Source organism: Triticum aestivum, chromosome 6B, assembly GCF_018294505.1.
Source record: "Triticum aestivum cultivar Chinese Spring chromosome 6B, IWGSC CS RefSeq v2.1, whole genome shotgun sequence".
Taxonomy (NCBI): Eukaryota; Viridiplantae; Streptophyta; class Magnoliopsida; order Poales; family Poaceae; genus Triticum; species Triticum aestivum.
Window position 1 is genome coordinate 587,117,293 of NC_057810.1, and position 72,089 is coordinate 587,189,381.

At 46.4% G+C, this 72,089-nt stretch overlaps 1 long non-coding RNA gene and 1 pseudogene across 1 annotated transcript in view; both read left to right on the forward strand.

Annotated features, from left to right (window-relative positions):
• LOC123134507 (uncharacterized) overlaps positions 1-1,347 on the forward strand; it is a 2,807-nt gene extending 1,460 nt beyond the window's left edge. Inside the window, exons 1-5 of the long non-coding RNA XR_006465656.1 lie at positions 1-7; positions 190-263; positions 352-408; positions 668-803; positions 891-1,347. The exon at positions 1-7 is cut by the window's left edge and continues 1,460 nt beyond it. This is a non-coding gene — a long non-coding RNA (uncharacterized lncRNA). The remainder of the gene's footprint in view (positions 8-189; positions 264-351; positions 409-667; positions 804-890) is intronic.
• Positions 1,348-27,943: 26,596 nt separating this feature from the next.
• Positions 27,944-42,716, forward strand: LOC123134508 (NAC transcription factor NAM-B1-like; annotated as a pseudogene).
• The last annotated feature ends 29,373 nt before the right edge of the window (positions 42,717-72,089 follow it).

Genomic DNA, 72,089 nt, shown 5'->3' on the forward strand with positions numbered 1-72,089 from the left:
AATTAATGTAATAAGCTAGCCTAAACTGTCTCCTTTTGCTGCTGCTGGTCCTATGTAAATAAAACTACTAAAAACCTGCTCTGCTTCTCTCCCTGAACCCTGCACGGTTCAAGTATGGGAACTTTTTGTTTTCCTTAGATGTTCTAGCTTTGCTACTCTTGCTCAGCCCCTTTCATTCATATCTTTCAGGTATTATTAAACTTTATTATTGTGGCACTAGTGTACAAGTGAACGAATGCCTGCTTCAGTGGTATTTTAGCATGGTATACTTCTTCCTCCATTAGCTTGTTCTGTTTACACTCCTGGTTATTTAAATCCCAGCTACTGAACATATTTTTGTGCCATGTGCAGGAAGTTCGTGGCAATGGACAAGAACCTGAGTCGGAAATTGTCCAGGCCTGTACAAGTGTGCGTATTTTCTCCCCTTTGTATATTTCTAGCATGTTCTTTTAGAATGACAATTATCTCCACTGTTTAAATATCTGGCTCAAGTCAGTTACTTGATCAGATATCAGAGGCAGGGTGTTAATGTATGTCGATTCCTTAAAGCAATAAACGAGTCACTGAGCAATATCTTTGCTAATCATTACCTGTAAATAGTACTAGTACCAAAAGTTGGGTCTAAAGAAGTACTCACCCAGTTCAAATCAACCTCTCCATCTATCAGGAGGCATGACTTAACTGAAGCGCTGAAGAAGCTTCAGTGCCAGACGCTGAGTTTTGTGGGAGAGAACTCACGGTTCCATGCCGGCGCTGTCCTCAGAACCACAGAACTAGATTGGAGATGCTTTGCTCTAGTCGAGGTACTGCACATTTCAACAATTCATGTGATCACTTGATCCATACTCAGGGTAAGGCAGGTTCTGAGTGTTTTTGTGGGCAAATCGCAGCAGGTTCAGGGCGAAGGAGCAGGGGGCTCCTTTCAGTTTACACAAAGCACAGCTACTGCTACAGGCCGATGACACCTGTTTCAAGCATTTTGCCATTCTGTTTTGTGCAGGGACAACCAGTCCAGCTTCCCGAGATCCCCCCTTCTCTTCCACGTACGCAATCCCTCCGGCACAAACGAGCTCTTAGCCAAAAAAAAGGGCCAGGGTAGATTGGGACTATAAGAAACAGTGTGCCAATTTCAGGGATTTCAAGATCAAGGTTCAGTGCAGACTCCAAGTGTGAATTTAAGGTTTACTTTAGACTTTTCTCTCAGGAAAATCATACTAGGTCTATCTGTTCTGTTGTTGTAACATTCAGAAGAAAAGTTTGGTGCTGAGCTCAGTCTAAAAGGAGACTAAACCAATAGAAACAAGGCTTTGTGTAATACATATACTTGCGCCGAGTATTAAACAACATGTTAACAAACCATGTCAATAATTATAGATGTGCGAGCAAAAGGGTTCGTCCGTTGTAATGGGAGAAAAAAAATCATAATCTCCAATGTCCATGGCCATATTTTGCTGCATCAACGAGATACACTATCACTCTCAATTTTTTGAAATCATGAAAAAAATAACTTGTACATTTATTTGAAATCATGAACTTCAAATTCATGAACACTTTTTAAAAAATCAAACATTTTCTAAAATAAAGAACATTTTTTGAATTCATGAACATTTTATACTATTTGCAAACATTTTCTAAAAATTGCGAATACTTTTTAAACAAATTTCTTGAATCGACAAACATTTCTAAAATCAAAAAATATTTTTCTGGCAATAGGTGGGAAATGTTTTGAAATTCACAAACATTGTTTTGATTTAACAAACATATTTTAGATGCATCATAATTTTTTTAATCAGCGAACATTTTATGAATGAACAAGCTATTTTGCAAGTCACTGACATTTTTTTAATTTTTATGATATTCTTCCATTCATGAACATTTTTTGAATTGGCAAAATTTTGTTCAATTTCATTAATACTTTTTAATACATGAACTTTCTAAAAAAACATTAACATTTTTTGATTTCCCAAACATTTGTTTTGAAAATTGTGAACATTTTTTTAATAAGCAAACATTTTTTACAAAATCATGTATATTTTTTGAACTCACAACCATTTTATTACAAAATTATCAATTTTTTAATTTATGAAAAGTTTTTGAAGACCCAAATTATTTAAAGGAGAAAAAAATGAAAATAAAAATAAAAGAAAAATTTTTAGAAAACAGGCCGTCCGGACGTGGGCCGACCAAAACGAGCGCGATGTGTCTTCTCACAGCGAGTATAGGAGGACCCTATTGTATGGCCCTGCCCAGGCGGGGATTCCCCTGTGTGAAACATTTTTTTATCACTTTTTATCACTAGGTGGCATTGGTGTGATTTTCTCGACAAAAAAGTGGCATTGGTGGGTAATATTTCACACCTTTGAGGGTAATTTTCGTGACGTACCGCAAGAAGCAATAACCCCTTTATTATTATAGGTATAGATATAGAAGTGGCAAGTGCAAACTTGCCACGGATTTCACTACTTCCCCGCTCACGACTTAAATTTGTCAGCGCCCACCAATCACTATGTCGGATCATGCATGCTGGGAGCCATCCACCTCTACCGATATCGCCGCCCGTCACCCCACCGAGTGAAACCTTCATGACCGCAGACTCCGCCCGACCATGGTTGGTGCAGTCTCCGTTGTGGCCCTCCTTGTATCCCTCTGCAGACACCACTGTACGACCGACAAACCATCAGTTGTTACTGGCGCCGCCTCACCTGGAAAACCACTCATCACTGGGAGGACCACCCGACAGCGCTCATCGTCAAGCCAAAAGTGAGAGGCCATGCCCCTCGTGCCAACGTATGGCTACAATCGATGGTACTGCTGCAACTGGTGCCTGGTGGTACTGCTGCTGCTCGTGCATCATGGACGCCATCCTTCATTGTTGATGCTGGTACATCATGAATACCATGTCAGTTTTGGGCTATCGAGGTGGAGGACGCGTGGAGATGCAGCGCGGGAAGATGGGCTGTCGGATTGGCTGTCGACCGGAGGATTACGAGGACTGGGTGAAAACCCGTCTCCAGCCATGGATGGAGCCTGTGACGGCGGCGTCTGTGGACGCTGTAACCTTCTTGAAGGCGTCAACATGATGCTCTCTCTTCCTCTGCGAGGGACAGCTTTGGGGGGACCCCAAACCAGGAGGGCCAGTCATTGTAGTGTGTTAGCGTCGTTTCCCTCTCGAGGGCATCGGTTTTGGATTTTAATCCGGTCATAGGGACCAGTTGGAATGTTGGGAGGTTGGTGGTAGGCGTTGGTGTGGAGTCGAGGCTTCTGTTGATGATGGGGAAGTGAAGTCGGAGGCATTGCAGTGGTAGTTGGCTCTTCTCGGGCGTGTTCGTGGGATTACCTTGGTTTGGTTGTTGTCGTGAAGTCGGTATTGCGGCTGCGGGACCCCTGTGGCAACGATGACAGACAACAAGTAGTCCGCCGTTAGGTGGTCTTCCATGACGCCAATCTTGCATAGTTCTCCTTTGGAACTCTCCTGTGGAGTCAGATTTGTGTTGCCCTTGATGCGGGTGGCTGAGTCTGGCATGGATCTTCATGTGTTCCTACACGGCCTTTACGGCAAGTGTTGGATCAATTTTCGTCCACAGCGAAGTCGGAGTCGCTTGATTGAGGATTAGGGATGGCGATGACGCCTGTTTGGGAAGAAGTGATGATGACGATGCTTGTGTGTTACCCTGACAAGGCACTATTTGTAAAGGTGTATGTGTGGGATATCTGGGTGTGTTGCTCAGTGGTTTGTGATGGTTTCCACTCGGTTTTGTGTTGATTAACTGAGCAATTGTTTCTGCTTAACTAATTGATGAGGCAAATCTTTTGCCTCCGTTTCAAAATAAAATAATAACATATCTATTGCTGCGAGGCGACGATAACTGCCGGTAGCGAGGGGCGGTGGCAGGCGGTTAGAGCTGGGTTGGCTGGCGGCCGCGCTAGGAAAAAGAAGATGGAGGTGGAAGATGAAGTTGGATGAAGATCTAATGACTCTGGATGAAAATGATTCATGCAATTATTATTTTTAGGCACCTCATGTATTGTCAGCGAATTGGAAAATTGCACGGTGCCGCTATCTACCGGCAACGGCTCATCCAGTCAGCTAGTAACACCTCACATTGTATATTGATATACGTGTTGTATAAAAAGTGTTCCATGTTTATGAAATATCTGGTATTTCAACTGCTGGTCCATCACTGTACTTCACATGCAAGATTGGCAATAATGTGTCCGACCCACTCTCTTTTTTTGTCACACAATAAATCCAACCATTTCTTTCACTTTGTCTAATTTAAAACTTTTAAACCATATATTTCTTTTTGAAACTTTTTTTATATTTGAACTCCTTGCGCCAAAACCTTTAAAATGAGACCAATTTTGGTTATTTTTCAACCATGTTTAAATTTCAACATACATTCTAAAATAATCAATTTCACTCTGATACATTACAATTTCACTTTATTTAGTTAATGTTTCATAATTTTGAATCTACATTTCACTTCAACTGGCTTGTTTCACAAAAACAACATATATTTCAATTGTGCATTTCCCAAATAGCCTATTTCACTCTTTTGAAATAGTTTATTTCACATTTCCAAATAATCAGTTTCACATCAATACATTACAATTTCACTTTTTGTGATTACTATTTCATAATTTAAAATCTACATTTCACATTTGACTGGCTTGTTTCACAAAAAAACATCTATTTCAATTGCACATTTCGGAAATATACTATTTCACTCTTTTAAAATAAATTGTTTCAAATTTTCAAATAATCAATTTCACAATGATGCATTATAATTTCACTTTCCGTGGTTGCTATTTCACAATTGAGGACCTATATTTCACTTTTCACTGGGTAGTTCACAAAAAAACTATTTCGGTGGCACATTTTTCAAAAAAACATGTTTCACTCTTTTGAAAAAATGGTTACACATTTGCAAACAATCAGCTTCACAAGTTATCATTTTAATTTCATAAAGGGTTAATATAGGTTTCTAGTGAAATAGATTGGTTTCACATATTTCAATTGAAATAGGTTTTTCCTTATTTTTCTAGTGAAATAGATTTGTTTCACATATGGACTGTGAAACACTAAAATTTAAAAGTGTTCGAAATGTATCTAAGTTTGGTCTAGTTCTAAAGGTCCCGGTGCCAGGAGTTCAAATATACAAACTATTTCAAAAATGAACTTATAGTTTAAATGATATGGACGATTTAATTTAGCTAAGATGAAATAAAAGGGTGGATTTATGTGTGGGAGAAGAGAGAGAGAGGGAGAGAGAGAGAGAGGGCTGTCACATGCTGCCACCAATCCCTGCCATATGAAGGACAATGGTGGGGCCAATAGTTGTATTAGGCATGGTATTCAATTTGTATAGCAAAAAAAGGGAGAATAGTAGATGTTTACAGCCTGAATCTTAAAGCCATCGATGAAAGGTGAGGTTTTTCATAGTAAAAGAAAAAGGTGAGAGTTTTTAGCCAAATCCGCATTTAATTTAAAATTTCAGAAATCGCTGGAATGTGAGAATTCAAACATTGGTCTAAGAATATCCTTTTGGGCACTGAATTTTCAGGATCTATAGAGTTACTCTTACTATCGGCGCTGCTACGCGTCCGCCGGCCGATGATTCTAAAATATCCGCCGCGTCGATGGTCGTTGGATCCCCGCGCCGTTAGCCGTCCGATGTAGTGGCTGCGCCCCGCATGCCCCCTCATTAATTCCCGCAACAACCGCGTTGTTGCGGAAACAAACAACCTTGCCCCGGCCCCGACAGAGCTGCGCAACCTTACCCCGGCCCCGACAGAGCTGCGCCCAGCGCGGCGCTATTGCGGAAACAAACAACCTTGCCCCGGCCCCGACAGAGTTGCGCCCAGCGCGGCGCTATTGCGGAAACAAACAACCTTGCCCCGGCCCCGACAGAGCTGCGCCCAGCGCGACACTATTGCGGAAACAAACAACCTTGCCTCGGCCCCGACAGAGCTGCGCCCAGCGCGGCGCTATTGCGGAAACAAACAACCTTGCCTCGGCCACGACAGAGCTGCGCCCAGGGCGGCGCTATTGCAGAAATAAACAACCTTGCCCCAGCCCCGACAGAGTTGCGCCCAGCGCGGCGCTATTGCGAAAACAAACAACCTTGCCCCGGCCCCGACGGCCCCGCCCATGTTCCTGCAACAAGACCCATGTTGCAAAACCTGCATTTCAAGATAGCCTTTGCTTCAAGACCATCTCCGACCTCTTCTCTGTATTCCTGCAACAAGACCCTTGTTGCAAAAATTTCAACAACATCTCCAGCCTCTTCTCTGTATTCCTGCAACAAGGCATTTGCTGCAAAAAAAAATTGCAACCAAGGTGATGTTGTGGTAGAAGCTTTGTGTCAGCAGATCGAGCCGAAAAGCTTTAGCACGGTTTGGCTTTGGACGAGCAGTCCAGTATGCTCTCAAACATCTTGGCGATGACCTCGGTGAGCTCGATGCCGGCTAAATGGATCGCCGGAAGCAAGACAACGAGCAGCTGCATCACTAGGGACTGCTCCATGGCCATCTTCCTCAACGCTGCCACCGAACAATCGTCGTCGCAGACAAGCTTGGACGAACTGTTGCTTTCATTGAAGTGCTCCTGAAGCGGCAACGGCGACGCAGGGGTTAGCCGGATGCGGAGGGACGCCGAGCAGCGACAAGGGGTGCGGCTCGCCGGCGAAGCGCGTGCGGGCGGACGGTGCTGGCCAAGCTGTTAACTCACAGTCAGTTTTGGCTACGGGCGAAAAAAGTATGAAGAAGTTTCGCTCAAGATAAGGATATCGGTGGAGTGGGGGCCACTTGACGCGTGTCAATCGCTGAAGGAGGCGGATGCGTCGTGGTTATCAGCCGGTTGAAGCTAATCTTTTCCCTTACTCTTACCGGGGCACGTCCTTTTCGTGGCATTTTGTTTCTCATGCGACTGCTGCAAGTGACACGAATCACGAATGGGGGGATTGGGTTGGGGTCGCTGGTGATAGGGAAAGCGGATGGACGGACGGGTTCGTGCGCGCCACTGCTAGTCATCATCGCGTAGCCCGGCCAGGACAAGAGGAAAACAGCAGAAAGGCAGCACCGCCGCGATCCGGAGGGCCCCGGTGCGGCCGGGAATCGAGCTTTCCCACGGCGGATCGGGAGAGATGGAGGCACCACATGCCCGCCGGAAACTTTCCCTCCCTCTTGGCTCCTCCTGTGACGTTAACCAACGGAAGAAACTTCCACCACTCCCACCCACCCGCCTAGTCTGCTTCACCTCACCTCACCGTCCAGCAGCAGTAGCCATCGCCACCTCACCCCCGCCTCTTCCGGTCCAGTTCACCCCTGCTTCCCGCCGCTTTCCTCCCCGCTCTGTGCACTGTAAGCGTGCACGCGCGCACCTGCCCTGCCTCTAACGGCGGTGGTATAAATCAGAGCTCCCCTGGCTCCGGCAGACGCCTCGGTTTCTCTCTTTCTTCACGCTCCCTCCCCACAAGCTGACGTCCTGACCACCCTCTGCAAGCTCGCCTCTCCCCACGCTGGCAACCGGGATGAGCTGCGGCGGCGGCCAGAAGGCGGCACCGGCAACGGCAAGGGCACGCCCTCGCTGCATCCCCAAGAGAGGGGCGGTGCTGAGGGGAGCCGTTCGCGGCGCGCTCCGCTTCCTCCTTTCCCCGGTGAACGGCGCACCGGCGGTCGGCGGCCGCGTGCAGCCAGCCCCCCCGCCCAACCCGGGGGGAGGTGACGCCGCGGCGGAGCAGGGGAAGTAGGCGGGAGGCATCGTATCGTTCGCCGGGTTTAGTTCAGCGAGCCAACCATTTTATCTCGGCCGTGTCCGTTAATTATGCTTCGTTCGTGTTGCTCGCCACATCCATGTTTTGCATCAACTGCTCTTTCTTACTAATCTGTTCATCAACTGCTTCTGTTTGCGGTAAACGGCCACATAACAAAACAACACATTTGATCCATCCCTCCCCTTCATCACAGAGCAAAAATCACGTTTTCTAAGAAAATATGAAAAAGTACCAGGCGCGCCCAAAAAGAAAATTCAGCTAGAGTGAAGTTCTTTTTTAATGTGAAGGGTCTTTCCCCCGATTTCCGATTTCATTAACGAAACCAAATAGTCGTTTCATACAGCCCAAACACAACACCACCAACAGCTAGATCAAGTCTGGGGAAGCAAAGGTCCCCCAACACTCCTACATCCCCTGACCGAATTACAAAGTAGAGAGGATACATGAAAGTAAAGCAACCACAAAAATCGTTCAAAACCCTCCTAGATTTTAATCAAAAACTACTGGACTAAACAAGTCATGCATCCTCCAGTCTTGAAGCCCAGGACGCCCAGCTTTTCGTGAGTAATTTTTTTAGTTTGCATATAAGATTTGGTCAAAGTTAAACTTTGTGAAATTTGACTAGCTTTGTAGGAAAAGATATCAACATCCACACTATGAAATCAATAATATTAGATGCATGATGAAATTAATTTTCATAACATATAACTTTAATATTGTATATGTTAATATTTTTTCTATAAAGTTAGTCAAACTTTACAAAGTTTGACTTTGACCAAAACTTATATGCGGAGTAAAAAGAAACAGAGGGAGTACTTTACATGCTAGAGTTTTAAAAGACTACCGAATATTTTTTTCCGCTGATAACTATTAAGTCAGGGGTCGGCTGTTTAAAAAAACTCTAATTGTCCAATGCTTTACAATTGATCGTGATTATGACAGTTGGGGCCCGCATGTAAGAAAACTAATTGTTTTGACTGTTTGTTTGACCGTTAAATGACAACGGGGGCCCACATGTTAGTGTCCCTGCATACTTAAAAAAGCAATCTTTAAACTTTTAAAAATGCAATCAGGTTCTACAAACAAACTAAAAAAGCCATCGGGTCCCTCCCATGCTCAAGATCCAGAGGAACGCACCCGCCGCGGTGCTCGCTGCGGAGCTCCCTCTCGTCGCGGCGTCCGGTGCGCCTAGCTCCCTTCCAGCGCCGCCGCACAGCTCCCTCTTATCGTCCGTCGCCCGCCCAGTGCGCTCCGCCGCGGAGCCCCTTCCAGCGCGCGTACGGGCTGCCGCCTCCTCCTGCCGGGGAGCTGGGCCTGCAACCATCGTGAGCTCCTCGGCGTGCATCCTCTCACTCTCCCTCTTTCCAGGGCGCGGCGGCCCAAGCCCCTGGCCATGGCGCTCGGCTGGCGGCAGTCCATGCCCCTTGGCGCGGTGGTCCGAATCCCTGCCCCTGGCCATGGCGCGTGGTTGGCGGCGGCCCGTGCTCCTGAGTGTCGGCTGCTCCTTGAGCGGCGCTCCTTCCCGGAGTCGGCGTTGGCTTGGCGTGCGGCGGAGTGGCGGAGGTGGTCGAGCTCGGGCCTTGGTTAAGAGGAGAAGGGAGAGAAGAAAAGGATAAGAGGAAGACGAAGGAACTTACATGTGGGTCCCACATGTAAGATAACGGTCAAATAAAACAGTCAAACAAACAAAATGTTTAGAAGTGGGTCCGATCTGTCAGAATATGATTTAAACTGCTAGTGACGAGCGTTTTGGGTTTTTTTGAAACAACCGACCCCTGATTTGGAAGTTATCAGCGAAAAAATATTCCATAGTTTTTTGAAACTCTATCCTGTAAAGTAGTACTTTTATACTATTTACTCAGCTTTTCGTGCTTGAAAGATTTCACTGGCTACTTGATCCAGCAGTTTTGTGCACCATTGTAGCTCCAGTTTTGCGTCCCCCCACACCTACAAAAACTCCATTCCTTAATCCAATGTGACATTTTAAAAATAGCAGTACTAGGTCAGATGGCCAAACATTTTTTAAACAAGCTAAATTTCTAGTTTTCCAGATGCTCCAAATTAAAGCAGGTACCCCTACAGAGAATAAATTCCTGTTCTGTAAACCTACCCCTCCACATGTATCTAGCTTGGGGGCATTTGAAACCGGCGCCTGATGACCCACAAGTGTACGGGATCTATCGTAGTCCTTTCGATAAGAGTGTCGAACCCAACAAGCAGCAGAAAGAAATGACAAGCGGTTTTCGGTTAGGTATTCGCTGCAAGCACTGAAATTATCGGTAACAGATAATTTTGTGATAAGGTAATTTGTAACGGGTAACAAGTAACAAAAGTATATAAGGTGCAGCAAGGCGGCTCAATCCTTTTTGTTGCAAAGGACAAGCCTGGACAAATTCTTATATAGAGAAAAGCGCTCCCGAAGACACATGGGAATTATTGTCAAGCTAGTTTTCATCACGCTCATATGATTCGCATTCGTTACTTTGATAATTTGATATGTGGGTGGACCGATGCTTGGGTACTGCCCTTTCTTGGACAAGCATCCCACTTATGATTAACCCCTATTGCAAGCATCCGCAACTACAAAAGAAGTATTAAGGTAAACCTAACCATAGCATGAAACATATGGATCCAAATCAGCCCCTTGCGAAGCAACGCATAAACTAAGGTTTAAGCTTCTGTCACTCTAGCAACCCATCATCTACTTATTAGTTCCCAATGCCTTCCTCTAGGCCCAAACAGTGGTGAAGTGTCATGTAGTCGACGTTCACATAACACCACTAGAGGAGAGACAACATACATCTCATCAAAATATTGAACGAATACCAAATTCACATGACTACTTATAGCAAGACTTCACCCATGTCCTCAGGAACAAGCGTAACTACTCACAAATCATATTCATGTTCATAATCAGAGGGGTATTAATATGCATATAGGATCCGAACATATGATCTTCCACCGAATAAACCAACTAGCATCAACTACAAGGAGTAATCAACACTACTAGCAACCAACAGGTACCAATCTGAGGTTTGGGACAAAGATTGGACTCAAGAGATGAACTAGGGTTTGAGAGGACATGGTGCTGGTGAAGATGTTGATGGAGATTGCCCCCCTCCCGATGAGAGGTTCGATGGTGATGATTTCCCCCTCCCGGAGGGATGTTTCCTTGGCAGAACAGCTCCGCCAGAGCCCTAGATTGGTTCCGCCAATGTTCCGCCTCGTGGCGGCGGTGTTTCATCCCGAAAGCTTGTTTATGATTTTTTCCAGGGTAAAAGACTTCATATAGCAGAAGATGGTCACCGGAGGACTGCCAGGGGGCCAACGAGGCAGGGGGGCATGCCCAGGGGGGTAGGGCGCGCCCCCCACCCTCGTGGACGGTGGGTGGCCCCCCTCTGGTATTTCTTCCACTCAGTATTTTTTATTAATTCCAAAAATGACTTTCGTAGAGTTTCAGGACTTTTGGAGTTGTGCAGAATAGGTCTCTAATATTTGCTCCTTTTCCAGCCTAGAATCCCAGCTCCCGGCATTCTCCCTCTTCATGCAAACCTTGTAAAATAAGAGAGAATAGGCATAAGTATTGTGACATAACGTGTAGTAACAACCCATAATGCAATAAATATCAATATAAAAGCATGATGCAAAATTGACGTATCAACTACCCCAAGCTTAGACCTCGCTTGTCCTCAAGTGGAAACCGATAACGAAAAATATGTCCACATGTTTAGAGATAGAGGTGTCGTAAAATAAAATACGGACATGAGGGCATCATGATCATTCTTATAACAGCAACATATATTTATTTTGGCATATGATTTCTTATGCTAAAGTAACAATCTATTCACAATGTCAAGTATGAATCTGAAAGTTCATTGAGAACCAACAAACTATGATCTCGGTCATTGATGCAATTGCAATTTATCATAACATCAGAAAGAGTCAATATAAGAGCTTTTCAGCAAGTCCACATACTAAACTATCATTTAGTCTTTCACAATTGCTAACACTAACGCAATACTTATGGGTATGGAGTTTTAATCGGACACCGAGAAAGATAGGGGCTTATAATGTTGCCTCCCAACCTTTTACCTCAAGGGTAATGTCAACAATAATAGTTCATGCTAACTTACATCCAATTGGATATATATATATATCAGTATGAATCAGAAACTTCATTGAGAACCAACAAACTATAATCTCAGTCACTGAGGCAATTGCAATTTATCATAACATCGGAAAGAGTCAACATAAGAGATTTTCAGCAAGTCCACATACTCAACTATCATTTAGTCTTTCACAATTGCTAACACTCACGCAATACTTATGGTTATGGAGTTTTAATCAGACACAGAGAAAGATAAGGGCTTATAGTGTTGCCTCCCAACCTTTTACCTCAAGGGTAATGTCAACAATAATAGTTCATGCTAACTGACGTCAAATTGGATATATATATATATATAGGACAAATGTTTCCTACAAGCAGTGGTAGTTACCACCACTTGCGTTTTCCCTATATATATATATATATATATATATATATATATATATATATATATATATAGACACACACACACAAATATCAACATCAACAATACTAAAACTATACAATATGAAAATTAATTTCAGGATGCATTTAATAATATTGATTTCATATTATGAATGTTGGTAACATAAAGTTAGTCAAACTTTACAAATTAAGTTTAACTTTGACCAAATTTTATATGCAGACAAAAAAGAAACCGTCCGATTTTTCACAAGTCTTTTGTCTCTCGCCTCAACTTTCCATCAAAACCACCTGCTTGTTTCTCCTCCCGCCAAGGACCTCATAACTCGCCCCCTGCCCTCACTTCTCATCATTGCAATTGCAGCGGTCCTGTCCCATGAAATAAGAGTCAAAATTGTTCAAACGTAAATCATCCCGTTTTGCATGCATTTTTTCGTGTCCGTCCAAATTTGATTTTGAAATGTGTCCAAACATTTCATTGATAAGCTTTGATGGCCAGCCATGTCCCGCGGATGGGTACTATGTCCATTTTTACACAACCAGAACGGCTAGGCACGGGTGCGCGAGCACAAATGTTCCCATTAATTCCACAAACAATCTCTTCGTTTCTATAGATTTCTCTCTAGTCTACTTTGATGGATTGCCATCTCAAATATCTGTTCAACAGATATGAGTGGATTCGGGGTGACCATTTTCATACTTGACCATCCGAGCTTGCTAGCAAAATCATATGAATCTTCTCAAAGCCGTTCTCCGGAGGATATCCGTTTGTTGGGTATAAATTAGCAATTTTCCGATTTATTTAATTCATAAGTAAATCATGAACATGGCTGATATTTAATCATGCAATCACGTACACTACGCATACATCATGAACATCTATGCAAACAACCACTACGGCTATCATAGGCATAAACAAGAGAGGGATGAATGAGTTATACCATCCAGTTGGCCATGTCGCCTCCAGCAGCGGCAACGAGCGGAACGACGGTGGGTTTGTGTGCAAGAAGGTAGAGCTGATGCGATCTCATCTGGGCGTCGACTAGGGTTGTCGATGCCTCCAATATATAGGCGGTCATGGTAGGGAGACATGGCGTTGGAACCGCGCCCGAGTTGGCAACAACCCATGATACGACGTCTCAAATTCGTAGCGCGTCAATTAATGACTTGTAACTAATTAGTTGACAATCAATTAACTGTTCCTGACCGGAAAAATTAAGCGTGCACATGACATTGGTCATGAGCGTGTCTCAGGTTGCTCATGAAACATGACGTGCGCGGGCGGGGCGTGACGTGGTGTGGCGGGTGGAGGAGGAGGAGCGCGCATGAACGACTACTCGTCTTCTCATGCTTCAATACCACGTGAAAAAGAATCCCTTATAAGGAGGTCCAAAACTTCGTCCAATCCCACGGTCGTATTAGAATCCCCGCCACCCACATGCGCCCTTACAGTTTTTTTAACACCGACCACAAAGAAAAGGACCACCCACGCATACTGATTTCGTATTGTGAATGTCGGTATTTTTTAATATAAAGTTAGGCAAATTTTACAAAGTTTGACTTTGACCAAATTTTATATGCAGACTAAAAAGAAACAATTTTCACAAGTTTTTTGTCTCCCGCCTCAACTTCCCATCAAAACCACCCGCTTGTTTCTCCTCCCACCAAGGACCTCATAACTCGCCCCTGCCCTCACTTCTCATCATTGCAATTGCAGCGGTCTTGTCTGATGAAATAAGAGTCGAAATTGTTCAAACCTAAGTCATCCGGTTTGCATGCATTTTTTTCCTGTCCGTTCAAATTTGGTTTTGAAATGTGTCCGGACATTTCATTGGTAAGCTTTGATGGCCGGCGATGTCCCGCGGATGGGTACTATGTCCACTAGTTAGATGCCCGTGTGTTGCCACGGGTTCGTAACATGATCATGTAGGCACAAGAATTTCATGGAGTAGATTCAAATGATCGATTTTAGTAACATAATTTCATAGAAGATAGTATTGTTATTTACCTCATGTACCACCATTGTTATTTAGCTCCCTAACCTCCACACCACTTGCTGCTAGCTACTCCCTTCCCTTGGCACCCGCGTTGATCCTCTCACTTCAGTTGCACCCAACCTGAGTTTTCACGACTGACAAATGCATGTTCTCTAGATTTGGAGATATTTATGGTTCCTTTTTATACATTATTAGCATGTTTTGTAAATATTCATGGTTCCATTTTCTGTGTTATATGCATGTTTTGTAGATAGCATCTTGTTCTATTTGAAAAGAAGGCTCCATGGGAAATGTGTATTTTCCGCGGGATTGTCACTTGACCGATGGCCAAATAAGTCTGTTTCCAGTTCAATTGCATGGCGTACAAATTTCTTTGATTCCTAGTCATTGGTGTGATCTAATGTAATTTGTCAGAATAATGCAGTGCGATATGAAATCATTATAAACTGGAATAAGCTTGCTTTGACATCTTATGAATGCAGAAAATATTGCTTTCTGGGATGTTGTTTGTTGCAACTCTTTTATTTGCTTTGCCTACCTCTACTTCTCATGCCAGTAGAACCATGCAGATATCGTACATGTAGACTGCTACTTCGTAACCTCGAGACCCACTTAAGCTATCATACATGCACATATCTAATGTAAGCTAGTGGATTATGCTGCCATTTGGATCTCAAGTTCTGAACATTTATCGTTTCTCATTTGATACAAATAGTACCTGCTTAATTGGACTGAACTGCTCTGGTTTATGCATGACAGGGGTAATGCCCCATTATTTGGTAAGAAATAATGTCAATATGAGACCTCTCGACAGCAACCGTTTTTCTGTGAGGAACAGTACCAGGTTTCAACTTCATTTTGCCCCTTTCCATGTTTTAAAATCACTAGCAAATCATATGAAGCATGGTAACAATGTTCAAGCTGATTCGGTGAAGTGTGCCTATAATTTTCTAGTACATTAAAGGAAATTGTAGTCCTTCCTATTAAGTGTTCTATATATGAAGTTACAAAAAAAAAGTTCTTCAGGACTTGATCCCACTAACTATGAAACATTGGATGCAACAACATATTTTAAAGACTTTGTTTACCTCAACGACCAATCACATGGACCCCTGTTCTAATCCTGTTCCCAAACACGATCAAGTAACTAACAAACAAAATCTTGTCCAATCTCTTTCTTTTTCCACTCTTTCCCCGTCATGCATGGCGCTTTTCTGGCACAAACCTAGTAGTTATTTGTCCTGCTGATCTTCGGTGAACTGTTGACGCTGAGATGTTGGTCCCTTGGCTTTGCTAGCTCCACCAAGCCACTGGATGTGATCTTGCTTGGTCATAGCTTCATTAATTCCTTGATGTTAATAGTGTTACCATCCCTATGCATGCAAGACAACAAGACACACATGTGAAAAACCTCCTCGTATATTTGTAAGTAAATCAAGTAAGATAGCCATAGTACACTTTGCCTAGTTCCAACAGGATACTAAATTTGCAGTTGCTCAACATACGATGCAACATATATTCAACATTAAACATGGTCTTGTTCGAAAAAAGTAAACTTATGTTTAAGTATACAATCAAGTGTGCCTATGTAATCGACACAAATACATGGCAAGGTTTATAGGAATTGCAAGGTGACCCAGGACCAGAAAGGTCCCTAAATCATCAAAATAATAAATACATGGAAGTAATTAATACCTTTCCTTTAAAAAAATATGACAATCTCTAGCAGGACAATCACACTAAAGTTTGGCAGCGAAGAAAGATTTTAGCATCCTACAGTCAGCCCCTCTTTTCCTCTCTGTGAGCAGACAGTGTAAGTCGATACTTCGGAGATATTCACACAACAAAAGAAACTAAAGTTTGGCAGCGAAGAAAGATTTTAGCATCCTACAATCATCCGGTTTGCATGCATTTTTCCGTTTGTTGGATATAAATTAGCAATTTTCTTATTTATTTATTTATTTATTTATTTCATTAGTAAATCATGGACATGACTGATATTTAATCATGCAATCAGGTACACTACGATTGATACCTATGCAAACAACCACTACGGCTAACGTAGACATAAACAAGAGAAAGATGAATGAGTCATACCATCCAGTTGGCCATGTCACCTCCTGCAGGGGCCGCGAGCGGAACGACGGTGGGTTTGTGCGCAAGAAGGTAGAGCTGATGCGATCTCATCTAGGTGTCGATTAGGGTTGTCGATGCCTCCAATATATAGGCGGTCGTGGTAGGGAGACATGGGGCTAGAACCGCGCCAGAGTTGGCACCAACCCATGATACGACGTCTCAAATCCGTAGCACGTCAATTAATGACTTGTAATTAGTTGACAATCAATTAACTGTTACTGACCGAAAAAATTAAGCGTGCACATGGCATTGGTCATGAGCGTGTCTCAGCTTGCTCGTGAAACATGACGCGCGCGGGCGGGGCATGACGTGGCGTGGCGGGTGGAGGAGGAGGAGCGCGCATGAACTACTCGTCTTCTCATGCTCCAATACCATATGGAAAAGAATCCCTTGTAAGGAGGTTCAAAACTTCGTCCAATCCCGCGGTCGTATTAGACTTGCTGCCACCCACATGGACCTTTAGAGGTTTTTTAACACCGACCACAAAGAAAAAGACCACCCACACATACTGATTTCGTATTATGAATGTTGGTATTTTTTAATATAAAGTTTGTCAGACTTTACAATGTTTAACTTTGACCAAATTTTATATGCAGACTAAAAAGAAACAATTTCCACAAGTCTTTTGTCTCTCGCCTCAACTTCCCATCAAAACCACCCGCTTGTTTCTCCTCCCGCCAAGGACCTCATAAGTCGCCCCTACCCTCATTTCTCATCATTGCAGCGGTCTTGTCTCATGAAATACGAGTCAAAATTGTTTAAACGTAAATCATCTGGTTACCATGCACTTTTTCCGGTCTATTCAAATTTGGTTTGAAATGTGTCCGGACATTTCATTGGTAAGCTTTGATGGCTGGCGATGTCCCGCGGATGGATGCTATGTCCATTTTTACACAACCAGAACGGCTAGGCACCGGTGCATGAGCACAAATGTTCCCATTAATTCCACAAACAATCTATATATTACTCTCTAGTCTACTTTGATGGATTGCCATCTCAAATATCTGTTCAACAAATCTGAGCGGATTCGGGGTGACCGTTTTCATACTTTGACCATCCGAGCCATCGCCACCACCTTCCCCTACCCCTCCTCGTCTTGTTGCCGCCGGAGGGTCCCACCGGTGAAGCTCGGTCCAGCCCATGGAAGGCGGCGAAATCATAGGACGACAAACTCGCAGGCGACCGCACGGGGTAGTTGGAAGTAGGAAAGTTCTTACGGGGAACTATGGTTTTTGGGAGGATTTGGGATAAGACATTTTTTTTAGAAAACGGATAAGACATTTGTAGGAGAGGCACAGGTTTTGGCCCAATCAGGACACGGACAAGTGGGCTTAAGTTAACAAAAAATAGGAGTAGTTTTGTAGGAGATTCTTATATCACCGAGTTAGAGTTGCTCTCGACCCCAAACAAGGTACATTGAAGGAGCAATGCTATGTCTCGCTTATAAAGACCTAGAGTGTGCTTGCATCACGTGCCTCCCTAAATGGGTCGGCCCATAGGTCGCAGACCAAATATATATATTACAAAAGTTATAAAACATTCAAAAAAAATGTTAACCAAGCATTTGAAAAATGTTAAGTGTGTATAGAAAAAATATTTATCATGTATATGAAAAATGTACGCAAAAAATACAATGTGTACAAGAAAACTTTATCGTGTATTTAACAAATGTTAATCAAGCATTTGAAAAATATGAAATGTGTATAGAAAAATGGTTTGTCATGTATACAAAAATATATACAAAAAATACAATGTGTACGTAAAAATGCTGATCATGTATTTAAGAAATGCTCCTGGTGTATACAAAACATGTACAATGACATTAAATAAAAGTAGACATCAAAAACATATAATTTATCTACATGTGCAATGCTCCATGTGCTAGTCCTTGTAATTTATCTACTCACAATGTTGATACATCTTGTGATGAATTGCTTTCCTTGCCTTGTTGCTCTAACGATGAAGCTTATACTTCCTCTAGTACTAGTGTTGATACTAACCATGTAGAGGAAATCAAAGAGCTCAAGGCCGAAGTCACTTCTTTGAAGAAAGACTTGGAAAAGAGTCATGAAGGGAAGTCCACACTCAACAATATCTTGAGTATGCAAAAATTCCTCAATGACAAAGGTGGACTTGGATTCAACTCCAATAAGAAGAAGAAGTCCAAGATGAATAAGAAGAAGGGCCAAAAACAAGTCAAGAATTCGGCCAAGATTATTTGCTTCAAGTGCAAAATTGAAGGGCATCATGTTAGATCTTGCCCATTGAAGAAGAAGGCCATTAGTGACAAGCAACAAGGGAAGCTGCCACAAGTTCATTCTCATACTCAACCTCAAGTTGAAGAAAGTCATCTTCCCAAGAATACTCAAGCTAATGCTTCTCAAGTTGAGAAATCAAGTGAGAAGAAAGTGAAGAGTAGACGATGCTACCTATGTCGTGAGAAAGGTCACGTCTCTTCTTCATGCACGAATGGTACCATATCCAACACTATTCTAATTGATGATATCTATTCTCTTGGGAAGGATAAGGTTGGCAATGTGTTTGCCAAGTTTGTTGGTACTCAAAGTGGTGTCGAGAAAAGAACCATTTAGGTTGCCAAGCCTATTGTGATTAACCTCTTAGGACCCAACTTAGTTGGGGACCAACTAGCTCAAACTTAATCAATAGGTGTTGTTGGAGGGCAATGGAGACTTGGCTACATCATGAATAATTAAGGGGACTTCATCATTCTTATTGTCTCAAGCCAAGTCTATTGGATTATCAAGTTTCTATCTTATATCCAATGTGCCTCCTTGCGGTAACTTGTACTTAAATTGTTTACATTGAATTGCCTCTTTGCATGTTTTGATTTTGTTCCTTGCATGTGTTTGTATATGTTGTGTGTCCAAATTGCTTATCTTGAGTAATCAAGTATGTGTATGTTGGTTTGCACATCATGTACATGTGTGTCGTACGTTGAGCCCTTGTGCATCTTTTTTGTATCTTGGTTGGCTCTTGTGAGAGATTAATGGAATATCCCATTGTGGGGGAGTGATGTGCCTTGCGCATGTCACAATCCTCCTATAAATGTGTGTACATGAGGAATACCATCTAGTATTGATATTACAAGATTATCTAGTCGCTATGTGGTATGTCTTCTCATGAGAAATTCAAATTCTAAATAGTCCATTAATTATCTCTTGTTGAATTATTTTTTTCCTCTTGTTTATCTTTAATTGGTATAACATTATGGGGGAGTAATATGTTATGTGTATATTACTAGCCTAAAAAATGTGTACATTTGATATATTGTCACCTAGAGTTGATATTGTAAATTATCTTGTTCCTAGGTGGCATATTAGCTCTACAAGTTGCAATTTGCTGTTGTGTTTGGTGCAAAGATGATGATGGATATCTTTGCTATCTACCACCGGGAATTATTTCCAAATACTTATTGTCTTTAACAATTGGTACTCACTTATGTGTGGTAGAAATTATTCATCATCTTTACATCGGCTTTTGCTTTTATTTGCCTTATCTCTTGCCAAGGATTGTGTCAACTCCCGTTGTCTTCCATACCACTTGTGGATCTTGTTAATTTCCTGATCTTGTCTAGTGTTTTATAGATACAGTGAAAGTGGTGTTTTGTAGAAAGACATTTCATCGGTAAGCTTTGATGGCCAGCCATGTCCCGCGGATGGGTACTAAGCTGTTCGGAATCCACAAACCATCACGAGCGACGGTCAGATTTTTTTTGAATATGTCCATTTTTACACAACCAGAACGGCTAGGCACCGGTGTGCGAGCACAAATGTTCCCATTAATTCCGCAAACAACCTATATATTACTCTTTAGTCTACTTTGATGGATTGCCATCTCAAATATCTGTTCAACAAATATGAGCGGATTCGGGGTGACCGTTTTCATACTTTGACCATCCGAGCCATCACCACCACCTTCCCCTACCCCTCCTCGTCTTGTTGCCGCTGGAGGGTCCCACCGGTGAAGCTCGGTCCAGCCCATGGAAGGCGGCGAAATCATAGGACGACAAACTTGCAGGTGACCGCACGGGGTAGTTGGAAGGAGGAAAGTTCTTACGGGGAACTATGGTTTTTGGGAGGATTTGGGATAAGACATTTTTTTTAGAAAACGGATAAGACATTTGTAGGAGAGGCACAGGTTTTGGCCCAATTAGGACACGGACAAGTGGGCTTAAGTTAACAAAAAACAGGAGTAGTTTGTAGGAGATTCTTTTATCACCGAGTTAGAGTTGCTCTCGACCCCAAACAAGGTACATTGAAGGAGCAATGCTATGTCTCGCTTATAAAGACCTAGAGTGTGCTCGCATCACGTGCCTCCCTAAATGGGTCAGCCCATAGGTCGCAGACCAAATATATATATTACAAAAATTATAAAACATTCAAAAAAAATGTTAACCAAGCATTTGAAAAATGTTAAATGTGTATAGAAAAATATATTTCTCATGTATATGAAAAATGTACGCAAAAAAATACAATGTGTACAAGAAAAATTTATCGTGTATTTAACAAATGTTAATCAAGCATTTGAAAAATATGAAATGTGTATAGAAAAATGGTTTGTCATGTATACAAAAATATATTGAAAAAATACAATGTGTACGTAAAAATCTTGATCATGTATTTAAGAAATGCTCCTGGTGTATACAAAACATGTACAATGACATTAAATAAAAGTAGACATCAAAAACATATATTTTTAAAAAAGCATAATTCTGTTTAAAAAAAATGTTAAACATGTATATAAAAATGTTCGTGATGTGTACAAAAAAATTATATTGAATGTGATTTTTTTAAGTGTCGCCATTAAAAATGTTTATTGTGTATTATGAAATGTTGACCATGTATTAAAAAAGAGTTCATGTGTATCTAAAAAATATTAAACATGTATTAGATATATACCAAAAAGTACAATGTTTATGGTGAAAAGTAGACATCGAAAAATATTATTTCTACAAAAATGTTAATCATGTACTTCAAAATGTTAAATGTGTATATAAAACATGTGTCCAATGTATACGAAAAATGTTGAATGTGCATAGAAGAAAGTTGAAGTGTGTTGAACAAAAAGAAACCAATGAAAATCAATAAAGAAACAAGATATATGAAGAAACCCCATAAAAGAAAAAAAGAAAAATAAAGAAGAACATGAAAACTGAAGAAAATTAGTACAAAAATTGAAAATTGTGAAAAAATGAGAATGAAAAAACCCCCGAAGGAAACCATTGAAAATGAAGAAAGTGGAAAAAAAAGCAAAAGCAAACCATTAAAACTCGAGAAAGAAACAAAGAAAAAGAAAGAAAAAACTAGAAACAAACAACAGGTGAAAAAATGAAGAAAAAACATAAAAATAAAGAAAACAGGTAAAGAGACAAAAAAATCAAAAGAAAAAAACAAAAGAAGCAAGACCGAGCGAATTGATCGAAAATAGCGAATAAAAGACGAAAATGGGCCGACCATGTAGCTACACGTGGAGGAAACCTTTCTAGCGAGGGTTACCGTGTTGTAGCCGGCCCAGTAGGCACACATCGATACTCGACGGTCAATTCCCACAGTTCAGATAGCTATCGTTTCCCCTACAGCGAGTCATCTAGGGTTTGATAGTCCTCCGGCGATCTACACCGAGAGTTTTATCCCTTGGGTGGTTGTCGTTGTTTTCTTCATCAATCAAGAGCTCCTCCCTCCTCTTCATTACTGGACGACGGAGTTGAGTGCTAGGGTTTTTCTTCTGGTCTCTGGGCTTTGCCGTGGCGAGTCCGAGATCAGATCGCCATGGCAGATCTGGAAGAAAAAACAGGCAAATGAATTGGAGTTGATGGTGCTAGCGATCTGCTGGATAGGCTCACTGTGCTGGAAGAGAATTAGATGATCCAGTCTGGGAAGATGAGGTTGAATCTATAGAAACAAGGCCGAAGTGGTTGGCGCTGGGATGCCTCCTTACAACAAGATCTTTCAGCCAAAGCGCATTGATTGGTGATATGTGGGCCGCATGGAATCTAGCGCAAGAGGTGGTCTGGAGAAGGATCAATCCCAATCTCTTTTCCATCCAGTTCAACTGTCTTGGAGATTGGAACAAGGCAATGCACAAGGGTCCCTGAGATTTCAAAGGCTTTGCCCTAATCCTAACAATCCAGAAAAAGTAAAGCTAGAGAGACTGGATACTTGGGCTCAGATCCATAAACTGCCTGATGGGGTTCTGAAGAACAAATGTTTTCTGGAGAATTTAGCAAGGCGAATTGGGGAGGTCCAAGAGTTGCAGGTCACGCTTCCTAATGGTTTTGTGGAGGAATTTATCAGGGCCCGGGTGAAACTTGATGTTGGAAAAAAGCTCACAAGGGTGATTAGGTTCACAAAGGCAGGAGAAACAGAAAATTACTGTGTGAAGTACGAGAAGCTGCCTACCTTTTGTTATGAGTGTGGCATGATGGGCCACTGGTATGAGGAATGCGGTATAGGGGAGCATGATACCACCAATTTTGAATGGGGCCCATTTCTGCTGGCACCTAGGAGCATTGGTGGCAATAGGAACCGTACTTCGGGTGTAGGGAGAGGTAATCAGAGTTGGGAAGTCCGAATGAAGCAGGAGGTCGAGGTCGTGGAAGTAGATGTTGCCAGTTTGGCGAAAGAGGACAGAGGAACCCAATGGCGCAGCGTGTCCAGACCGATACTGAGGAAAGTGACATGGAACAAATCCCGAAGAATGCAGGGAGTGGTGCTACCATGGCATATGGAAACACATAGCACTGACGTTTTAACGCCAAAAGGGTTTTGTTGACAAAGGTGATGCGGGAGACAACTTGGGCCTGAGTTCCTCAAGTAATGACCAAATGCTAGCATTGGGAGGGAAGATTACCCCTGCCTCGAATAAACGACAGTCTACTGAAAATGCAACGCCCTTGGGTAGCTCGGAGGCAAGTGGGAGCAATGGATCAATATATTTGGCGTTGGTAGTAAGGGAGGAAGTACCCCCCCCCCCCCCCCCCCCCCCCCCCTTACCACCGGTCTATGTTTCTCCTAGAAAGGAGAACAAAGAATCCAGAAAGATCACAGGTCAGAATAAGTGAGATTCAGAACAACAGTGAACACAATGAGAATGAGAAGATGAACAGAAACGCGGCCTCCCTGGCGGAGGACCGTCGGCATCAACGAGTCTCATGATTTGGAATTGTCGCAGGGCGGGAAAACCTGCGACAATTTATGAGCTTCACGATCTCGTGAAGTATTTTACCCTGGCTGTACTGTGCATTGTAGAAACACAAAATGATAGAGTACGAGTCGAGGACATAAAAGCTACTTTAGGCTATGACAATAGTTTTGTTGTAAGCTCCTCAGGGAGAAGTGACGGTTTAGGAATCTATTGGAATAAAGAAATAAAGTTGACCATCGTTGGTTATTCAAAGTATCACATTGATGCAACGGTTGATGAGTTGGGGCCTAGCAAATGGAGATTTACATGTGTGTATGGTGAGGCGCAGGTCCCAGAAAGACAAAATACATGGGACACAATCAGAGGTTTAGCTGCAACGTCTAACCTTCCATGGGTGCTGTTACGAGACTTCAACGAGGTGCTACACGTGGATGGACATGATGGGGTTGGACAAAGGAGCCGGAATAAATTGATGCTTTCCGTTCGATCGTTGATGATTGTGGCCTTCTTGATTTGGGACACTCTGGTATACCTTGTGCTTTTGAGAAAAAGGTGACAGGAGGAACCTATACGATGGTGAGGCTAGATAGGGCGTTGGTCGATGCTGCATGGTATGCATGTTTCCTGGTAGCACGGTTGGTCCACTTGGCAGTAGTAGCCTCTTTGGATCATATACCTGTCATGCTAGACCTGCAGGGTGATAGTGACATCAGACAGAGACAACAATAGTTTTGCTACGAGACCATGTGGGAGACACATCAGGATTTCCAAGCAAAAGTGAGCGGGGACTAGGGCAACCGACCTGCATGTTTTTCTGTGGCAGATATTAAAGAAAAACTATCATCTCTATCTGGATCCCTGGCTGCTTGGGACAGATAAATGTTTGGCAGTGTTAGACGTGAGATCAAATCTTTGAAGAGAGAACTAGAGTTGTTACGAAATTTACCAGCAAGAGTGGGGCTGACCCATAGCGAATTAAAAATAAAAGAAAGATTAATTGAGCTTTTCCATAGGGAGAAATTGATGTGGAAGCAGTGTGCCAGGGTCGAATGGTTGAGGGCGGGAGACAAAAATACACATTTTTTCACCTACGGGCTAGTATGAGGCGTCGGAAAAATCTGATTAAACTTCTGGTACAGGATGATGGCAACACCACAGAAGATATAGCAGTGATGAAAGACATGGTGAACGAGTTTTACAATAATCTGTACACTTCTAAGGGTGTACATGACATGGAGGAAGTTCTAAATATCGTTCCAAGAAAGGTCACCGCCCAGATGAACAAACAGTTATGTGCGCCATACACAGTTGATGAGGTGAAAGTTGCACTGTTTCAAATGGCTCCAACAAAAGCACCGGGGCCAGATGGCTTTCCAGCTCAGTTTTTTTAGAGTCACTGGGAGATCTGCGGAGAGGAGGTAGCGAGGATTGTGGTTAGGATTGTGACGGGTGTTAAGGGTGCGGAGGAAATTAACAGTATGGTACTTGTCCTAATCCCAAAGGTAAAAAGTCCCACTCTGCTTACCCAGTTTCGTCCTATATCATTATGCAATGTTATGTATAAGATTGCTTCGAAGGTGGTGGCAAATCGTTTGAAGGTAATTCTACCATAGATTATTTCTGAAGAGCAGACTACTTTTGTCCTTGGACGTCTGATTACAGATAACATCATTCCTGCATATGAGTGTTTACATTTTATGAGGAGGAACAAAGCTCAGATTCACAGGTCATTTGCATTGAAGCTTGATATGATGAAAGCTTATGACCGAGTTAAGTGAGACTATCTGAGTGCCATTATGATCAAACTGGGCTTTAGTGAAAATTGGGTTAATATTGTGATGGGTATGGTAAGCTCAGTTTCATTCCCAGTTTTGTTTAATGGCCAGAGATTGGAAGGTTTTAAGCCTACTTCTGGAATTTCTCAAGGGGATCATATTTCACCCTATCTGTTTTTGCTAGCAGCAGAGGACCTTTCGTGCCTGTTAAAATCCAGAGTTCAATCATCAAACCTTGCAGGAATTAAAGTGGCCCCAATGGCTCTGCCGATGAACCACTTGATGTTTGCAGATGACAGCCTCCTGTTTTTTAAAGCGAATGCGGAAGGGGCGAACAAAGTATCTCTTTTGTTGGAATCCTATGCTAGAGCATCAGGACAACGAATTAATAGAGAGAAGTCAGCATTTTTTCAGTAAAGGCTTCCCGGAGATGGTTAGAGGACAAGTGAAGACTATCCTCCAAGTCCCTAATGAGAAGCTTAGTGAGAAATACTTGGGTATGCCTACCGATGTGGGAATGTCTAAGAATGGTGCTTTTAAATATTTGGTCGACCGATTGTGGAGTAATATTCGCGGGTGGATGGAGAAAACATTGTCACTAGCGGGAAAAGATGTCCTAATCAAATCAGTTGCGCAAGCCATCCCAGTCTTCTCAGTGTCTTGTTTTAAGTTGCCTCGGGGGCTATGTGAGAAGCTATCTTCGGCAATTAGGGCTTTGTTTTGGGGAAGTAAGCAAGGAAAAAGGAAGCCACATTGGTTGTTTTGGCATAAGATGTGCATGCCATGTTATATGGGAGGCCTTGGTTTCAGGGATTTTGAATTATTCAACTTAGCTTTGCTAGCACAACAGTCAGGGAGAATACTTATTTCCCAGGAGTCTTTGAGTGCCCGTATTCTAAAAGGGGTATATTTTCCTTCTTGTTCTATTGTTGAAGCCAGCTTGGGGAACCACCCCTCACAGGTGTGGCGCTCAATATTAGAAGGGAGAGACATAATGAAGCAAGGCCTATAAGAAGAATTGAATGGGACAACTACTGAAATCTGGAATACTATGCGCCCTTTGTTGTCGAGGGTGTCGGATCCACCACCTTTAGTTGTTGAACTCAATGATACAGGAAATGCTAGGTGGAATACGCAGTTAATCTAGTAGGTCTTTCTATCTTTTCATGCATCTGTGATCTTGCAGATACCTATTTGCTTGAGAAACGTTGATGATTATTGGTCTTGGATGTTTGAGAAGTCGGGGAACTTCAGTGTGAGGCCAGCTTATAAAATGATTGTGCAAACTAAATGTCGCCGCGAGGACTGGCTGGAGGACTAGGCAGGGAGCTCAAATAGAAAGGTAGAGGAGAAAGTATGGGTAAAATTATGAAAGGTCTATGTACCTGCGAAGCTTCATGTCTTCTTATGGAGGTTGGCTCACAAATCTATACCAACATAAGACGTGAGGATGAGAAGGAATATGGCAATGTCTTGCACTTGTGGCGTGTGTGGTATGCTAGACTCTTGGCGCCACGGTTTGTTGGAATGCTCGATGGCGCGCTGCGTTTGGTCCCGACCAGGATTTACTAGATGAGCTAATGAACAACTTTGATCCTGATGCCAAGAATTGGCTCTTTGTAATGATCGAAAGACTCCGACACGACAAATTTGTTAGAGCGACAGTAAAGATGTGGAAAATTTGGACGGCACGGAGGAAGTTATTTCATGAAGGCAAAAATCAAAGCCCGCTATCCACCCACTTGTTCATCTCTCGGTTTATTTCAGAATTGGGTGATTCCTAGAGCACATGTGGAAGTCAAAAACGAGCAGTGCAAATCCAACATCCAACCAGACAAGAGAAGAAATGGATTGCTCCGCCGGAGGGAACGTTCAAAATAAATGTTGACGCGGTGGTATCACGTGGCTCGTGCACTGGTGCAGCGGTGTGCAGGAACCACTTGGGAGAATATCGAGGATCCTCGGCTTTTGTTATTGGGGGATTGATTGATCCGGCGACTCGGGAGGCGACTGCAGGTCGGGAAGCCCTGTCCCTTGCGGAAGACTTGGGTCTCCAACATCCAGTAATTGCATCCGATTGTCTGACGGTGATAAATCACATCAAAGACACAAGTGGTTCCCGACACTACGGTGGAATGGGGCAGGAAATTAGGACCTGAAAAACTATCTTTAATTCTTGCACTTATATTTATGAGTCTAGAGTATACAATGTCGAACCTCATAAGCTTGCTAGGAATGCTGTTCAGTTTTTTTTTTTTTTTTTGAGGAAAGGAATGTTGTTCAGTTAAATCAGGGTAGCCACCTGTGAATGGGGCAATCTCACAATCCTGCTGTAATCCCTATAAACCTCCCCATGAATGAATGAATAAAAGTACAACAGGTTTTTCTCAAAAAAAAAACCTCAAAAAAGCACTGGTTTTTTAAATACTTTTTTTACTCCAAAAAAATACTGTTTTTTTATTGAGAAAGGTATTCTATTCTGTTTCTGAATCCGTGTTCGTAATGAACTCGAGTCTGTATCTGACGCGGCTTCCAGAAACAGGATAGGTCAATCCCCAGTAGTACTACATAACGCGGAAGCCAAGAAAGGCAAGAACAGATCGATTGTAGCACGGCCACGGGACCGAGACGATGTCCTCTCCTTTCCAATCTCCACCACCTCGACTCGCCGACATGGCAGAGCAAGAAGGGGACGGGGAGGAGGAGAAGACGATCGTCGTCGGAGCTGGAGACACGGCGGCGGAGGAGATCGTCGCCGGGGCAGACGAGGAGGAAGAGATGCACGGCGGCTGGGACGGCGGTGGCGGAGGAGGCGACGGTATGTTCCGTCCCCCGCCGGGGTTCCGGTTCATTCCGACCGAGGACGAGATGATCAGGTACTACCTGCTCCCCAAGCTCCAGGGCAGGGCGTGCGTCCCCAACAACGCCATCATCGAGGACAGCGTCTACCAGTGCCACCCGGACGGGCTCACATGTACGTTCGTTCTACTTCTCCCGTCGGTTTCCGCTGCCTGACGATGGATCATCTCGCAGCTTCTTGATGGTTCTTGGCCATGGTTTCTTGCTTTCTTGCGTCCGTGGATTTGCAGGCAAATACATGGACCGGGGCCAGGCCGGCAGAAGCTTCTACTTCCTGTCGCCGAGGGACAGGGCCGGTCCTGAGATTTTAGGGGCCCGGGGCAAGACAACAAAAAGGGGCCCTAAAGCTAAAATTTTCTCTATTTCAATTGCAACTAAATACTCGATGCACTATATTTATGTTGCCTTGTCATGTAGACTATACAACAAACCAAGGTCATAAACATGCACAGAAAAAATGGTTGCTCATCTCAGTCGGCACTTATATGTTTCAGTTATGTTCGTACCTATTCTTCAATAGTAACTAAAGGCATTCCTCGGAATTTCTAGCAGAAGTACTTGTATGATCTGTTCTAGAAAAATCAATACTATCTCCTTTCTGATTGTCAATCAACCCATATGCAAGTTTGTTTTCTTCACTCATTATCAAATGGATACTTTCTAGATAACATCTTACTAATTAGCACACAAACATATGATACACGAAATTAGAAGTACTATTAATTAAATAAATATAAAATTTTGCTAAGAAAGGCTTGGAACAAGGTACCTGGATGGATGTAAAATTAGAAAATTGCAAGATATTGCTGCTGCTTATTAGTCACGAACAAAAATCCAAGCTCCACTTTTGTAATGCCAACCAACACAAGAAATTGAAGTGTGAGAAAGAAATATGTATGGGAATGATCTTCATGAAACGAATGAATGATCTACATAAAGTTCATAGAAAAAGAGGAATTTGCATTGAAGAGGAGGTTGATCGGAATCTAGAAAATTGCATTACCTTCTTCCATTAATCACGTGTAGCAACAGAAAATCACGATTAGAATACAAAGCCGGGGACGCAGCCGGAATCAGCCGGAAACGCTGATCCGTTGCCAATTGTGAAGCGGACTAGAAGGCGAGAAGATAGCGCCCGTGCGGCAAGTCTAGAAGATGGCGATCTATTACCTTTTTTTCTCTGGTTTCTTTGGAATCAGTCGATCTGTTGCATGGGCAACATCATGTACGTATATGGAAACCCCATCGGGGGCCCCTTCATACCGGGGGCCCGGGGCGGCCGCCCCTCCTGCCCCCCCCCCTCAGGGCCGGCCCTGTTGCCATGACTTTGCCATGCTTAATGCTTGTCACTAGGGCCCGAGTGTCATGATTTCAGATCTGAACCTATTATGTTTTCATGAATTTATGTGAGTTCTTGATCCTATCTTGCAAGTTGTAGTCACCTACTACGTGTTATGATCCGAAAAACCCCGGAGTGACAATAGTCGGGACACTTCCTGGTGATGACCATAGTTTGAGGAGTTCATGTATTCACTAAGTGCTAATGCTTTGGTCCGGCACTCTATTAAAAGGAGGCCTTAATATCCCTTAGTTTCCAATAGGACCCCGCTGCCACGGGAGGGTAGGACAAAAGATGCCATGCAAGTTCTTTTCCATAAGCACGTATGACTATATTCGAAATACATGCCTACATTAAATTGATGAATTGGAGCTAGTTTTGTGTCACTCTATGTTATAACTGTTGGATGATGAATTGCATCCGACAAAATTATCCATCATTGGTCCATTGCCTACGAGCTTTTCACATATTGATCCTTGCTTAGTTACTTCTCCATTGCCACTGTTACGATTACTACAAAACTGCTACTGTTACTTTTGCCACCGTTACCGTTACTTCCATACTACTTTGCTACCAAACATTTTGCTGCAGATATTAAGTCTTTTAGGTGTGGTTGAATTGACAACTCAACTGCTAATACTTGAGAACATTCTCTGGCTCCCCTTGTATCGAATCAATAAATATGGGCTGAATACTCTACCCTCAAAAACTGTTGCAATCCCCTATACTTGTGGGTTATCAAGACCTTTTTCCTGCTTTCCTACAAAACTCCACGCTTGGAGGCTTAACACGAGTCTTGAAGAAGGTTGCGTAGTAGACATCACTGGTCAATAACCAATAGCGGAACCTGGATGCTCATATTGGCTCCTACATATTCTACGAAGATCTTTATCGGTTGAACCGTTACGACAACATACATAATTCCCTTTGTCCATCAGTATGTTACTTTCCCGAGATTCGATCATCGATATCTCCATCGATATCTTCATACCAAGTTCAATCTTGTACCAGCAAGTCTCTTTACTCGTTTTGTAATGCATCATCTTGCAACTAACTCATTAGTCACTTTGCTTGCAAGGCTTCTTATGATGTGTATTACCGAGAGGGCCCAGAGATGCCTCTCCGATACTTGGAGTGACAAATCCTAATCACAATCTATGCCAACTCAACAAACACCTTAGGAGATACCTGTAGAGCATCTTTATGATCAGCCAGTTACGTTGTGACGTTTGATAGCACACAAGGTATTCCTCCGATATCTGAGAGTTACATAATCTCATAGTCGAAGGAATATGTATTTGACATTAGGAAAGCAATAGCAATAAACTGAACGATCAATATGCTAAGCTAACAGATGGGTCTTGTCGGTCAAATCATTCTCCTAATGATGTGATCCCATTATCAAATGACACTTATGTCTATGGTTAGGAAACCTTAACCATCTTTTGATCAACGAGCTAGTCTAGTAGAGGCTTACTAGGGACACGGTATTTGTTTATGTATCGACACATGTATTTAAGTTTCCGGTTAGTACAATTCTAGCATGAATAATAAACCTTTATCATGATTAAGGAAATATAATAATAACCATTTTATTGTTGCCTCTAGGGCATATCACCATCAAGAGGTCGCATCCACCTCATCTGTCGGCGCCCCGTCCTCGGCTTCGTCGTCCTGCAAGCCGGAGAACATCGCCCGGAGAAACTGGCAATGGAGGTAGCGAGATAGGGAAGTTGCGGCATCACATGGAGCGGATGTGGACATGCATGAACAACTTTCGCCTCCCCCCCTCCTGCAATGCCTGGAACCTCGTACCCCATCCATCCGGCACCCGACAAGGATTACACCGTCAGACCGGGTTAGGACAGAGGAGGATCCGACCGTCGTTTGGGGCATTCTGGAGAGCTTTTCTCCCGCGCAGATGCCAACAATGGATGTGTGTGACTCACCACAGCTCGTTCGGGTGTGAATAAGCACGAGCAACAGCGGCGCCCGGGCTACCCACGACATGTTCGATGGAATGACACAAGAAGAGTCGGTATCTCCTTGTTCCTCCTGCCCGTTCAACTTTGCATAGGCCATGTTCAATGTTTTGCATAGAGCGCTACTTCATTTCGTACATGATGAATGCTTGCAAACCATGATCATTTGGGAGGTGATCTTGTCGGGCATGATCAATGATAATCAAGGTTTGACCCAAAAGGACTACCAATTGGGGACCCAACTTGCCCTTCATTTGAACCTAGGACAACATCAAATTGCAATCCGAGCAAGAAGAAGAAGGTAAAGATGGCAAAGGCAATAGGTCCGACATTCTCAACTTTTGAGGATATCTTATTGGACAAAACTTGGTTGGCCACAACAATGGATCCATTATGTGGCACCGAGCAAAAGGGGAACAAGTATTGGGAGAAGATTTGGAAGGAATATCATGAACAAAAGGAATATGTGGAGCCACATCCTATCGTCACCAATCGCAATGTGGCATCTCCCCAATATCGACGGGGGATCATTCAAGGGGAGGTGAACAAGTACGTCGGCTACTACTCACAAGTGATCGGCCACCCTCAAAGTGGGATGGGTGTGACAACTCACGTATGCTACTTCATATTTTCATCATTTGTGCATGCTTGTTTTTTTTGCATTCTTATGCTCATACGTATTTTGTTTACTAGACGGCAGTGACAACCACTATGTATCACGGATCGGAGAAGAAGTCACTGCTTTTAGCCATTGTTGGATCATATTGAATGGCTGACCAAAGTGGACACAACTTGTGGCTGATCTCAAGGCCGACAAGAAGAGGAATGATGGCTCGAGCTCCCACCAATCAATTGTGTTGGACGATGAAGAGGAAGTTGCGTGGAGAATGGAAGGGCCACCATACCAAAAGATAACCGACAAGTCATGGGAAACAAGTGAGAGAAGGCAAGGGCCTCCCGTGACGCCGCGGATACCAAAATGTGCTCCACATACATGGGCATTTTCTTGGTGAGGGAGAATAAGAAAGAGGAGAGGTACAAGATGATGGATGTGCAAACGGAGGATGGGTGGGGACCGAAAGAGGACGGAGAAGAAGTTGCAAAATGAGAGGGAGAAGATTGAGTTAGAGAAGCAAGAGGCGGCGATCAAATGGGACCTCGAGAAGGCCAAGACATTGGAGAGATTAAGCTTGAGAAGGCCAAGGCATTTGGAGAGATTAAGCTTGAAAAGAAGAGAGGTTACAAATCAAGGACCTCTTGGATGAGCATGCCAAGAAGTGGTTTGCGGAGAAGAAGAAGAAGAAAAGATCAACGAGCGTATGGAGTACGAGGTGGCGAGGGCGGCTATGGCAGCAGCGGAGCATGCGACAAGGATGCAGGCAGAGCAAGAGGCAAGGATGGAGGAGGAGCGGGTGGCATGGATGGCGTCTGGCAAGCAGGCAGCGACTGATTCTTCACTCTCGGACATTGATTTCATTTTGGCATGTACGGATTGTTGAACTATGATTTATTTTTGTTTTTTCGTATTTGTTTCGATCTGTTGAATTGAAATGATTTGTATCGTATGATCGATGTGCATGGATTTGAGATCGCATTTGAGATATGTGGGTGTGCGGCAACCTAAATAAAGGTCCATTCGGCGTTATTTGTGGACGCGACCGGGCGGTGACTGGATTTGCCAAGTTCGGCTGTAGATGCTCTAATGGTACTTACCCGGGTTTGGTCGGGTTTTTTTACATCATCTGGGTTTGGTCGTTCTAATGATGCCCCTCTCTTTTTCCTCAATGGAACAAAACAAATTCTTCTGAATTCAGATGCATACGCACTCATAGGAACCTGCCGCCGACTTTCCAGTTTCACTTTCCTTTGGCTCGTGCAGCAAAGATTAAGATTTCTTGCTTCGTCTGAGTGTTTTGTTTTAACGGAAAGGTTTTTTTGTGAAAACTTTCAATATATTCATCTCCAATCATGACAATACAACGAACACCAGAAATAATAAAAATTACATCCAGATCCATAGTCCACCTACCAATGACTAGAAACACTGAAGCGAGCCGAAGGCACGCCACCGTCATCGCCCCGCCCTCGCCGGAGCCGGGCAAAACTTGTTGTAGTAGACAGTCGAGAAGTCATCGTGCTAACGCCTCATAGGATCAGCGCAGCAGAACAACAACCGTCGTCGATGAAGAGTAACATAGATCGGAAGGATCCAACCTGAAGAAACACAAACATAGACGAGCTACAACCAGATCCGAGCAGATCTACCAATGACAGATCCGCCGGAGGCACACCTCCACATGCCCACCGACGATACTAGACACACCACCGGAACGGGGACTAGGCGGGGAGGACCTTATTCCATCTTCAGGGAGCTGCCGCCGTCTCGTCTTCCTGAGTAGGACACAAACCTCAATAAAACTTGAAGAAACATATAAAAACAGAGCCCTCCCGCTGGCAAAGGCCGGGATCCACCATGCCGCCATGGCTGTAATGCCACCGAAGACAAGGCGGACCGGCAGACCGGCGGTGGGAGACATAGAAACCCTATGCTTTTCTTGGGAAGGGGACAGAGGAACACGTGTTTTAACGAAAAGGTTCATGGCACAGATTCGCTCGGGAGGTTCAGCCCCCCTCCCCTCGTGACATGGGGGTAACCGCATCCGTCGCCGCCGGGAACCCGCCCCCCTCCGCCCACCCCCGTGGTGCCGCCGCCGGAAGGCCGGCCGGCGAAGTCGCGCCGCGCCCCAGGATGGCGGCGGTGGGGCGGATCCGTTCCCCCGCAACCCCCACGCGCTTCCTCGCCCCGCCCCCGCCCTACGGCCCAAGATCCACCGCCACCGCGGGGACTCCCCCCGCCTGCATCCGCCGCGCCGCCGCCGGAGGGCCGGTCGGAAAGGCCGTGCCGTGCCCCAGGAAGGTGGCTGCAGGGCGGATCCGTCCCCCCCGCACCATCTACCCCCACCCCTTCCCCGGGCTCTGCGTCTTGGTGCTCCTGTGCGGGGCCCTCTTCCCAGTTGTTGCACGTCTCTGCTAGTCCGACGGCGGGCACAGTGTGCCGGCCATGGCTGCTCGGCGCCGCCCCCTGCAGCCCTCCTCTCATCCCTCCGTGTGCAGCCCAGTTCTGCTCGTGCTGCTGGTCTTGGGTTGGACACAGGTACTACGGCCGGTCGTGGAGGTGCTCGCGGCCTACCTTCCTGCAGGCAGCCCCCTTCATCATCGGCGGCCCTTCCTCTCCCCTGAGCCACGACGACGGCTCACGCGATGGCAACGAGACTACAGTGTTAGTGGCAATCCTGAAGCCCCTCAAGGAGGGTACTTGCTGGAGCTGCTCCTGTCCAGGAGACCTTGGACCCGCGTTTCTCCGGTGTTCATGGCTGTCAGCGTTCTTCGGCGGGTGGCTCTGGCCTCGATGACCTAGCGGTTGCGTTCCTTCCAGCTCGCGTGGCTCCCCAATGTCCCGACGGCTATGGCCACGGTAGCTAGGATCTGCGTTCCTCCAGTCCTAGCTTGTCGGCATTGCTGTTCACCGTCGCCCGACCCCCCTCGTGGTCTGCTTCACCTCCTGCCCTACTTTGTACGCCTCAATGCATCCCCTTTGCTAGATCCGTGCTCGTGGGTTCAGAGGCGGTGCCATCCTCTGACTGCAGATGTAGCCCTGCCAACCCCCTTCCGACATGGTGGCTCCAACCGACATTGGCCTCCTCATCTTCGTTTTGAGACACGGTGGCTATGGGATTGCTTAGCCTCAGGCCAGGGAGAAATCCCTACTCGGCTTGCTGACGCTGGCAGCGGCAGCATCTGCGGATGTCGTTTCCTTCTTGAAGGTGTTGTCAAGGCCCTCGGCTGCGCCCCTCTTTGAGCTCAGGGGAAACCCTAGGTCTGGTTGCTCCGGACCGGATGGCGACGGCATCTCGGCGTTGTCCTCCTTCTTGAAGGCGCTATCTTGCTCGCTCGCGGTGTCCCCTGTTTCGGTTTTGAAGATGTTGGTGCTCTTGTTAGTTCGGCATTGCCGCGCTTGGGTCGGGTTTTGTAGGTTTAGCTGTGATGTATCCTCTATTCGGGCCGAGCATCCCTTGTCCCCCTGCTCCGGGCATCATGTTCACGCATGTCTGTGTTCATGTCATGTGTTTTACCCTTATTTGTACTCATTATATTTCTTTTATCAATGAAATGATACGCAAGCCCTGCGTATTCGTGAAAAAAATAAAAAAAATGGCATGGATTCGCTGGGCCAGATGTAGATTTCTTGTAGCAAATCCCCGACGAGAATTACGGTCATTGGTCGGCATTTCCTATTACGTGTGGGTCTTCCCCGATATGCGGTGCACCTTTCTGAGGACAGAAGTGGATTAGCCACTGATCTAGAAAGAGAAAAATAGTAGCTGGTTAAGCAAACTGCTGAGAAAAATCGGCAACCGGTAGGACGCGGAGATCTGTAGGCAATGGGTGGGAAACCACCCCATTGCGTGGCGCATAAAACAAGTGTCGTCAAACTAACTCTCGCCATCACTCCCTTTCAGCAAGAGAGTCCACAAAGAAGTACTCGCAGCGATCGTACGTATCTTCATTGCATATACACTTTGAGCAATACATCTTTGAATATTATGCATCGATCTTTTTCCTTTTCTTTTTGTGATGGTAATTCTTGACCCGTCATTTTCTATCGTGTAGAATCGACGCGGCAGTCAGACCATAGTTGTGGCTCCGGAAGAGCCTCATGCAGAAAGTCTACTCTTACACCTGGAAATGTACAAGAAGTTGAAACACTAGTAGGAGTGCCGTGCACCGGCCAAGTAATCACAGCCCCGCAAAAATTTCAACATACGCAACTCAAATTTCACAACGTGTTTACACCTCTGTACCCCATCTGTACGTACTATCAGTACACTACGCTAGTTTCACGTCTCGAGACCCCATCGACGACCCGGGATACCGGGACGGGCGTACACACATTTGTTCCAGCTAGTTGTTCCACCGCCCACGCGATCCAAACGGAGTCCCGATCGACGAGGTCTATCTCCCGGCGGTGCCGCCGCCGCGGGCGACCACGGCGCTGCCGTAGTCCTCGACCGGCACGGAATTGCGCTTGATGAACTCGAGGCACTCGGCGATGGCCTGCGCGTAGAAGGAGTTGGTCCGCATGAACGACGCCGCCCTCCTCGGCGCCTGCTGCTGCTGCTGCTTGTGCTTGCTGGCCGCCGCCTCGCCGCCCGGGGGGCACCACCGCTGCGACCCGTTGCCGCCCACGAGCGTCCTCGCGCTGCCGTTCCGCGGGCAGGAGCCGCCGCCTCTCCTGGAGAGCCTCCTGGCGAGGTGGCGCGCGTGGCGGCCGACGAGGCCCAGGAACGTGAGCAGCTTGGCCCGCAGCCGCCGCACCGAGAACCGGTTCCTCGCGCCGAGCCGGAACCCCCTCGCCGGCCGCCACCTCCGGCCGAAGCCGAAGCCGATGCCGAGCCTCGCGTAGCTCTCCTCCGGCGCCGGCGACAGGCTCATCCTGTGCGTCGTGATGTGCCTGTCCTGTTCACCAGTACGTGGCGTGCGTGCGCGCGCTCTGGTGCGTGTGCGTCCTCCTGGCTGGCCTGCGCGTGATGATCTGATTCTGGTGCTGGTGCTGGTGCTGGTGGTGGTCAAGTGGCGCGGCAGGGTGGGTATATATGTCCGGTCGGGGCGAGGGAACAAGGCAGGAAGGTAGGTTTGAATCGGGACTTTTTTGGCGAGAGCGACGCGGGATCCCGGCCGGGACATGACAAGATTACACAGCCTATTAGTTTACGGTGCTGATGCTGGGGAGAAGGCATTACGGACAAGCAAAATCCAGGCACTATGACGTGTCCGTGTAAAATGTGATGGGAACCTCTTAGCAGGGCCGGTCTTGAGATTTTAGGGGCCCAGGGCAAGACAACAAAAAGGGGCCCTAAAGCTAAAATTTTCTCTATTTCAATTGCAACTAAATACTCGATGCACTATATTTATGTTGCCTTGTCATGTAGACTATACAACAAACCAAGGTCATAAACATGCACAGAAAAAATGGTTGCTCTTCTCAGTCGGCACTTATATGTTTCAGTTATGTTCGTACCTATTCTTCAATAGTAACTAAAGGCATTCCTCGGAATTTCTAGCAGAAGTACTTGTATGATCTTTTCTAGAAAAATCAATACTATCTCCTTTCTGATTGTCAATCAACCCATATGCAAGTTTGTTTTCTTCACTCATTATCAAATGGATACTTTCTAGATAACATCTTACTAATTAGCACACAAACATATGATACACGAAATTAAAAGTACTATTAATTAAATAAATATAAAATTTTGCTAAGAAAGGCTTGGAACAAGGTACCTGGATGGATGTAAAATTAGAAAATTGCAAGATATTGCTGCTGCTTATTAGTCACGAACAAAAATCCAAGCTCCACTTTTGTAATGCCAACCAACACAAGAAATTGAAGTGTGAGAAAGAAATATGTATGGGAATGATCTTCATGAAACGAATGAATGATCTACATAAAGTTCATAGAAAAAGAGGAATTTGCATTGAAGAGGAGGTTGATCGGAATCTAGAAAATTGCATTACCTTCTTCCATTAATCACGTGTAGCAACAGAAAATCACGATTAGAATACACAGCCGGGGACGCAGCCGGAATCAGCCGGAAACGCTGATCCGTTGCCAATTGTGAAGCGGACTAGAAGGCGAGAAGATAGCGCCCGTGCGGCAAGTCTAGAAGATGGCGATCTATTACCTTTTTTTCTCTGGTTTCTTTGGAATCAGTCGATCTGTTGCATGGGCAACATCATGTACGTATATGGAAACCCCATCGGGGGCCCCTTCATACCGGGGGCCCGGGGCGGCCGCCCCTCCTGCCCCCCCTCAGGGCCGGCCCTGCCGAGGGAGCGCAAGTACAAGAACGGGGTGAGGCCGGCGCGGGACACCAAGGACCGCCTCGGGCGGTGGAAGGCGTCGACGGGCAAGACGGACGAGAGGGGCGGCGGCGACGTCCGCAAGGAGGAGAAAGTGGCCGACGACGGCACCACCAAGTACTGCAAGAGCGGCCTCGCCTACTTCTACTTCCAGGGCCGCGGGGAGAAGGAGAAGAAGTCCGGCTGGCTCATGCAGGAGCTCACCGTCCCGGAGTACGAGATCAAGCTCCCCGAGGAGGGCGGCCCTGGCGGACCGACGGTGAGTTTTCTTCTCTGAGATTCAAACCGCATTACCGTTTCGACTTGGTTTTTCTTTTTCTCTTTCTTTCTTTCTGGTTTTGCTAACGCTGCGTTTGGATGTCTGTATTGAAGGCCTCCGTATTGAATTGGTTTCGATACCAATTCACAAGGAAACTGTAATGGATATGAATACGAATTCGCTTGTTTGGATGCTCATTGAATTGGCTCATGGAATCTCAATGGGGTTTCAATACCAAATCATGTTTGGATGGCAAACTACGGAATCACATAGTGCTTTTTTCTATACATGCATCAAATCAAAATCTCAATAATCTTAGTTAAAAATGGCTCACACTTGGTCATACTTATACAGTACTAAAGCATGTTACCAGAACATATCTGAAACGAGCTGAGTCCAGGAATGATAATATTACTGGTTTCAAAAATTTACAACATCAATTCTAACTGTGAGCTGGTCTAATAGTGCGGCCTTCCAGTTCCAGATACTAAAGTTCAGATGCATACAGACCTAATCCCATTACCATCAAACTAGACAAACTCATGAAACAAAAGTTCAGCTCATGCGTACAAACATAAATAGCCGCAAGATCATACAGTTTATAGACGACAATAAGCTTATGTAGCGGCCGTTTAGTGCAGCTGTACTAAGCAGAAAATCACATAAGACTTGACTCTATAGCTTGTCGTCCTTGAGGTAAAGGACCATGCTGGTGCCCCTGCCGAGCTGCTCCCTGACGAAACTGAAGAAAAACACAGCTAGCTAACTGAAGATGTGCAGCAGAGGGAGGAAGGCCAAGTCCCAAGCGAGGAGGAGGGGTCCGGTGGCATGGAGGGATCCCGGAGCATAGGTAGAGGATGAGGAGCGGCGGTGGATGGCTAGGTCCTGGTCGTGGCAGCCATGGGTGGACAGGACATGGAGCGGCAGAGGAGACGGGGCGGCAGAATAGATGGGGCGCCATGGGAGGAAGGAGAACGAGCTGCGGAGGAAGGGATGCCGGTACCGGCGTAGGAGGAGGAGGAGGAGGGTCGGCGAGAGGCGCTGGGTGGCCCCGTCGGTGTGCCGCCATGGACGGGGCTCCTCAGCCCTTTGGTCTCGCACGGGGGAAAGAAGAAGACAGGTCTCGCGTGGGGAGGTCGTCCCAATCGTTTTCTTTTGCCGGAGTAGACCAATTCGACCCAAATCGGAGCGGAGGAGGTCCTATTGCGGGAGGCCTCGGCGCGTGAGAGCCAATTCGCTGCTGTATCTGGACCTATTACAATGTGACGTTTCGTGCGCATCCAAACGGCTGAATTGGCAACCAAATAATATCAAATCCAATTCGAGGCCTCGATACAAACATCCAAACGCAGCGTAAAAGTAATTCGTTTCAAGCTGATTTCTAGACAATAGACGTGATATCTTTCACAAGAATGTCAAACATGTTGCTAGGTTCGTCAACTATTAAACACGTCGCTAAGAGGATTAAATCATATCGAAGAATAAAAATCTAGCATGCATGCCTTGCTTAGGATTAAATCATATTTGGCGGTGAAGACCGGGATTAGTCCGTGGCGTGTATGTTCACCGAGGGTTTTTATGACTTTGTAGACACTAGACACAACCAAATTTCGAAAGGGCAAAAATTTCGGTAACCCTCAAAAAATTCAAAATTCTGAATTCTTTCGAAAAATTAGAAATATTTTTGGAGAAATCAATGAAACTTTTATTTTTATTTGAATAATTTTGCATTTAAACAACTAGATAAAAAATATGTACCACAATTTCTTCATTTAAACATGGTCTCCAATAGACAATTATTGACCATTGGTTTGTTGTAGATATATCTTAATACATTATGAAATTTATATCATGGTGAAACATCTTCATTGCAAATCTATTGATGCTAAGTTCGTCAACAATTAAACATCTCATCCACAAATCGCAGGAGACAAAGTAAATTCTACTAGTGACCAACACGATCTCATAATATCAAAGAATATAAATGTACCATGCATGCTTTGCTTAGGATTAAATCATATCTGGCGGTGACGACGGGGTTTAGTTTGCGGTGTGGATGTTCACCGAGGGATTTCATGAAGTTGTAGACACGACCAAGGTTTAGAACTTCAAAAGGGAAAAATTAAGGTGACCCTCAAAATAGTCAAATTTTCTGATTTCTTTTGAAAATTTAGAAATTATTTTCGGCCAAATCCATGAAATTTTTATTTTTATTTGAATTTGAAATAATTTGCAAAACAACTCAATAAAAAAATGTAGACTACCCGCAAAAAAAAATGTAGACACAACTTCTTGATTTAAACATGGTCCCCAATAGACAATCGTTGACCACTAGTTTGAGTAGTAAATTATAAAAAAAATGATGTCATTTAAATCTAATGATGCTATTTTACCTCGCAAATCTAAATATTTCGTACAAAATTGTTTTTGCGGCAATTTCACATACTAAATCTCAATATGTTTTGCTAGAATCAAAAATTTCCTTTTAAGTTTCCAATAATTAAGTCTTGATATGTTTTTACGGGAATTTGTGGTGGACAAATTGAAAATAGTTTTGCTAGAATTTTATTTTAGGTCCTCGATAGATTTACCAAAGTGCCGCACTTTTCTGAATCAAGACTCAATCTCAGTTCAGTTGAAATAGGCAGGCCAAATTAAGAAAGATTTTACCCTTCTTTAGAACACTTTTCTTCAAGCCTTGATGGATTTAGATACTCTCATTTGATGGACCCAACTAAAAATCATCTGATTTAGAGAAGTGATTACTTTGGCTTTGATTGGATTGGATGCATGCAGTTGGACAGGCACGTGATGTACAAGATTTACCCGGCGCCGGTCGGCCGAAAAAAAAGGAACAATGACGATGAGGCAGGCCCCAGCAACGCCGAGGCGGTGGAGTGCGACGACGAAGGGGAGACGGCGGAGCTTCCTCCAATGCTATCGGAGAAACAGGCGGGCAAGAGGCCCGTGTCGGAGGACCGGCAGCTGCGCAACCCCGCCGCCGCGAAGAAGCGGGCTCGCCGCTCAAACCGCCTGCAAATCGAGCCACCAGCGCCGCCGCCGCCGCCACAAGGCGACGGCATGCAAGCTCCGTTCGGGATGCTGGGATACTACGATGGATCAGGGCAGCCCATGGGGTATCAAGCTGGCGCACCGAAGCCGCTGCCGCTGGTGCCATACAACAACGGCCAGGTGCACGTACCGCGGCAGCAGGTGGCGTACAACGGTCAGGTGCCGATGATGACACCGCAGCCGGCGGCGTACAACGGGCAGATGCCGGCGGCGCAGCAGCAGGGGGCGTACAACGGTCAGGTGTCGATGATGACACGGCAGCCGGCGGCGTACAACGGACAGATGCCGGTACCGCAGCAGCAGCAGGTGGCGTTCAACTGCCAGGTGCGGCCGCCGCCATATGGTCAGTACCAGAAAATGATGGCGCGGCCTTCGTGCCCGGCCGGCCAAGCAGCGGGCCCGCCGCCGGTCGTCCCTCAGATGCAGAAGCTGCCAGAGACGGATGAGATGCTCGAGAAGCGGGTGCTTGAACAAAACCTGGAGGAATACCTCTGGATGCAGCAGCAGCAGCATATGGCGCTCATGATGCGCCAGCAGCAGCAATGGACGATGGCGTTGATGATGCAGCAGCAGCAGCAGCCGTACTTCGGCGGCTCCAACGCCGATTGCCATCACCACGCGGGGGGGAAGGCCCCTCAGTTCTCGCTCGACGACTTCTACGCCAGCCAAGCGGCGGAGCACTACAGGCGTAGCCGGGCGGTGCTCCCGGCGACGAGCGGCTCCCCAGGAGAGGCGGCGCTGGAGAAGGCAGAGGGTTCGCCGGACAGCACGGTGGTGTCTGCGGGGGGAGGTGGGGACAGCAGCAACAACGGCAACCATGATCGGGCGGAGTCTGCCGCTGTGAAGGCTTCGCCGGGTGGGAGCGCGTCCGCAGAGGGCGAGATCACCCCGAACACGGTTGGGCTCAGTGATCGGTGCTCAATTTTGTGATTCCAGCAAGAACGGGAGGAGGGGTTTGCGCAGGATTTTGGCATGGTGATCGGTGCTGAAATCTGGTATACGGAGATCGTGTGTTCGTTGGCGTGTTCTTGGTCGAAACTGTAGTGTTTTGTTGACGTCTTCTTTATGCCAGTCTTTCATTATTACTTGGTCTCTTTCTCGACTTCAAACATATGTTTGATTGTTGATCGATGGAATAGTTTGTGTGCTCTGTAGAAATAATCTGTGCTTTTGTGGATTCTCTTGTTCTATCCTTCTTGATTGATTTAAGCCACTGCAGAGAGGGCAAGTCGGAGGCCAAGATTCCAGGTCAAAACGCTGACAATGACCTACGACTTTGCCCATCATTTGTTTTTTGTCGTGTGCAGTCCTGTCTGTGTCGAGAGAGACAGCTGACTCGTTGACCCAAGCAATTTTCTCCGCTGACTGCTTCTCTGCTCCGTACAGTTGTTCAGAGATGCAATCAATTAATTAGTGATCTTCTTGGTTCACAGGGGACTTTCAGTTGAAGTGATCGAACACCTGATGAAGCTGACTTCATAGTGATGCACGATGGCTTTCAGGAATTAATTTAAGATGGCTTCAGAGTTAGTAATCGAACATGTTGAACATGTGTACATGTACGTAGGTCTGTGTTTTGTATGCAGTACTTGTAGTGTCTGTCTCCCTCTGTATGTACGTGTATCTTAGAAGACAAGCTACCGGTCGCAATCCCTTGTACCTAAATATATGTGGCTAGTGCATGATCAATCAATTATCGATGCACCAAATTATTCTCTACATGGTATCTATCGCAAGTCGATCCTCCCGCCTCCGCTAACCCTAGCCACCGCCTCGGGCCGTCGCCGCCGCCCCAAGCCGCCGCCATCGCCCCTCCTCCATGCGCGCCTCCCCCCCCCTCCCGCACCTTCCCCTCCCGCCGCCGCGCCGCCTCTCCACAAGCCGCGCCGCCTCCTCCCTTCCCACGATCTCGCAGCCATGTCGTCGAACGCCTCCACCTACTCCAACCCCTTCGTCGTCGACCCTGCCGAGATCCGCGACATCAACGTCCATGCACGTGTCCCCGTGGTCCTCGACGCCTCCAACTCCACGTACTTCGCGTGGAAGACGTATTTCTCACAGCTTTTCCGCGAGAACAAACTCGTGGATCATGTGGATGGCACCGTGGACTCCCGCGCCATGGTGGACGACGCCGAGTGGACCGCGATCGACGCCACGATCATCCGGTGGTTCTTCACCATCATCTCCAAGGATTTGTTCCACACGGTCATGAGCGCCGGTAACGACGCCCGCGCCATGTGGATCAAGCTGAACGGCCTCTTCACCGACAACAAGCTTCAGCGCCGTGTTTTTGTGCAGTAGGAATTTTTTGACTGTCACCAGGATGAACAGTCCATTAATGACTACTGCCGCCGCCTGAAGACGTTGGTGGATGAGCTCCGTGACATTGGAGCCAAGGTGGACGATGACCTCCTCCTCATCACGCTCATCGCCGCCCTCAATAAGGACTTCGGCAACGCCACCTCCAACCTCACCTTGATGCCGGAGCCCTCCTTCCCCAAGTTTGAGGCGTACTTGAGGTTGGAGGAGTGCCGGCTGAAGGGGGTCAAGAAGCGTGTGCAGCATCACACCCTCGTCGTCGACACCTCACGTGGCGCCCCGTCCACCAGCCGCCCCACCCACGCCGCGCCAGCAGCCGCCGTCCCCCGCGCCTCCGGGGTACTCCCCCCTCCCGCCCCTCTCGCTGCCCCCAGCAGCCGGGTGGAGGGCGACGCGGCAACCGCCACGGGGGCGGCCCCAAGCAGCAACAGGCGCCGGGGGGCCCCCTCGTTAGCAGCAGCAGCAGGTGACTCCCCCATGGACGTACGTCACCAACCAGTGGACCGACGTCGTCCACGCGTACTCGATGCCGGTCCCTCGGGCTCCGACTCCGGGCATCCTTGGGCCCCACCCGGCGGACCACCAGGCCCTCTTCGCCGCGCAGAACGCCGCTCCCTACAGCGGCTATGGTGCCCCCCCGCTAGCGCCCACCTACGGGTCCGCGCTGGCCTATGGCACCGCCGCTGCGCCGGCCTATGGGGTCGCGCCCACCTACGACACCGCCACCGCTCCTGCCTTCGGGGCTGCTCCTGCGCCGGCCTATGGAGGGTTCTACCCTCCTCAGGTGTTGCCGCCATGGGACCCTTCCCTTCTCGCTGCACTGCACTCCGCCCCATCACCGAGCTCCTATGGTGGCGGTGGTGACTGGTACATGGACTCGGGCGCCACTGCTCACATGACTGCTCATCCCGGTAGCCTCACGTCTGCCACTCCCGTTCATACTCCCACCTGTATCACCGTTGGTAACGCTTCCTCCCTACCCATTACACATGTCGGTCATATGTCTTTTCCTTCTACTTCCACTCCTGTGCATATGTCTAATGTTCTTGTGTCTCCTGACTTAGTCACTAATCTTGTTTCTGTTCGTCGCCTTGCTCGTGAGAATCCTAGAACTGTTGAATTTGACGATATTGGTTTTTCTGTGAAGGGCGCCTGCACACGGATGGTGCTCCACCGATGTGATAGCCCGGACGAGCTTTACCCAGTGCATCCCTCTAGCGCCACCACCACCCGTCGTCCCGTCGCCTTCGCCGCCAGTGTCGATCTTTGGCATGCCCGTCTCGGTCATCCCAACTCCATCGTTATGCGTCAGATTCTTCAGAGTTTTTCTTTCTCATGTAATAAGGTCGACGATCACACTTGTGAGGCTTGCCGTCTTGGCAAGCACGTTCGTCTTTCCTTTAGCTTGTCATGCCCAATATGCGACCCTATCCAAAAGGAACTCGAAGGTCCCACAAGGATAGACCCGCATATTGAAACGCTTTTGCAAGGTGGATATCATTACATCAACATTACATAATAGATGGGGATACATACATAAGACATACAATGCCACACGGATACATCATCACAATACATAAGAGCATCATCCGACTACGGATGAAACACAAACAGAAACTCGAACGACATCCACCCTGCTAGCCCAGGCTGCCGACCCGGAACCTATCCCCTGATCGAAGAAGAAGCAGAAGAAGAACTCCAACACAAGCAAACATCGCTCTCGCGTCAAGATCATCGCGAAACCTGTACCTGCAACTGTTGTTGTAGTAATTTGTGAGCCACGAGGACTCAGCAATCCCATTACCATGGGTATCAAGACTAGCAAAGCTTAAAGGGAAAGGAAGGGGTAAAGTGGTGAGGCTGCAGCAGCGACTAAGCATATATGGTGGCTAACATACACAAATAAGAGCGAGAAGAGAGCAAGCGGAACGGTCGTGAAGCTAGCAATGATCAAGAAGTGATCCTGAACTCCTACTTACGTCAAACATAACCCAAAGACCGTGTTCACTTCTCGGACTCCGCCAAAAAGAGACCATGACGGCTACACACGCGGTTGATGTGTTCTAATTCAGATCTGGTGTCAAGTTATCTACAACCGGACATTAACAAATTCCCATCTGCCTATAATCGCAGGCACGACTTTCAAAGATTATACCCTGCAGGGGTGTCCCAACTTAGCCCATGATAAGCTCTCGCGATCAACGAAGGATATACCTTCTCCCAGGAAGACCCGATCAGACTCAGAATTTCGGTTTACAAGACATTTTGACAATGGTAAAACAAGACCAGCAAAGCCGCCCGATGCGCCGACAATCCCGATAGGAGCTGCACATATCTCGTTCTCAGGGCAACACCGGATGAGACATCCTACGAGTAAAACCAGACCTCGAGTTTCCCCGAGGGGGCCCCACAGTCTACTCGGTTCGGACCAACACTTAGACAAGCACTGGCCCAGGGGGGCTAAAATAAAGATGACCCTCGAGAGAGCGACTCCCAAGGGAAAAGTAGGTGGTGGTGAGGCAAATGGTAAAACCAATGTTGGGCCTTGCTGGAGGAGTTTTATTCAAAGCGAACTGTCAAGGGGGTCCCATAAATCACCCGACCGCGTAAGGAACACAAAATCCGGGAACATAACACCGGTATGACGGAAACTAGGGCGGCAAGAGTGGAACAAAACACCAGGCAAAAGGCCAAGTCTTCCACCCTTTACCAAGTATATATATGCATTAATAATATAAGAGATATTTTGATATCCCAACCAAAATCCTGTCCACCATGGAGAAATCTTCAACTTCACCTGCAACTAGCAACGCTATAAGAGGGGCTGAGCAAAAGCGGTAACATAGCCAAGCAACGGTTTGCATAGGAAAGGTATCAAAGGTTAGAGGTTCATGGCAATATGGGATGGCTTGAAGAGCAACAGATAGGTAACGCATCATAGCGATAGAACGAAGCAACTAGCATAGCAATGATAGTAGTGAGATCCAGGGTAGCGGTCATCTTGCCTGAAATCCCGCAAGGAAGAAGAACGATTCCATGAAGAAGATGAAGCCATGAAGACGAACCAAGCGTAGACGAACGAATCCTCACGATCGCAACGAAACGGGAACTATCGAGAAGAAGCACACAACATAGTAAACACACCACACATGAACAAGGCATGATGCACTACAAGCATGATGCATTACAAGGCTACATGAAGCTACTCATGGCAAGAGATGATGCAAACAAGAGCAACACATCAAGGCAAGTTTAAATGAGGCCGGGAACAACATATAACAATTCCGGTAAGTCCTCATATGCATATTTCGAAATTGGTCCAGATCTGAATAAACCTTATGTTGAAGTTGTTAAACAGCAAGTTAAGATACACCAAGATGATCTACACGAGATTCTAGTCAAATTACATATAAAATTCATTTAGTTCGGAGCTACGGCCTAGAAGATATGAGCAAAACAAGTTAAACATGGCATTGGTGCAAAATGCATACAAACATCAAGCAAACACCTCAAAACAAGGATGCAACATGATAATATGAAACTACATGCAAAATCAAGCAAGTTTCATATGGAGCACACTCAAAACGGAGCAACGGTTCCACACATACACTCCATACAAGTTATAGCAACAATCTGTCCAAAACAGCAACTAAGCATATTGCAAGCACCAAAACAATATGCTACAGCACCCCAATATGAAAACAAAAGGCATGGGCATGATGTACAGGTAAAGCATAATAAAACATGAACACTGAGCTATCTCCATAAATCACTAGAACATGCTCAAACACACATGGCAAGTTTGCAAATAATAACAGTTCAGACTTTGCAGAAAATAACATCAGGTTGCAATGTTTAGAGCTATCAAACAACATGCTATAGGAACTTATCATGGCAAACAAAGGCATGGCATGATACTACTAAATGCATAGAGCAAAAGTCCCTTACTGATCATGAGCCAAAAAGGATCAGAAAATATGATGGCACCCATGTAAACATAGCAAGTTATAATACAGATTCATACGTGGCAGAAACAGAATTATGAAGGCATGTTGGTGAGCTTGTGCAACTCACTACAGAGAAATACATGGCATAGCAAGGCAACCAACAATAAGAAGACATATTTATGAAGCTAAGCATGGCAAGAGCAAGGTCATAGGGTGCATGAATCACTAGCAAAACACATGGCAACAATTGAACTTAATGTTAACAGGCTGACAGCAACATTATTTAGCAACTTTGGAGCAAGATTACAATAAACTACAACAAGCTATAAATGCAACCAGGGGCATGGATAGATAGAGCATGACATGTAGAACAAAACACATTTAGTGAACATCTCCAGATTATGCATAGAATGACTAGTAGCAGCAGGTTTAGATAGCATCACGAAATAACAGATTCAGCTTAGCAAAACAGTAACAGCAAGTACCCTACTTAACAAGCTTGATTCACTCACCACAAGTCATTGCATGACAAGATATGTTGGGGAACGTTGCAGAAAGTTAAAATTTTTCCTACGGTTTCACCAAGATCCATCTATGAGTTCATCTAAGCAACGAGTCAAGGGAGAGAGTTTGCATCTACATACCACTTGTAGATCACGAGCGGAAGCTTGCCAAGGGGATGGTGATGATGGAGTCGTACTCGAACGTGATTCGGATCACCGATGTCCTAGTACTGAACGGACAGCACCTCCACGTTCAACACACGTACGGGACGGGAGACGTCTCCTCCGTCTTGATCCAGCAAGGAGGAAGGAGAGGTTGAGGAAGGCAGCTCCAACGGCAGCACGACGGCGTGGTGCAGTTGATGCGGCAGTATTCCGATAGGGCTTCGCCAAGCACGTACGGAGGAGGAGAGGTATTGGGGAGGGGAGGGGCTGCGCCTTGGCTTGTGGTGTGTTGCAGCCCTCCCCTCACCCCTCTATATATAGGTGAAGGTGCAAGAGGGGCCGACCCTCTAGGGAAAACCCTAGGGGGGGCGGCGGCCAAGGGGTGGGGGGCTTGCCCCCCAAGCAAGGGGGGTGCGCCCCCTTTAGGGTTTCCCCCCCAACCCTAGGCGCATGGGCCCAAGGGGGGGGGGCGCCAAGCCCACTAGGGGCTGGCTGCTATCCCTACGCAGCCCAAGTGCCCCCCCGGGAGGGGTGGTCCCTCCCGGTGGACCCCCAGAACCTTTTCGGTGGTCCCGGTACAATACCGGTATGACCCCGAAACTTTCCGGTGCCCGTTTAACAACTTCCCATATATAAAACTTTACCTCCGGACCATTCCGGAACTCCTCGTGATGTCCGGGATCTCATCCAGGACTCCGAACAACATTCGGTAATCACATACTTGTCTTCCTGATAACCCTAGCATCACCGAGCCTTAAGTGTGTAGACCCTACGGGTTCGGGAGACATGCAGACATGACCGAGACTCTCCAGTCAATAACCAACAGCGGGATCTGGATACCCATGTTGGCTCCCACATGCTCCTCGATGAAGTCATCGGATGAACCACGATGTCGAGGATTCGATCAAACCCCGTATACAATTCCCTTTGTCAATCGGTACGTTACTTGCCCGAGACTCGATCGTCGGTATCCCAATACCTTGTTCAGTCTCGTTACTGGCAAGTCACTTTACTCGTACCGTAATGCATGATCCCATGGCCAACACCTTGGTCACCTTGAGCTCATTATGATGATGCATTACCGAGTGGGCCCAGAGATACCTCTCCGTCATACGGAGTGACAAATCCCAGTCTCGATCCGTGTCAACCCAATAGACACTTTCGGAGATACCTGTAGTGCACCTTTATAGTCACCCAGTTACGTTGTGACGTTTGATACACCCAAAGCATTCCTACGGTATCCAGGAGTTACACGATCTCATGGTCGAAGGAAGAGATACTTGACATTGGAAAAGCTCTAGCAAACGAACTAACCGACCTTTGTGCTATGCTTAGGATTGGGTCTTGTCCATCACATCATTCTCCTAATGATGTGATCCCGTTATCAACGACATCCAATGTCCATAGCCAGGAAATCATGACTATCTGTTGATCACAACGAGCTAGTCAACTAGAGGCTTACTAGGGACATATTGTGGTCTATGTATTCACACGTGTATTACGATTTCCGGATAATATAGTTATAGCATGAATAAAAGACTATTATCATGAACAAAGAAATATAATAATAACACTTTTAGTATTGCCTCTAGGGCATATTTCCAACAGTCTCCCACTTGCACTAGAGTCACTAATCTAGTTACATTGTGATGAATCGAACACCCATAGAGTTCTGGTGTTGATCATGTTTTGCTTGCGAGAGAGGTTTAGTCAACGGATCTGCGACATTCAGATCCGTATGTACTTTGCAAATTTCTATGTCTCCATCTTGAACATTTTCACGGATGGAGTTGAAACGACGCTTGATGTGCCTGGTCTTCTTGTGAAACCTGGGCTCCTTGGCAAGGGCAATAGCTCCAGTGTTGTCACAGAAGAGTTTGATTGGCCCCGACGCATTGGGTATGACTTCTAGGTCGGTGATGAACTCCTTCACCCAAATAGCTTCATGCGCTGCCTCCAAGGCTGCCATGTACTCCGCTTCACATGTAGATCCCGCCACGACGCTCTGCTTGCAGCTGCACCAGCTTACTGCTCCACCATTCAACATATACACGTATCCGGTTTGCGACTTAGAGTCATCCGGATCTGAGTCGAAGCTAGCGTCGACGTAACCCTTTACGACGAGCTCTTCGTCTCCTCCATAAACGAGAAACATGTCCTTTGTCCTTTTCAGGTACTTCAGGATATTCTTGACCGCTGTCCAGTGTTCCTTGCCGGGATTACTTTGGTATCTTGCTACCAAACTTATGGCAAGGTTTACATCAGGTCTGGTACACAGCATGGCATACATAATAGATCCTATGGCTGAAGCATAGGGGATGACACTCATCTCTTCTTTATCTTTTTCCGTGGTCGGTGATTGAGTCGAGCTCAATCTCACACCTTGTAACATAGGCAAGAACCCTTTCTTGGACTCATCCATTTTGAACCTTTTCAAAATCTTATCAAGGTATGTGCTTTGTGAAAGACCTATGAGGCGTCTTGATCTATCTCTATAGATCTTGATGCCTAATATATAAGCAGCTTCTCCAAGGTCCTTTATTGAAAAACATTTGTTCAAGTAGGCCTTAATGCTGTCCAGAAATTCTATATTATTTCCCATCAAGAGTATGTCATCCACATATAATATGAGAAATGCTACAGAGCTCCCACTCACTTTCTTGTAAACGCAGGCTTCTCCATAAGTCTGCATAAACCCAAACGCTTTGATCATCTCATCAAAGCGAATATTCCAACTCCGAGATGCTTGCACCAGCCCATAAATGGATCGCTGGAGCTTGCATACTTTGTTAGCGTTCTTAGGATCGACAAAACCTTCCGGCTGCATCATATACAGCTCTTCCTTAAGATGCCCGTTAAGGAATGCCGTTTTGACGTCCATAATCATAGTATGCGGCAATTGCTAACATGATTCGGACGGACTTAAGCTTCGCTACGGGAGAGAATGTCTCATCGTAGTCAATCCCTTGAACTTGTCGATAACCCTTAGCGACAAGTCGAGCTTTATAGATGGTAACATTGCCATCCGCGTCCGTCTTCTTCTTAAAGATCCATTTGTTTTCTATCGCTCGCCGATCATCGGGCAAGTCTGTCAAAGTCCATACTTTGTTTTCATACATGGATTCTATCTCGGATTTCATGGCTTCAAGCCATTTGTTGGAATCTGGGCCCACCATCGCTTCTTCATAGTTCGAAGGTTCACCGTTGTCTAACAACATGATTTCTAGGACAGGGTTGCCGTACCACTCTGGTGCGGAACGTGTCCTTGTGGACCTACGAAGTTCAGCAGCAACTTGATCCGAAGTACCTTGATCATTATCATTGTTTTCCTCTTCGGTTGGTGTGGGCATCACAGGAACATTTTCCTGAGCTGCACCACTTTCCCGTTCGAGAGGTAGTACTTCATCGAGTTCTACTTTCCTCCCACTTACTTCTTTCGAGAGAAACTCTTTTTCCAGAAAGCATCCGTTCTTGGCAACAAAGATCTTGCCCTCGGATCTTAAGTAGAAGGTATACCCTACAGTTTCCTTAGGGTATCCTATGAAGACACATTTTTCCGACTTGGGTTCGAGCTTTTCAGGTTGAAGTTTCTTGACATAAGCATCGCATCCCCAAACTTTTAGAAACGACAGCTTAGGTTTCTTCCCAAACCATAATTCATACGGTGTCGTCTCAACGGATTTAGACGGTGCCCTATTTAAAGTGAATGTAGCTGTCTCTAGAGCGTATCCCCAAAATGATAGCGGTAAATCGGTAAGAGACATCATAGACCGCACCATATCCAATAGAGTGCGATTACGATGTTCGGACACACCGTTTCGCTGAGGTGTTCCAGGCGGCGTGAGTTGTGAAACGATTCCACATTTCCTTAAGTGTGTGCCAAATTCGTGACTTAAATATTCTCCTCCACGATCTGATCGTAGGAACTTTATCTTTCGGTCACGTTGATTCTCCACCTCATTCTGAAATTCCTTGAACTTTTCAAAGGTCTCAGATTTGTGTTTCATTAAGTAGACATACCCATATCTACTTAAGTCATCAGTGAGAGTGAGAACATAACGATATCCTCCGTGAGCCTCAACGCTCATTGGACCGCACACATCGGTATGTATGATTTCCATCAAGTTGGTTGCTCGCTCCATTGTTCCGGAGAACGGAGTCTTGGTCATTTTTCCCATGAGGCATGGTTCGCATGTGTCAAATGATTCATAATCAAGAGACTCCAAAAGTCCATCAGCATGGATCTTCTTCATGCGCTTCACACCAATGTGACCAAGGCGGCAGTGCCACAAGTATGTGGGACTATCGTTATCAACTTTACATCTTTTGGCATCTACACTATGAACATGTGTAATATTACGCTCGAGATTCATTAAGAATAAACCATTGACCATCGGAGCATGACCATAAAACATATCTCTCATATAAATCGAACAACCATTATTCTCAGACTTAAATGAGTAGCCATCTCGTATTAAACAAGATCCAGATACAATGTTCATGCTCAAACTTGGCACTAAATAACAATTATTAAGGTTCAAAACTAATCCCGTAGGTAAATGTAGAGGCAGCGTGCCGACGGCGATCACATGGACTCTGGAACCATTCCCGACGCGCATCGTCACCTCGTCCTTCGCCAGTCTCCGTTTATTCCGCAGCTCCTGCTGTGAGTTACAAATATGAGCAACGGCACCGGTATCAAATACCCAGGAGTTACTACGAGTACTGGTAAGGTACACATCAATTACATGTATATCAAATATACCTTTGGTTGCCGGCCTTCTTATCCGCTAAGTATTTGGGGCAGTTCCGCTTCCAGTGACCCTTCCCCTTGCAATAAAAGCACTCAGTCTCAGGCTTGGGTCCATTCTTTGACTTCTTCCCGGCAACTGGCTTACCGGGCGCGGCAACCTCTTTGCCGTCCTTCTTGAAGTTCTTTTTACCCTTGCCCTTCTTGAACTTAGTGGTCTTATTGACCATCAACACTTGATGTTCTTTCTTGATTTCAACCTCTGCTGACTTCAGCATAGAAAATACTTCAGGAATGGTCTTTACCATCCCCTGCATATTGTAGTTCATCACAAAGCTCTTGTAGCTTGGTGGGAGCGACTGAAGGATTCTGTCAATGACTGCCTCATCAGGGAGGTTAATATTCAGCTGGGTCATACGGTTGTGCAACCCAGACATCTTGAGTATGTGCTCACTGACAGAACTATTTTCCTCCATCTTACAACTATAGAACTTGTCGGAGATGTCATATCTCTCGACCCGGGCGTGAGCTTGAAAAACTAGTTTCAGCTCTTCGAACATCTCATATGCTCCGTGATGCTCAAAACGCTTTTGGAGCCCCGGTTCTAAGCTGTAAAGCATGCCGCACTGAACAAGGGAGTAATCATCAGCACGAGACTGCCAAGCATTCATAATGTCTTGGTTCTCTGGGACGGGAGCGTCACCTAGCGGTCCTTCTAGGACATATTGTTTCCTGGCAGCTATGAGATGATCCTCAGGTTCCGGACCCAGTCCGTATAGTTGCTGCCATCATCTTTCAGCTTGGTTTTCTCTAGGAACGCGTTGAAGTTCATGTTGACATGAGCGTTGGTCATTTGATCTACAAGACATATTTGCAAAGGTTTTAGACTAAGTTCATGATAATTAAGTTCCAATCAAATTATGAACTCCCACTTAGATTAGACATCCCTCTAGTCATCTAAGTGTTACACGATCCGAGTCGACTAGCCCGTGTCCGATCATCACGTGAGACGGACTAGTCATCGTCGGTGAACATCTTCATGTTGATCGTATCTTCCATACGACTCGTGTTCGACCTTTCGGTCTCCGTGTTCCGAGGCCATGTCTGCACATGCTAGGCTCGTCAAGTTAACCCTAAGTGTTTTCGCTGTGTAAAACTGTCTTACACCCGTTGTATGTGAACGTAAGAATCCATCACACCCGATCATCACATGGTGCTTAGAAGCGACGAACTGTAGCAACGGTGCACAGTTAGGGGAGAACACTTCTTGAAATTTTGTAAGGGATCATCTTATTTACTACCGTCGTCCTAAGTAAACAAGATGCATAAAACATAATAAACATCACATGCAATTATATAAAGTAGTGACATGATATGGCCAATATCATATAGCTCCTTTGATCTCCATCTTCGGGGCTCCATGATCATCTTGTCACCAGCATGACACCATGATCTCGATCATCATGATCTCCATCATCGTGTCTTCATGAAGTTGTCACGCCAACGACTACTTCTACTTCTATGACTAACGCGTTTAGCAATGAAGTAAAGTAAGTTACATGGCGTTCTTCAATGACACGCAGGTCATACAAGAATAAAGACAACTCCTATGGCTCCTGCCGGTTGTCATACTCATCGACATGCAAGTCGTGAATCCTATTACAAGAACATGATCTCATACATCACAATTCATCATTCATCACAACTTCTGGTCATATCACATCACATGATCAATCGCTGCAAAAACAAGTTAGACGTCCTCTAATTGTTGTTGCATCTTTTACGTGGCTGCAATTGGGTTCTAGCAAGAACGTTTTCTTACCTACGAATAACCACAACGTGATTTTGTCAACTTCTATTTACCCTTCATAAGGGCCCTTTTCATCGAATCCGCTCCAACTAAAGTGGGAGAGACAGACACCCGCCAGCCACCTTATGCAACTAGTGCATGTTAATCGGTGGAACCGGTCTCACGTAAGCGTACGTGTAAGGTTGGTCCGGGCCGCTTCATCCCACAATACTGCTGAAGCAAGAAAAGACTAGTAGAGGCAAGCAAGTTGACAAGATCCACGCCCACAACAAAATTGTGTTCTACTCGTGCAAAGAGAACTACGCATAGACCTAGCTCATGATGCCACTGTTGGGGAACGTTGCAGAAAATTAAAATTTTTCCTACGGTTTCACCAAGATCCATCTATGAGTTCATCTAAGCAACGAGTCAAGGGAGAGAGTTTGCATCTACATACCACTTGTAGATCACGAGCGGAAGCTTGCCAAGGGGATGGTGATGATGGAGTCATACTCAAACGTGATTCGGATCACCGATGTCCTAGTGCTGAACGGACAGCACCTCCGCGTTCAACACACGTACGGGACGGGAGACGTCTCCTCCATCTTGATCCAGCAAGGAGGAAGGAGAGGTTGAGGAAGGCAGCTCCAACGGCAGCACGACGGCGTGGTGCAGTTGATGCGGCAGTATTCCGACAGGGCTTCGCCAAGCACGTACGGAGGAGGAGAGGTGTTGGGGAGGGGAGGGGCTGCGCCTTGGCTTGTGGTGTGTTGCAGCCCTCCCCTCACCCCTCTATATATAGGTGAAGGTGCAAGAGGGGCCGGCCCTCTAGGGAAAACCCTAGGGGGGGCGGCGGCCAAGGGGTGGGGGGCTTGCCCCCCAAGCAAGGGGGGTGCGCCCCCTTTAGGGTTTCCCCCCCAACCCTAGGCGCATGGGCCCAAGGGGGGGGGGGGCGCGCCAAGCCCACTAGGGGCTGGCTGCTATCCCTACACAGCCCAAGTGGCCCCCCGGGAGGGGTGGTCCCTCCCGGTGGACCCCCGGAACCTTTCCGGTGGTCCCGGTACAATACCGGTATGACCCTGAAACTTTCCGGTGCCCGTTTAACAACTTCCCATATATAAAACTTTACCTCCGGACCATTCCGGAACTCCTCATGACGTCCGGGATCTCATCCGGGACTCCGAACAACATTCGGTAATCACATACTTGTCTTCCTGATAACCCTAGCGTCACCGAACCTTAAGTGTGTAGACCCTACGGGTTCGGGAGACATGCAGACATGACCGAGACTCTCCGATCAATAACCAACAGCGGGATCTGGATACCCATGTTGGCTCCCACATGCTCCTCGATGAAGTCGTCGGATGAACCACAATGTCGAGGATTCGATCAAACCCCGTATACAATTCCCTTTGTCAATCGGTACGTTACTTGCCCGAGACTCGATCGTCGGTATCCCAATACCTTGTTCAGTCTCGTTACCGGCAAGTCACTTTACTCGTACCGTAATGCATGATCCCGTGGCCAACACCTTGGTCACCTTGAGCTCATTACGATGATGCATTATCGAGTGGGCCCAGAGATACCTCTCCGTCATACGGAGTGACAAATCCCAGTCTCGATACGTGTCAACCCAATAGACACTTTCGGAGATACCTGTAGTGCAGCTTTATAGTCACCCAGTTACGTTCTGATGTTTGATACACCCAAAGCATTCCTACGGTATCCAGGAGTTACACGATCTCATGGTCGAAGGAAGAGATACTTGACATTGGAAAAGCTCTAGCAAACGAACTAACCGACCTTTGTGCTATGCTTAGGATTGGGTCTTGTCCATCACATCATTCTCCTAATGATGTGATCCCGTTATCAACGACATCCAATGTCCATAGCCAGGAAACCATGACTATCAGTTGATCACAACGAGCTAGTCAACTAGAGGCTTACTAGGGACATATTGTGGTCTATGTATTCACACGTGTATTACGATTTCCGGATAATACAGTTATAGCATGAATAAAAGACTATTATCATGAACAAAGAAATATAATAATAACACTTTTATTATTGCCTCTAGGGCATACTTCCAACAAGATAAGCATAGCATCAGTAAGAAGACATGTTTATGAAACAAACCAAGTCAAGAACAAGTTCATAGCATGCAAGGATCAACTACAACAACCTTGGCAAAATTGAATAACATGTAAACAATCTGCCAGGAAACATTTTGAAGCAAAAGTAGAGCACGAAAATGACATGCTAGACTACTCCATAATTTCCAACAGGGGCATGAATGGATAGAGAACAACCATATGTTCAAAACATCCTTACTAAAGTATCTCAAAATATGCATGGATCTCTCTGTAGCATCATGTTTACATGGCCTCAAAATAACAGCAGAACAGGGACTAAAATCAGCAATATCACGAAGCCTAGTTTGCATGCTTGTGCTAGTCACCACATAGATCACAAAAATAAATGGTAAGCACCACTGTAAAGAAGACGTGGCATAGTTCAAAACACATGTAGACATCAACCTCATAGGATGCACACATCAATCATGGCAAAAATGACAAATGAGCATGTTATAACAGTTTCAGCAGATTAACATCATGAAGCACTCTTGCAACGATGATTCATGCATCAAGATGAACTCAAATGAACATGACGAAATGGAATGAAATGAAGTACTCGTTGAGATGAACAATTTGACATATTACACGCACAAAACGGAGCTACGGATGCAGAGATACGATGCGTTGAACATGGCATGATAATGTCACAGATTCGGGGACAGTGAAAATTATACCTTCGCGAAAGTCAACGCGGGACGAGGGGATCCGGGACGGGGACGATGCGTTTGGTTGCGATCCCGGTGGATCTCATCCCGGTCCACCGGATCCGGCCGGCGAGGTCCAGCGAGGAGGCGGATTCCGGCGAGGGGAGGCGCAGGCGCCGGCGAGGGGCACGGACGGCGGAGGGGCGGCGGCTCAGCGCAGCGCGCCGGCGCGGCGGGGCGCGGGGTCGCGGGAGGCGCGCGGATCTGAGGCGGGGGCGGCGCGACTCCGGCCGGCATGCGCGGGGACGGGGCAGCGCCGGGCGCGGGCGCCGGCGAGGAGGCGGATCCTGGCGGCGGCGGCGAGGGCTGCCGGCGCCGGGCGGCGAGGTACCCGCGGCGAGGGGCGGCGCATGGGCGGTCCGGCAGAGGCGACCGGACGCGTGGAGGCGGAGGCCGGCAGGGCGGGGTCCGGCGAGGGGCGGCGCCGACGACGTAGAGGAAGGGCGGGGGCGGCGACGCGCGCTCGGGCCCCGATGGGCTCGGGCGGGCCCGCAATGGGCCGCGGCGGGCTTCAGCGGCAGGAGGAGAGAGAGGCCGGCGGCGGGGACACGTGGCGGCGTCCTATTGGACGGGGCGGCGGGCGGACATGTCCGGCAGCGGAGTGGACACGTCCGGAGGCGCGGGAAGGCTTTGATCTAGGGTTTCGTCTGCGAATTTGGAAGGGGGATGCCTTTTTATAGGTAGAAGGAGCTAGGAGAGTCCAAATGAGGAGCGGTTTTCACCCACACGATCGTGATCGAATGACCGAGAGCATGGAGGGGAGTTAGATGGGTTTTGGGCCACTTTGGAAGGGTGTTGGGCTGCAAAGAGAAAGGGGGGTTTCGGGCTACGCGGTTAACCGTTGAAGTACCAAACGACCTCCAAATGGCACGAAACTTGACAGGCGGTCTACCGGTGCTATACCAAGGCCGCTTGGAAAACCTCGGGACATTCCGAGAACGTTTAACACCCACTGACGAAAACAAAGTCTGAGAGGGGCGACGGGCGCGTGCGAGAGGTCCGGACTCCGAACGGGCAACGGAGAGAACCGGGAGAACCCGAACGGATGCAAGTTTTGAAAAACATGCAGATGAAATGTAGATGATGACATGGCAAAATGCGACACGCAAGCAAATGACATGGCAATGACGGCGAATAACTGGCGGACACCTGGCGCATCGAATCCGGGGCGTTACAACACTCCTCCACTAACAAGAGATCTCGTCCCGAGATCTTAGGACCGAGACGGAAGGGAAAAGGGATGAGGTGAAGCAAGAACTGAAGAGAAGAAGCAAAGAATCGAGAGCACTCGAGAATAAGAGAGGAACACCGAGAATGACGAGAATTGAAAGCTCACGGAATCAGATAGACTATGAAATCACTCCGGTTAGAACGAGATAAGAAACGAATAAGACTGAAAGGATTTAGGCAGCACACTGACTGAAAATGGAAGGAAAAGAACACGAGCTTGAGAGGATGGAATGATAATTGATGAAGACATGGCACAAAACCCCCGGAAAGAATTAAAAGAGTTGAATGAAAAGAACGGAGAAGAAAATGACAACTTGTCCCATGAATGAAATAGAAAGCAACCTTAGAAGAAAAGATTGAATGGAGTTGTTGAGAAAATTAAACAACGAAAAGAATAGGCTTGTTGTGGACTTATAGGTAACATCTCAAGATCATAAGGTGATAACCGGCCACAAACGGAAATTATAGGATAGCTTAGAAGAACGAAGAAATGCAAAACTCCACTTCAAAAGAATAAGGAGAATTAATTGCACTTCGAGATGCAAGAAGAAAAGATATTTGAATTCCACCAACAAAGTCTTGATGAACTCTTGAAGAATGAATTAAATCATGAAGAACCACCATGAACTCCGGTAACAAAAGAATGAAGAGATAAAATTGAAGGATGAAAGAATAAGATTAAAGCCTTGCGATGACTTAGATGGAGGTTCCGATGAAATGGCTGAGGAAAATTTGAACTCCGGAAAAGAAAAGATGAAAACACCTGGAACTAGAATTTATTCACCAAGAACAAACTCCGAAGGAAGCGATTAATCACTTTGAGGAAATAAGAATAAGATTTATTGTATGCTTATCCTTCATCAAATTAAATTGATGACAAGCAATGGATTTTGCATACTACTTATTCTTCTTGAAAAGGATTGAGAAGTGACATATCACAAACTTGAGAAGGTCTTCATGAACCACCGGTAGGATTGAAAGAAGGAATGGATTGATACGATAACAAAGGAAAAAGAATCTGAATGAACCACCGTAAGAATTTGAAATGACTGATGAAAAAGAAATAATCGCCGAGAAGAATTAGAAGAACAAATATGCTTGAGGGGATTCAGATGCAAAAGAACAAAGAGATAACAAGCTGATTAAAGAACATTTGAGCGAAGCACCGGGATAATTGGATAACGGTAACTGGAATGATGGCCTCCGGTGAAAGAAACGGGAAAAACAACTTCTGACATACTCCGGAAGAATGAAAGAGAAGAAGGGTTGAACCAAAGATGAAAATAATTTGAAAGCGATCATCGAGAAGGCATGTGACTGATGAAATCCATTCTTACGTCACACTTTGAAAAGAATTGAGAATAGCTCCGGAAAAAATTAGAAGAGTCAGGTAAGATCCTGGAAAAAGACCTGTGGGTTAGGGCCCACTAAAGAGATAACACCATCGGAAAGGATTGTTGAAGAGATAGATGATGCACCGGAACAATTGAAACATTTGGATGAGGTGACAACCTCAAATTAATTAGAACACAGACGAATCTCCTGAGATGTCTTGAGCACTCCGGAAGGATAAACTGGCGAGAGGCGAACAAGTAGGGGAAACACTTGAGCCGAGGGAAAGAATATAATCAACACCGAAAATTGGAATTGAATCTACCGGAAAAGAGATGGAGAATGCCGCACAAAACGAGAATTCACCAGTTGAAATAATTGACGAAAGACTGAAGAGGCTTCACACGAATGAAATTGATGCTCGAAACAGACTCAGGCTCCGGGAAGAAGAGGGTGGGAGGGCGGGAAAACAAAGGTAACTTGGAAGGGGAAACGACGAATATCTTGAAGAGAAAACATTGGTTGAAATCATTGAGGAAAGAAAGCAAAGGCTTCGCATGAGTAGGATGGATACTCGATTACGGACTCCGACTTCGAGAAGAAAAAGGAGGGCGGATGGGAAAGAAAACAACTGAGGATTGAACTTGGCAAAGATGAAGAGGCTCGAGTCAACTTGACGAGAAATGCACCGGATGAAAAGAGCAGAGAACCAACAATCGGAAAACCAACTGCGTGAACCTAAAGAAAAAGTTGAAGGGGAAGAGGAGTAATTCAAAACACCTACGTCAAGATTCCTTACCAGAGCGACGAAGGGGCTGAGGAGTAAAAAGAATTCCTACTCTCCGATATAACTAGACTCCGAAAACAGTTTTCTTCTAGACTCAACAACGGCCAAACTACACGATCAATCAAGGGGGCTCCTAGGGTCGGTCGAGGCTCTGATACGAACTTGTCACGCCCAATATGCGACCCTATCCAAAAGGAACTTGAAGGTCCCACCAAGGATAGACCCGCATATTGAAATGCTTTTGCAAGGTGGATATCATTATATCAACATTACATAATAGATGGGGATACATACATAAGACATACAATGCCACACGGATACATCATCACAATACATAAGAGCATCATCCGACTACGGATGAAACACAAACAGAAACTCGAACGACATCCACCCTGCTAGCCCAGGCTGCCGACTCGGAACCTATCCCCTGATCGAAGAAGAAGCAGAAGAAGAACTCCAACACAAGCAAACATCGCTCTCGCGTCAAGATCATCGTGAAACCTGTACCTGCAACTGTTGTTGTAGTAATCTGTGAGCCACGAGGACTCAACAATCCCATTACCATGGGTATCAAGACTAGCAAAGCTTAAAGGGAAAGGAAGGGGTAAAGTGGTGAGGCTACAGCAGCGACTAAGCATATATGGTGGCTAATATACGCAAATAAGAGCGAGAAGAGAGCAAGCGGAACGGTCGTGAAGCTAGCAATGATCAAGAAGTGATCCTGAACTCCTACTTACGTCAAACATAACCCAAAGACTGTGTTCACTTCTCGGACTCCGCCAAAAAGAGACCATCACGGCTACACACGCGGTTGATGCGTTTTAATTCGGATCTGGTGTCAAGTTATCTACAACCGAACATTAACAAATTCCCATCTGCCTATAACTGCAGGCACGGCTTTCGAAAGATTATACCCTACAGGGGTGTCCCAACTTAGCCCATGATAAGCTCTCGCGATCAACGAAGGATATACCTTCTCCCAGGAAGACCCGATCAGACTCGGAATCCCGGTTTACAAGACATTTCGACAATGGTAAAACAAGACCAGCAAAGCCGCCCGATGCGCCGACAATCCTGATAGGAGCTGCACATATCTCGTTCTCAGGGCAACACCGGATGAGACATCCTACGAGTAAAACCAGACCTTGAGTTTCCCCGAGGGGGCCCCGCAGTCTACTCGGTTCGGACCAACACTTAGACAAGCACTGGCCCGGGGGGGGGGGGGGGCTAAAATAAAGATGACCCTCGAGAGAGCGACTCCCAAGGGAAAAGTAGGTGTTGGTGAGGCAAATGGTAAAACCAATGTTGGGCCTTGCTGGAGGAGTTTTATTCAAAGCGAACTGTCAAGGGGGTCCCATAAATCACCCGACCGCATAAGGAACGTAAAATCCAGGAACATAACACCGGTATGACGAAAACTAGGGCGGCAAGACTGGAACAAAACACCAGGCAAAAGGCCAAGTCTTCCACCCTTTACCAAGTATATAGATGCATTAATAATATAAGAGATATTGTGATATCCCAACCAAAATCCTGTCCACCATGGAGAAATCTTCAACTTCACCTGCAACTAGCAACGCTATAAGAGGGGCTGAGCAAAAGCGGTAACATAGCCAAGCAACGGTTTGCATAGGAAAGGTATCAAAGGTTAGAGGTTCATGGCAATATGGGAGGGCTTGAAGAGCAACCGATAGGTAACGCAGCATAGTGATAGAACGAAGCAACTAGCATAGCAATTATAGTAGTGAAATCCAGGGTAGCGGTCATCTTGCCTGAAATCCCGCAAGGAAGAAGAACGAGTCCATGAAGAAGATGAAGCCACGAAGACGAACCAAGCGTAGACGAACGAACCCTCACGATCGCAACGAAACGGGAACTATCGAGAAGAAGCACACAACATAGTAAACACACCACACATGAACAAGGCATGATGCAAAACAAGCATGATGCATGACAAGGCTACATGAAGCTACTCATGGCAAGAGATGATGCAAACAAGAGCAACACATCAAGGCAAGTTTAAATGAGGCAGGGAACAACATATAACAATTCCGATAAGTCCTCATATGCATATTTCGAAATTGGTCCAGATCTGAATAAACCTTATGTTGAAGTTGTTAAACAGCAAGTTAAGATACACCAAGATGATCTACACGAGATTCTAGTCAAATTACATATAAAGTTCATTTAGTTCGGAGCTACAGCCTAGAAGATATGAGCAAAACAAGTTAAACATGTCATTGGTGCAAAATGCATACAAACAACAAGCAAACACCTCAAACAAGGATGCAACATGATAATATGAAACTACATGCAAAATCAAGCAAGTTTCATATGGAGCACACTCAAAACGGAGCAACGGTTCCACACATACACTCCATACAAGTTCTAGCAACAATCTGTCCAAAACAGCAACTAGGCATATTGCAAGCACCAAAACAATATGCTATAGCACCCCAATATGAAAACAAAAGGCATGGGCATGATCTATAGGTAAAGCATAACAAAACATGTACACTGAGCTATCTCCATAAATCACTAGAACATGCTCAAACTCACATGGCAAGTTTGCAAATAATAACAGTTCAGACTTTGCAGAAAATAACATCAGGTTGCAATGTTTAGAGCTATCAAACAACATGCTACAGGAACTTATAATGTCAAACAAAGGCATGGCATGATACTACTAAATGCATAGAACAAAAGTCCCTTACTGATTATGAGCCAAAAAGGATCAGAAAATATGATGGCACCCATGTAAACATAGCAAGTTATAATACAGATTCATACATGGCAGAAACAGAATTATGAAGGCATGTTGGTGAGCTTGTGCAACTCACTACAGAGCAATACATGGCATGGCAAGGCAACCAACAGTAAGAAGACATGTTTATGAAGCTAAGCATGGCAAGAGCAAGGTCATAGGGTGCATGGATCACTAGCAAAACACATGGCAACAAATGAACTTAATGTTAACAGGCTGACAGCAACATTATTTAGCAACTTTGGAGTAAGATTACAATAAACTACATCAAGCTATAAATGCAACCAGGGGCATGGATAGATAGAGCATGACATGTAGAACAAAACACCTTTAGTGAACATCTCCAGATTATGCATAGAATGACTAGTAGCAGCAGGTTTATATAGCATCACAAAATAACAGATTCAGCTTAGCAAAACAGTAGCAGCAAGTACCCTACTTAACAAGCTTGATTCACTCACCACAAGTCATTGCATGACAAGATAAGCATAGTATCAGTAAGTAGACATGTTTATGAAACAAACCAAGTCAAGAACAAGTTCATAGCATGCAAGGATCAACTACAACAACCTTGGCAAAATTGAATAACATGTAAACAATCTGTGAGGAAACATTTTGAAGCAAAAGTAGAGCACGAAAATGACATGCTAGACTACTCCATAATTGCCAACAGGGGCATTAATGGATAGAGAACAACCATATGTTCAAAACATCCTTACTGAAGTATCTTAAAATATGCATGGATCTCTCTGTAGCATCATGTTTACATGGCCTCAAAATAACAGCAGAACATGGACTAAAATCAACAATATCACGAAGCCTAGTTTGCATGCTTGTGCTAGTCACCACATAGATGACAAAAATAAATGGTAAGCACCACTGTAAAGAAGACATGGCATAGTTCAAAACACATGTAGACATCAACCTCATAGGATGCACACATCAATCATGGCAAAAATGACAAATGAGCATGTTATAACAGTTTCAGCAGATTAACATCATGAAGCACTCTTGCAACGATGATTCATGCATCAAGATGAACTCAAATGAACATGATGAAATGGAATGAAATGAAGTAATCGTTGAGGCGAACAATTTGACATATTACACGCACAAAACGGAGCTACGGATGCAGATATACGATGCGTTGAACATGGCATGATAATGTCATAGATTCGGGGACTTAGTGAAAATTATACCTCCGCGAAAGTCAACGCGGGACGGAGGCGTGCGGGACGAGGGGATCCGGGACGGGGACGGCGCGTTTGGTTGGGATCCCGGTGGATCTCACCCGATCCACCGGATCCGGCCGGCGAGGTCCGATGAGGAGGCAGATTCCGGCGAGGGGAGGCGCGGGCGGTAGCGAGGGGCACGGACGGCGGAGGGGCGGCGGCTCAGCGCAGCGCGCCGGCGCGGCGGGGCGCGGGGTCGTGGGAGGCGCGCGGATCTGAGGCGGGGGCGGCGCGACTCTGGCCGGCGTGCACGGGGACGGGGCAGCGCCGGGCGCGGGCGCCGATGAGGAGGCGGATCCTGGCGGCGGCGGCGAGGGCTGCCGGCGCCGGGCGGCGAGGCACCCGCGGCGAGAGGCGGCGCACGGGCGGGCCGGCAGAGGCGACCGGACGCGTGGAGGCGGAGGCCGGCGAGGGGCGGCGCCGGTGATGTAGAGGAAGGGCGGGGGCGGTGGCGCGCGCTCGGGCCCCGATGGGCTCGGGCGGGCCCGCAATGGGCCGCGGCGGGCTTCAGCGGTGGGAGGAGAGAGAGGCCGGCGGCGGGGACACGTGGCGGCGTCCTATTGGACGGGGCGGCGGGCGGACATGTCCGGCGGCGGAGTGGACACGTCCGGAGGCGCGGGAAGGCTTTGATCTAGGGTTTCGTCTGCGAATTTGGACGGGGGATGCCTTTTTATAGGTAGAAGGAGCTAGGAGAGTCCAAATGAGGAGCGGTTTTCGCCCACACGATCGTGATCGAACGACCGAGATCATGGAGGGGAGTTAGATGGGTTTTGGACCACTTTGGAAGGGTGTTGGGCTGCAAAGAGAAAGGGGGTTTCGGGCTACGCGGTTAACCGTTGGAGTACCAAACGACCTCCAAATGGCATGAAACTTGACAGGCGGTCTACCGGTGCTATACCAAGGCCGCTTGGCAAACCTCGGTCCATTCCGAGAATGTTTAACACCCGCTCACGAAAACAAGGTCTGAGAGGGGCGACGGGCGCGCGCGAGAGGTCCGGACTCCGAACGGGCAACGGAGAGAACCGGGAGAACCCGAACGGATGCAAGTTTTGAAAAACATGCAGATGAAATGTAGATGATGACATGGCAAAATGCGACACGCAAGCAAATGACATGGCAACGACGGCGAATAACTGGCAGACACCAGGCGCATCGAATCTGGGGCGTTACACAAGTCTACAAAGATTTCCACCTTTCCGTTTCAGTTATTGCATAGTGATGTTTGGACGTCCCCGGTTGCTAGCAACATGGGCTATTTATGCTATCTAGTGATATTGGATGATTTTACTCATTATGTGTGGACATTCCCTCTCCGTCGCAAGTCCGACGCTCTTGCCACACTCACAGCCTTTTATTCATATGTGACCACATAGTTCGGTCGTCCTATTCTCGCCTTGCAAACTCACAACGGCAAGGAGTTTGACAACGTCGCCGTCCGCAATTAGTTGCGTCCCACGGCACCATCTTTCGCCTCACCTGCCCCTACACGTCTCAGCAGAATGGTCATGCCGAGTGCATCCTTCGCACGCTTAATGACTGTGTCCGCACGTTGCTCTTCCACTCCTACGTGCCTCCTCGGTTCTAGCCGGACGCGCTCGTGACCGCCAGCCTCCTCATTAACATCCTGCCCTGTCGTTCCCGCTGGAACTACACCCCTCACCAGCTCCTCTTTGATGCGGTTCCATCTTATGATGGTCTTCGCATTTTCGGGTGTCTCTGTTATCCTAGCACTGTGTCCACTGCTCCTCATAAACTCGCGCCCCGGTCGCTTCCTTGCATTTTCCTTGGTTATCCTCCCAACACCAAAGGTTACCGGTGCTATGATCCAGTATCCTACCGCGTTTTCAGTTCGCGGCATGTGTACTTTGATGAGCTCGTGTTCCCGTTTTAGCAGGTACCGTCACCTTCGGAGTCTCCCGCGGCGCGGTTCGTCCCTGCCTTCACCTATGGCGGATCGCCCAGCCGCGCCCCGGGTTCGGCCCTGCCCGCGCTCCCCGCGCCGGCGGCTCCTGGCGATGCGGCCCCCGAGGTCGCGGCCCCCGTCGCCGTGGCCCCCCTCGTCTGCCCCCACCGCGGCTCCCTCGGTCGCCCCTATGGCTGACCCCCGCTGTGGCCCCCGTCACCGCGGCTCCCTCGGTGGCCCCCGTCGCCGCGGCCGCACCTCTCACCGGTGTGGTCACTCGGGCTTGGACTGGGACACTGTGTCCCAGCACGCGCTACCCGTTGGACGAGTATGCGTGCGCGGCTTCTACCTCGGCGCCGTCCCTGCTTCCTACCTCCGCTCGTGCAGCCCTTTGGGATCCGAACTGGCTAGCTGCGATGCGTGAGGAGTTTGACGCCCTGCAGCACAACTGTACGTGGAAACTTGTTCCACGGCCGCCCCGTGCCAATGTCATCACTGGCAAGTGGGTCTTCCACCACAAGACTCGCCCCGACGGTTCTCTCGAGCGCTACAACACGCGTTGGGTGGTGCGGCTTTCGCCAGCGTGCCGGCATGGACTTCACCGACACCTTCGCCCCAGTTGTCAAACCGGGCACGATTCGCGCTGTTCTCCAGCTTGATGTTTCTCGCGCTTGGCCTGTCCACCAACTCGATGTGTCTAATGCTTTCTTGCATGGCCATCTCGACCAGCAGTTATTTTGTCAGCAGCCGACTGGTTTCGTCAACACTGACTATCCGGACCACATGTGCTTGCTCTCCCGTTCTCTCTACGGGTTGAAGCAGGCACCTTGGGCCTGGTACCAGCGGATCGTGGCCTTCCTCTAGCAGCAGGGGTTCCGGTCCACACGGTCTGATGCCTCCTTGTTTGTCTATCACCAGGTCCCCGCCACCGCGTACCTCCTACTGTACATCGACGACATCATCCTGACTGCATCCTCGCCAGCACTCCTTTAGCAGATGACAGCTCGCCTCGGCACCGAGTTTGCCTTCAAGGACTTGGGGGCTCTCCACTACTTCCTCGGCATCGAGGTCGTGCGCCGGGCTACTGGCTTCTTCCTGCACCAGCAGAAGTACGCCTACGAGCTTTTGGAGCGAGCAGGCCTGCTTAACTGCAAGCCTGCTTCCACGCCTATCGATACGAAGGCTAAGGTGTCCTCCGTCGAGGGCTCTCCAGTGTCCGACGCTCCCTTCTACCGCTCCATCGTCTATGCGCTTTAGTACCTCACACTGACGCGTCCAGACATTCAGTATGCTGTCCAGTAGGTGTGCCTTCACATGCATGCTCCTCGTGACACCCATTGGGCTCTCGTGAAACGTATACTTCGGTACATACGTGGCACCACAGCCATGGGTCTCACCCTGACGGCATCCCCGGGCACCAGCCTTGTCGCCTACTCCGACGCCGACTGGGCTGGGTGTCCCGACACTCGACGCACCCACCTCGACCTTCGAGGGCTTTCGGTCCAGTCTTTGCTTCATCGGCGACGCTTCGACTGCGGGGGGTGTTGAACATGTGTACATGTACGTAGGTCTATGTTTTGTATGCAATACCTGCAGTGTCTGTCTCCCTTTGTATGTACGTGTATCTTAGAAGACAAGATACCGGTAGCACCCCTTGTACCTATATATATGTGCCTAGTGCACGATCAATCAATTATCGATGCACCAAATCATTCTCTACAGAACACAAGAGCAATTTCTTACCAATCAACCTAGCTTTGGGCCTTTTGCCGTCAGAAATCAAAGACCTGGGTCTGGAATCCTCCATTTGGTGTTTTTATTTTCATTTCGAATATTATTTAAACCATTGTTATAGGACGTTGAAAACCACAAGGAACTTCGAAAACAAATCAAACCAAACTGTTAAGGTTGATTTTACATAAAACGCCTTTTCTTTAGGTCTGCTGCACAAAATACCACATATTGGTATAATCTGTTGCAGCTAGTTCTAACCCATAGTTAGATTACGCTGACATGATTCCTGACGAGTGGATCCTGCTTGCAAGTATTCATAGTTTTAGTTGCTCACTACAATTTTTGGTTTACAACTTGTATAACATTTAATAAAATACAAAAAATCAATAAATTGTATATATAACCAATGCTGATTTGAGAATTTTTTTAACTTATTTGGATATGTTTTTAGAGATAGGTTTTTATCATTTATGTCATTGGTTATGTCCACTACTCAGTTTTGCCACTAGGAATTTTAACTGCTCAAAAATGCCATCGCTTTGTTAGGCACATGCCCAAAAATGCCACTAGACATCATTATTGTCAGCTCAAATCTCGTTTGCCATGTTATAATGACCAAAATACCTATGGATCAACGTGTCAGCTCTCCCTTTATCTCAATACTATAAAGTATGGGTCCCATTTGATCCCAACAATGTTCTTATTTTCCTCTAAAATTATTCACTTACTTACTCCTTATAAGTGGAGCCCACACTTATCATTGTGAGATAGAGAGGGCTGGCATGTGGGTTGAGGGTATTTCTGTCATATAATATGGTCAACGGGTTTGACCTGACAATAACGATGTCTAATGGCATTTTTGAACAAACATCTAATGAAATGATGACATTTTTAATCAAGCATCTCACGGAACGATGACATTTTTGAGAAGTTATAACTTTTTTTTACAACTAGTGACATAAATGATAAAAATCCTTCGAGATATTGGGAGTTTATTGGCTCAATCTTATTTTTAATTTCAATAAAAAAACCAGTAACTCATATATGTAGCAAGTATGCATCTAGAAATTTCTAACTCGTTTTGATCATAGTTTTCGGACATATTAGAAAGTTTAATTAATGCACTTACAACTGGGACCAACCAATTAGAAGTCATGTCAACACATAATCAAATGATGGATTAGAGCATCACCAACAACTTTTCAAAATACCTTCTCTATAAGTGTGTATTGGGACACTTCCAATAAATTTATTAGATTTCACAGGTGCTTTGTTGTACCAATCTCCAATGGAAAACTGTCAGGACCCCGATCCTGAGTCACACCGATCTAGCATGTAACATATCATATCACTTTGCGGCCTCACGCACGACATTCCCACGGGTGCCACCTTACCTGGCCCGGGACCGTTAGCGCCTTTTGGCTCACGTATATGATAGTGCTGCTAGCATCCATACGACAAAGAACCCGGGCTGACATGGCTAGTCGTGAACCCAAAGTGGCACTAACTTACAGGGACAGGCATACATGACCCAACAACGAACGTGTCGATCATCAGCGAGTGAATCCGGGCTGTAGCAACTAGGCTAGCAGGACTCCGGTAAACCGGGCTATAGCAGCCTAACAGGACTTCGGTATTCATCGCGTGACATTTCCCCGAAGGGACAGACACAGGAACGAAGAAGGACACATGCCGGCCAGCCTAAGTGTTCCGGAGCAGTAGCAAGCTACCATGGCTCAGTGGAAGCACTAGGAGACATTTCCCGGTAAGAGAGGCTACTAAGGATAAACAACTAGATAGTCAGATCCCACACATACCAAGCATTTCAATATCATACACACAATATGCTCGATATGTGCAAATACAACATGGCATCACGACATGACTCTACAACTCAAGCATTTTATTCAATAGGCTCCGAGGAGCGAGATATTACAAACATGGGTCGCATGACCCAGCATTCAGAGCACACAAGTCAAGCACAAGCGGAAGCTTAACATGTCTGAGTACAGACATCTACAAATGAAAAAGGCTGAGAAGCCTGACTATCTACCAGATCCTGCCGAGGGCACAAGATCGTAGCTGAGGTAACAAGCTAAACATCGAAGTCCACGCGGTACTACTAGCGAGACTGAAGTCTCTCTGCAAAAACATAAATTAAGCAACATGAGTACAAATGTACCCAGCAAGACTTACATCAAATCTAACTACATATGCATCATTATCAACAAAGGGGTGGTGGGGTTTAACTGCAGCAAGCCAGCTTTGACTTGGTGGCTATCCTGAACTACGACTGCAAGTAACTCTTCTGAGGTGGCGCACACGAGTCCACATATTCACCATATCAATACACCACTATGGATCCGCTCCCGTCTCCCTACGAGAACGCCATCCATAGCACTCACGCTTATCTTGCGTATTTAGAGTATCCACTTTCACTTGTCTATGAACTGTACAGGCAACCCAGAAGTCCTTTACCACGGACACGGCTATTCGAATAGATGATGTTAACCCTGCAGGGGTGTACTTCTTCACACACGCTCTCGCCACTTACCGCCATGTACACCTCGTGTATCTCGGCAACCTTCAAGCGGAAGCCTGGCGAGGGAGTCGGCCACGACCTGACTAACCACACAAGTCTCTCGTCCAGGTTTATCGCCTATTCGGGTTCCATCCGCAAGGAGATCCGGCCGGGGTGTCGCTCACGGCCCCAAACGATGTGAGCAGGGTTCCCAAGCCCACCATCCGGGTGCCACTTGGTACACCGTGCCACTGTGCCTAGTCTGTCCCAAGCCCACATGTACCGGGTGCCACTTGGTAGACTACTAACACTACCTACAAACACCAGAAACTTGTTGCGACTCCTGGACAGAGATCATGTTGATTAATAAGTCGAGACGGGTCGAGTTACCGGAACCCAATGTGTGGTAGTAACTGTTCATGGATCACAAACACAGAACTCAGTTCCTGAGGACGGCTGCAATGAGACAACCCACCATGTACTCCTAC